The sequence below is a fragment of the Miscanthus floridulus genome, chromosome 6 (genome assembly GCF_019320115.1).
Source record: "Miscanthus floridulus cultivar M001 chromosome 6, ASM1932011v1, whole genome shotgun sequence".
Classification (NCBI taxonomy): domain Eukaryota; kingdom Viridiplantae; phylum Streptophyta; class Magnoliopsida; order Poales; family Poaceae; genus Miscanthus; species Miscanthus floridulus.
In genome coordinates this window covers 95,560,818-95,632,530 of record NC_089585.1, presented here as the reverse complement: position 1 = coordinate 95,632,530, position 71,713 = coordinate 95,560,818, and the positions used below count along the sequence as shown (strand labels likewise).

General features: G+C 45.7%; 4 protein-coding genes and 1 pseudogene across 4 annotated transcripts in view; 2 read left to right on the top strand and 3 right to left on the bottom strand.

Annotated features, from left to right (window-relative positions):
• The first annotated feature begins 31,296 nt into the window (after positions 1-31,296).
• On the top strand, positions 31,297-33,728 carry LOC136456370 (peroxiredoxin-2C-like). Its single transcript, XM_066456205.1, has 3 exons — positions 31,297-31,592; positions 32,759-32,838; positions 33,307-33,728. Exons 1-3 carry the CDS (start codon positions 31,438-31,440, stop codon positions 33,558-33,560), a joined length of 489 nt encoding a protein of 162 aa, XP_066312302.1. The 5' UTR covers positions 31,297-31,437; the 3' UTR covers positions 33,561-33,728.
• A 335-nt stretch (positions 33,729-34,063) lies between these two features.
• Positions 34,064-37,105, bottom strand: LOC136460848 (rop guanine nucleotide exchange factor 12-like; annotated as a pseudogene).
• A 12,912-nt stretch (positions 37,106-50,017) lies between these two features.
• On the top strand, positions 50,018-52,572 carry LOC136456369 (peroxiredoxin-2C-like). The gene is made up of 3 exons (XM_066456204.1): positions 50,018-50,341; positions 51,515-51,594; positions 52,079-52,572. The coding sequence occupies exons 1-3, from the start codon at positions 50,187-50,189 to the stop codon at positions 52,330-52,332; spliced, it is 489 nt and encodes a 162-aa protein (XP_066312301.1). The 5' UTR covers positions 50,018-50,186; the 3' UTR covers positions 52,333-52,572.
• A 179-nt stretch (positions 52,573-52,751) lies between these two features.
• Positions 52,752-55,539, bottom strand: LOC136456368 (rop guanine nucleotide exchange factor 12-like). The gene is made up of 6 exons (XM_066456203.1): positions 54,841-55,539; positions 54,438-54,709; positions 54,271-54,345; positions 53,873-54,139; positions 53,444-53,758; positions 52,752-53,328 (listed from the first exon to the last, which is right to left on the bottom strand). Exons 1-6 carry the CDS (start codon positions 55,157-55,159, stop codon positions 52,969-52,971), a joined length of 1,608 nt encoding a protein of 535 aa, XP_066312300.1. The 5' UTR covers positions 55,160-55,539; the 3' UTR covers positions 52,752-52,968.
• Positions 55,540-68,274: 12,735 nt separating this feature from the next.
• LOC136458699 (protein MALE DISCOVERER 1-like) overlaps positions 68,275-71,713 on the bottom strand; it is an 8,454-nt gene continuing 5,015 nt past the window's right edge. Inside the window, exons 9-13 of the mRNA XM_066458626.1 lie at positions 69,959-70,149; positions 69,704-69,836; positions 69,459-69,613; positions 68,935-69,126; positions 68,275-68,839 (exon numbers count right to left, since the gene is read on the bottom strand). Coding sequence (XP_066314723.1) covers positions 68,579-68,839; positions 68,935-69,126; positions 69,459-69,613; positions 69,704-69,836; positions 69,959-70,149 — 932 coding nt within the window. The 3' untranslated portion in view covers positions 68,275-68,578. The remainder of the gene's footprint in view (positions 68,840-68,934; positions 69,127-69,458; positions 69,614-69,703; positions 69,837-69,958; positions 70,150-71,713) is intronic.

Genomic DNA, 71,713 nt, shown 5'->3' with positions numbered 1-71,713 from the left:
CTAAGAAAGTAATATGGATCTTGGATGATCACAAAATCTCAGTTTTACCACATTTCATCAAGTGAGAACTATAGCCATCCAAATCATTGAAGTCTCACCTATGATGATCATATCGATGAAAATTTATGTGGTGATCTATCTACCTTGGTGGTGGTATGTTTCCTTGGCATAATTTCAATTGTTGTAAATTTATCATGCCTTGACCAAGATATAGGATGAACTTCCCTCGACTCTTAAACTGATTCTAGTGCATTTCACAAGTAATTCAAGCACTTGATGCACATATTAAGGGGGAGCCCATCCTATGCCTTGTGTCTTTTAAGACTAACCTTTTCTTCTAGTGAATTTGTGTAGTCTCTTGCTGAGAATGAGTCTCTCATGAGTATGCTACATTACTCAATCCAAATTGGTTATCTCTCATATTCATTTGGATTGTATTTTTATCTCTTAAGTAGCTACTCTCCATAATATAGCTTAAATTCCCTTGTTTGGACTTAATTGACCAAAAGTGCCTATGTTCTTGGCTTCCACATGTATATGTATGCACTATCAAAAAAGGGGAATTTAGTCTATGTTATAAGGTTTTGCAATTAGTGATCTACATGCCTTCCACATCCAAAATGATCACTAGTTGTGAAATTCTCTTGTGCAATTTGATGCTATCTCTTGTCTTTATGAGCATTTCCTAGGTGACATTATGAGATACGGGCATTCATTCCAATTGGCATCAACTGGTGAAGATCCTTTCAATAGAACAACACTTGCACTTGTTGATCTTGAGATTTCTCTTGGTTGGGCTAGATAGCTCTCGAAACAAGCTTTCCAGAAAGTCCAAGATCACTAAAAATGGAGTTCGAAGTAAAGAGATATGACGTTTTCCGTGAGGTGACCTGTACTGTTTCTGAGAGCTGCGGTAGTGCCGCACATAAGGGCGGTAGTGCCGCACCTGTACAGGTTTTCATGGTTAATTTTTGAACTCCAATGGCTAGTTTTGGTTTTGGGTGTATATATACTCATCCCATGGCCCCTGGGCTAGCTGCTAACGACCAAAACATTACAAAGCCTTGTGAAGACTCTCTCAATTGGTGTCAAAATTATGAAGACCATATTTCAATTGGTATTAATTGATAATCTTTAACTTGGTATATCAAGAAATATGTCTTCAGCTGATATCTCAATATGACAACAAGAGCTAGCAATGGACTTTCAATTGATATCAAGCACAAGTTTATGATATCTCCTTGAAAATGATGATGATGAGAGATGGGCACAAATGAAATTATCTTGCATAAAGAAGTACTAGTCCCATCAAAGCACTAAATCCAAGTATTGAAATCATCTTCATGGTGAAGATTATGAGGCTTAGAACAAAGGTATATCGCTCCATGAACTCATGTGTTACCATTGTGCATCTAGGCCTTTACATGCTAGTGTGTGCATGTGTATGCAATTTTTGAGTCACACCATAAGTTTGTTCTTGTGGTGGCGATTAGAGAATTCTTTAGATATTTGGTTGATACCTCTTGTGGTGATGGCATGAGTTTGTCTCATGTTATACTGTCATCTAAGTGAGGTATGAGCCAAATATGCTAACCTCTCAAGAATCTTGACCTAAAAGTTGCATACTTTGTTTGGTAGAAAATAGGCGAGAAATGCCATATGCTAAACTTTTACCTACTCTTACCCTTACTTGTCGACCATCATTTCTTCCTTTTGGTAGAGAGATCCTTTTTGGAGATTAATGCCAAAGGGGGAGAAATATTGGGGGAGAATGTAAGGGGAGAGAGATTGATATGAGGATGGAAAGGGGTAAAGGAGAGGCATACATATAAGGTTTAAAAAATATATATATTGTGGTGTGTGCAAGGATAGTTTAAATTGGTGCTCTTGATAAGGACCATTTATGCTAGTGTGTGGCATTCATGCCTTGAGTGATGCTTGTTTTCTCCTGTGCTGGTCAGGCAGGTGCGGCAGTGCCGCCCTCTGCTGGTCAGCAATCTTTGAGTGCATGAACTATCATGAGCATCACGGTTATCATATTCACCTTGCACCCCATGGATGCTAAGATATAGGGGAGTTCCCACACTTCATCTTAAATATGTGCATTTGGCATTTGAGGCCAAAATTTGAATTCCTTCAATGCACACATTTAGGGGGAGCTCACTATATAATAGGATTCAAAATCTTAATGTTTATCAATCTCTTGTAAGCTTTAGTTGTGTTGTCATCAATCACCAAAAAGGGGGAGATTGTAAGTGCATCTAGCCCTTTAGTGGGTTTTGGTAAATTAAATGACAACACAATTAAAGGTCTAATAAGTTTGCTAAGTGTTGAACAGGAAATTGAGCCTATTGCATATACTTGTGGGTTGTGTATTAACAAGTGTATACAAGGTTCAACTAGTAGGCAAACTTGATGATATGCCACATTGTGTTAAAGTGAATGCCAAACTGTGTATTGTTGTATTGGAAGTTTTTGGAAGCAATCTAGTTCAAGCAAAAGACAACAATGCAAATAGAATCAATGAAATGGCTTCTATGTTGTGGGATATCATAGCATCATGTGAAAGCAAACATACTTGGTAAATGACAATGTATAGTGGATATAAGTCAGTCTCTACATTGGTTTGCTTACATGGATGAATATATGAAAGATGAATTGGAATGTCAAGCCAAAATGAGAAGGGAATAAGGAATCATGAATTAGCTTGACCATATTGATGTTGATCCATGTATGTCTCTATGTGAGACAAACTGAAGCTTGATTGATCTCAACATTCATATCTAGAAAATATTCAAGCAAGGATCAAAATATTGAAGAAATGTTTTTTAATGGATGCTTAATATAATGTGACTTAAGTATGGCTTGATAGGGTGAAGATAGCAAGGAAAGGGCTTCGAGGTACTAAGCGAAGGTGAAGGGCAAGCGATGGCTTGGCGACCGAGGTACCATGGCTAAGGTGAAGAAGAGAGTATTTGCATTGAGTCGAGGTACTAATCAAGCTATGAGGAGTCATATTGTGTTGAGGATCAAATCATTAGTGGAAGTGACTTGAAGCCATGAAGGTGAACTCATATGTATGGAAATGGTTCAAGTCACATAATCAAGGTATAATGAGAATGAGGAAAACATATTCGATAATAGAAGTTTTCAGTTGCCAAATGAAGTGGCAACCAGCTCAAAGGCATTTACATTCTTTTATGCTTTGAATTTGAGTTTAGGAAAAGCCGTACTATAAAGATGGATTCTAGTACAGTTGGTCAACTGTGCAACCATATGCTCAAAACTACAGATCTATATCCTCTTACCCAGCCAAAGCAGCCAGCCAAAAATCTCTAGATTCTACTTGTTTTGGCTAGGGCGGTAGTGCCGCCCTATGAGGGTGGCAGTGTCACCCATAAACGACCATTGGGACCCAAGAGGTATAAATACCATTTGGGCCAGCCCACAACATAGAGCCTTCTTCTCCAACGGTTTAGTTCGAAACTGAACAGACCAAAGCTCACCTCTCTCCTCCATTGTTGCTCCTTCAAGCTCCCAAGAAATCCTTGATTTCCACCATCAAAACTTGAGAGAAAGGACAGAAAAACTCAATTGGAGAGCAGATCCACTGATTCCCAAAGTCTAAGAGCATTTGGTTCATGTTTGGCCGACGGTTCTAGGGTTTGTTACTCTTGGAGCTTGCTCCTAGCCGGCTAGGCGTCGCCCTTGTGCTTGCCAACTCATGTGGTAGCCTTGGGAGGTTTGTAACCTCATCCTACAGCTAAGAAATTACCCCTCACTTCAAGAGTTCATTCTCTTGATTTGAGAACGAGGGCAAGGCAAGCCTTGGTGGCGAGCTAAACCACAGGATAAATTTTGTGTCTCGCATGCTTCACTTTGTGTTCTTACTGGTTCAGCTCTTTGCTAGCTGTTGTTAGGGTTTGGTAGCTTGATCCTCTCTTGTGTGAGATTTCTGTGGTATCCAGTCTTTGAACTGGATTTTGGCTTTCTATTGCAGGATTGAGCAGTTGAGAGGGTCAGGTTACTATCTGTAAAATCTCAACACTATCTGCTTTATTTTTGAAGAGCAGTAGTGCCACCCTATAAGGATGGCAATGCCACCCTCTGTTCTAATAGAGTTTCGAGTTGAATTTGCAGGATTGGGCAGCTGAGAGGGTCAGGTTACTATCTGTGAAATCTCAATGTTGTCTGCTTTATTTTTGAAGAGCGACAGTGCTGCCCTATAAGGCCGGCAGTGCCGCCCTCTGTTCTAAGAGAGTTTCGAGTTGAATTTTTATAGGCCTATTCACCCCCCCCCCTCTAGGTCTCCTAGGCAACATCAAGGTCCTTTCAATTACACCGAAATTAGGAAACTCGAAGGGAAGTTCTACGGTATCGAGTACCACCAGGTGGTATGAGATCAAAATCAGCTCACCGACCACCTATCTAAGATAGGATCTTCTCGCACCACGATTCCACCTGGGGTCTTCATTCAAGATCTCTTTGCGCCATCCATTAAGGAACAGAAGGAAGTTCAAGAAATCCCCCCTACCGAGCAGCTGGTACTTACAGTACCTTCGCCGGCCACTAACTGGGGGAATAGTTCATCAAGAACCTCGCCAGCACCGACATACCCGCCGACAAGACTAAAACTAAATGTCTTATCCATTGAAGCAAACATTACGTGCTGGTAGACGAGAACTTGATGTGGAAAAGTACCAAGGAAGGGATACTATAGAAATGCATCACCCAAGAAGAGGGAGTGAAACTACTTCTTGAAATTCACTCTAGTTCCTACGGCAATCACTCGGCCTCAAGAAACCTAGTCGGCAAAGCTTTCCAAGCTAGTTTTTACTGGCCCATGGCTATCACCGACGCAGAAGACCTCGTCCGACGTTGTGAAGGAAGCCAAATTTTCACCAAGCAAATACACGTGCTGGCACAAGAACTGCAGACCATCCTAGCTTCCTAGCCTTTCACATGCTGGGGACTGGACATGATCGGGCCTTTTAAACTAGCGCTAGTTGGTTTTAGGTATGTGTATGTCACCATCGACAAGTTCTCCAAGTGGATCGAATACAAACCGTTTGTTTTAGCTACTGCAAAGAAGGTAGTCGAGCTCTTCGAAGATATCATCCACAGATTTGGTCTCCCGAACAACATTATCACCGACCTCAGAACTACATTCACTAGTCATCATTTTTGGGACTTCTACGAAGACCGATGCATCTCCGTCAAATACGTCTCCGTTGCCCATCCTAGAGCCAACGGCCAGGTCGAATGGGCGAACGGCATAATCCTTGATGCCATCAAAAAGAGGCTATATCAGAAAGAGAAAAAGCATCTAGGCAGATGGCTCAAAGAGCTCCTAGTTGTGGTCTGGGGACTGCACACTCAAGCTAGTCGCAGCACCGGTGTGTCTCCATATTTCTTGGTCTATGGCTCAGAAGCCATACTACCAGCGGACATTGCCTTCTGAGCACCTAGGGTGGAACATTATAATGAAGAGCAAGCCACAGCTATTCGGATAGAGGATGTCGACAGGGCCAAAGAAGAATGCCTGATCACCTGCATCCGCACAGCCAAATACCTAGAAGGCTTGTGAAGATATTATAACCGCTACATCAAAGGTCATTCATTTGCTGTCGGCGACCTCGTTCTCCATAGAAAATAGAAAACCGAAGGGATGCACAAGCTCTCCTCCCCCTAGGAAGGGCCCTATGTGGTCAAAGAGGTTACCCAACTAGGGTCTTACCGGCTATGTGACTTGGACAGAATTGATATTCCCAATTCATGGCACATCAAGCACCATATACGTTTCTATCCCTGAAATGCTCCAGATATGTACTCTCCACTCCATATTGAATGAAGTTTTTGTCACCATAATTTGTCTCTATTTGTGGTCGCCAGCTCTAAGCTACTACTTAACAAACTCTAATACATGATCTGCATAAACGCTCCGCCATATTTCTCCATATCTCTAAGATATTTCACCAACTACCGAGCAACACACGTTCTGCTATGTGCTCTATGGAGAAGACCTAGTCTCTGATATCTCCCTACACATACTATGGGCTCCGCGCTCTACGTTATGGGTGGTCAGCTGTGGTTCCTTGGTCACGCCTGTTCCTCCTACATATGCACGGGCTCCACGCTCGATGTTATGGAATACGAGTTAGCCAAGGCCAAGAGCCTAGAAAAGAACTAACTGCTCAGACGCTACTTATACTATGTATGATCGTGTTAGGGTTAACACTACAATGATTTTTCACCAAAATACTAGCAAACTGCATAAACATGCACATGTCATTTTACAACATTTATACACATACATAAATGTTTATTTGCGCCCTCGCGCATTTTAACTGTCTTCTCTAGCCATTACATATTATTCCTCGAGCAGGTCATTGGGCTTGGCCATCGCCGTCCATCTCGCCGAATAGGTCGACGTCGCCGGCCAGTTTCTTCGCCGTGTCCTCCACCTCATATTCCAACTGCTGATGCTCTGTCATGCACGTCCCTCAGGTGAATCCAGCCCCTATCGCTTGAAGGGCAATGATAGGATAGTGGGATAGGACCACCGCTAGGGCATGTGTAATGGCGGTGATGGTGGCATCGTAGTTGAAGCTTTTGAAGTTCTCCCATGCTGCCTTGCATCTATCAATGATGGTGTCCAGGTGCGGTGGCCTGCCATCGAGCTGAGGAGCCACCTCCATGTCGATGTAGTCGAGCACCAGCTTGACTCTGGCAACAATGGCATTGAGCTTGCTCCTCTGGGTTCTGGCCTACTGCTCTAGCACATCGAACTATGCTTTGGCCCTCCAATGATAGTCTACAGGCATCACAAAGATCCGTCAAACAAAAGAAATCACTCTAGCAACAACTCCGACCATGAACTACTCACCTTTCAGCTCCTCGGCCAGCTTCTCCACTCGCCCTGATGCCTTCTCCTTCTCTTGGAGTTGCTCGATGGTTTGGCGTAGCTGGCCGAGCTTTGCATCTTGCTCTACAAGCATAATGGTCGTCAGCAACAATGCAAAGCACATTCACCGATCCGCCGTACCTTTTCTCTACTCAGAGACATTTCTTAGCTGCTCAGTTTTGCGCTCTAGCTATTTGGAAACACTCGTCAGCTGCTCAGAGATGGTGGCCAGCTACTTGGACCTGCCACGCAACTGCTCGGACATGGTCGCCAGCTGCTCAAATAGGGCCCCCTTTTGGTATTCTAGATCCCGCGCGTTGGACTCGGCAAGATTGCGCTCGCATTGGGCCCTCTGGATGTTTTTCTCCATAAGCTTCATCGCATCCTTTAGCTTTGTGTTCTCCTCAGTGAGGGGCTCCATCCTCTTGATTAACTGTCACTATTGTTTGGTAGTTCGAGCTATGCCCTGCAAAAGCACCAAGATTATGAAGACCTCCTGTCTTCGATGACACAGACAGACATTGCCGATGCGATACTAATCCTGATATGTTTCATCCCCGTGGAAAGGGTGGACTCTAGCCTTCTGACTTCCCTAGTGGTGTCCTCCTCTTCCACCACCACAACTTCATGTGGAGGATCCGGACAGCTTGAGGGCGAGCTTCCTCACGCTCAATCTCATCAGCTTCGTCCTCCTCTACAGCAGGGGGCACCACCAGGGGGCTCGATGGCTGCATAGCAAGTGCAACCATGCCCTTCGATGCCTTAGGGAGCACTGTCTGCTCCTCGGGCACTATCTACTCCTTGGGCACCACCGGCTTTTCCGCTCCAAACTTTAGCGCGATGTTGACAACTCTAGCTTCTGCCTCCGACGACCTGGTGGTTCCCGCCGTTGCCTCGGGCATCGCCGCTGGCTCGCCCGCCATCGACGCCAACCATTCTCCACTGCCAAGTTCATTAGTAGCGGCGGTTGACTCCTCCACAGGCCGCTGAGCACCTAGAGACTCTAGGATAGGATCTGCCAGCATTGCTTTCACGTTGGGACTAGCCCTTGGTTGCTCGCTGGTCTAGACAGATGGATTTAAATCCTCCATACGCCTTGCTCTGCATCAGATTAGCTCGTCAATCACCGCAAAGATAAGGATATGACATGAAAATAAGTCCAAGGCAAGGATACATACACATCGGCCTCCTAGTACACTTTTTTGAACCGACGATGCCTACCTGAGCCCCCAGGCACGGCCCTGGGGTTGACCCGCGTGCCCTGAGGTGGAGGTCTCATGGCCTCCACTATTGGCATCTCTTCTGCCCGCTGCTCGAGGACTCCCTTTACCTAATGCTCAGGGACTTTGTCCCCTTCCTTCGATTGTACCTCCACATGTGTTTTGCGTGGAGGCGCTTTAGTGGTCGGAGGATGAGCCACTGGAGCCCCATCATCATCTGACCACTCGAACATTGCCGCACTCTGTGTTCAAGTGGTCTGGTCATCGCCAATCAAGATGTCACCCGGCTTGTGGGGAGCAGCACTCACCATCTTCCTCTTCTTCTAGGCCGGCTCATTTGTCGCTGCCCTCTTCCCCCGGACTTTCTTCGATACTAGGGGAGGACTCTCCGTCTGACCAGCGTCCATGCCTCCAGACTCCAACGAGGCACTGACGGCACCCTCCTTAGGCTGAGTAATTGGCCGGGCATCCATTGCTTTTGGCCAATCACTCCTCGGCACGCCTGAAAAGTACGCCACTCATTCCTACGAATGGATCTTTCCACAAGTGGATTAGTTCACTACTCGGCAATGGTACATGATAAAAAAGGATTAGGAACAAACAATTGAGATGTTTACCTAAGGTGGTGGATTCATGCAGGTGAAGGCTCTCGTCAGCCCCTACATGCTGAACAATGCGTTAGGGGCAAATAGTTCAGCTACTTGACCTATCACATCGTCCTTCGATAGCCTCTCCATCCTCTCCTGGGTGCTGTCAGTGTCCCCCTTGAAATCAAAGCCCATGTGGGCCCTCTCCTTGCTGGGCTAGATGCGGCGCACTATGAAGCTCATCGCCACCAGTCCATCGTTCATCTTCATGCCCTTTATTAGGCCAAGGAGCTCCCTCACTTGTTCCATATCAGCACTGCTCGGTTTCTCCAACTAGCTCCTCTGGTTCTCCAGAACATGGTCGATGTCACAGCATATGGCGGGATGGCTCTGCTTCATGTAGAACCACCTAGCGTTCCACCCCTTCAGCAAGGTGTTCAGTGGTAAAGTGATGTACTCACCCACCATTCTATCACAGAGTTGAAGATAAACGCCTCCGACCACCTTGGATCCACCGCCACCCTTCTTCTTTAGCTAGAACAGATGACGGAAGAGGTTGAAGTGGGGAAGAACTCCGAGATATGCCTCATAGAAGTGGATAAAAATTAAGATGTGTAAGATGGTGTTTGGGTGGAGGTTGCATAGACTAACTCTCTAGAACTCCAGTAGATCCCTCAAGAAAGGATGGATGGGAAATCCTAATCGGCGCCAGAAGTAATCCTCAAAAACTACAGCTTCATCGGTATGAGGCAATGGAAAAGCTCACCACTGGCCGGCCGCCATCTGGCAGTGACACGGTCCGGAAGAACGCCCACCTCTACCATCGTGTTGATCTCTACCTCCCCCATGAGCAATGGCACCCACTCATTGTCACGGCTAGCTCCAGCGGCCGCCTTCTTCGGGTTTCCAACTCCCTACTTTGGCACCATCTCTCAGATCTGATTTGGGATTGGTGGCAGAAGCATGTATGAATCTGGAAGTGTGAGGGCTAAGGAGGAAGATGAAATGGCAAAGTGGCAAATGTGGGAGCACAGGGTGCGGCGGTGTGGTTATATAGCACCCCCCACTTTTCGCATTTAAGGGTTTTAGGAAACCTCTCCATGATTTGTGCCTCTCCGAATTCTCTGAAACAGCGTGGTGGGCCGTTACCTAGGCTTTCGCGGAACTGCAGCCCATATCGCCCATTTTCGCCACAATTTGTTACTGCTCACCGAATATTCACCGACTTCTCCACAATTTATTAAGGCTCAGTAACTCCTGCTGTACAACTGTTACTCCAGTTTTTTCTCCACGATTTGTTTTCTCTAAGATTTCTAATTGCGGCTCGGGGACTGCGTCATCAATACGACTTGGTTCCTCACCACACTGGGGACTTTCTTCTGTTGACTATTGTTTCGGACCCTAGCACTACATGACAACATCACCTACTATCAGGCTCAGGGACTAAGTGGGCACACTTCACCTTGCGGTGAATGTGCTTGTCTCATCTCAGGGCTACGCCTAGGGACTGGCTGCCTGCTTAGCTAGTTTTCTATTTTTCTTCTACTTTGGACCCTGGCACCATGTGACTATGTCACCTACTGTCAGGCTTGGGGACTAAGTGGGCACACTTCACCTTGCAGTGAGTGTGTATGCTTTAATCTAGAAGACTTCGTGCCTCCTGAAGTTGAAGAAGGCTATCTCCCTTTCTCGTGGTTGAACTCTAAGTGGGCACACTTGGTCCACTGTGAGGAAATTTTTTTATTTTGGACTTGAGCTCCTTACATCCTTATGGCAAGTCTAACTTGGGATACACTACTCGGCGACGGTTCACACTGCTCAATGATGGTTCACAACTGCTCGGCGACTCATCACGGTGGTCGGACCATGAGTTTGACTGCTTGAATTTGTTCGCACCTGCTTGGACAAGCTCAAGATGGCGTTGCACAACAGATACAAGGCGCTCGGGGACTAGCTATGGGGGTACGACTCTAGATACCCACGGCAGACCACATGGGCTACGCCTCCAGGGGTGGCCCAACCCACAAGATGAAGCCTTGTGGGGCACGGCGCTGCTCGGCGCATCCCGCAAGATACTAGGAAGATATCCTAAAGATACTACGAGATCTGTTAGGTTACATATGATCCTATGATTCCTATAATATGTTATTACTTTTCGGTTATCTCCTAGATTTAACCGACTTGTAACCCTACCCCTGAGACTATATAAGGTGGGCAGGGACCCCCTCCAACATACTCAATATCATATGATAGCCAATACAATCTAACAGACCACAGGAGTAGGGTATTACATCGTGTTTATGGCCCGAACCTGTTTAACTCATGTGTCTTCTTGCCAGACCTTTCCCTATGGTAAAAATATAAATAACGATACCTAGAATACTCTCGAGTGAAGTGCCATAATGGTATATTATCTGTGCGCTTGCAGATCCCTTTCATATATATATTCTTCCTAGTCACATAAACTAATAAAGAGCTACTTAGTATTATTCTAGTAGTAATACTAAGTAGTACCAACAAGTATCTCTAGCATCATCACTAGGGATGACAACCTGGTTAAGTAATGTTAAGAGATGTAGACATACATTAGGTGGCTACCAAAACAAGTGACAAGTAAATAAATACCAATAGGTTGTCATCATGGTCTTGTGCTCACATCGCAACATGGTGTGATGTTGTGCCACAGTGCCTGTCATGGCGGCACTCTAGGCATGACGGTGTTTTGCCAGCCATCCTGTGTGATGTGGTCATGTTGTGGTCTTTGTCATCGCCTCCTGATCATCTAGGGGCATCATACGAGAGTAGGTAGCCACCCCTGGGTCACCGGCCATTCTGCTTCTTATGGAATTGGTGGCCATGATCTCAAGCTCTGGAGTCATGGTTCACATCGGTTTTAATGGCCTCTAAGTCAAGGCCATCATTGTGGATCCCATCCCATAGTTGGTGGGATTGTACACATGTCTTGTCGGGTCATGTTTGAATGGTGGCCCTCGGTACCTACCGTCACCGCTTGGCACTGTTGTCTTATCTCTGCTGCGTGGCGCAGGGGTGGTGTTTGACCAGACCGAGGTGACCGTTGTCCCCTCTGTCCTTGCAGGGTCAGTGCAGCATGCCTGCTTCTATCAGAGCAGGCGTGTTTGGCAGGACTTGATCTCTCCCCGTTCCTCTCGGGGGTCGAGATGGTGAGAGGTCATGAGCCATTGCATACTATGTGGCTAAGGTAGAATGGAGGGGTCATGACTGACCCTGACCTCAGTGATTGGCCCGGTCCGCTTAGCTTAGCTGGGCCTCGGTCGTTTGGGCTCAAACTTAGCTTTTGGTATCATGGGCTGCCCGAGCGGCTGACTTATCAGTGCCTTGAGATACCTAGGGTATCATAACCCCGATAGTAGCCCTCAAGCATTTTTGTGATCATGAAGTAATCGCGAAAGAGCTGATATGCATGTGCCGAGCGTGGGTTCGCAATCGTGGCTTGTCCGAGCTTCATCGCTCGACCCCTTGTAGGCTAGTGCATTCAATGCGGTAGGTGGTTATTTTGTCCTACTTTGTTAGGGCGCCCTAACGATGCGGTATCTAACTGCTAAGCCCTGCCGTGCTAGTGTGCTACGTATCGGGGTTCATAACTCAGGCAGGGCCAAGTGGTCTTATCAACGCTGTATCGGCCCTGCCTTTGGGAAGGTCTCGATTTTCCTGACCTTACGTAGGTATCTGACTTTGGTTGTGGCCTCCTGAGGTGCACCACATGGCACGGTGACTTTAGGCTGCTCAATCCAACCTTGGGCCTATAAATTTGGGCCTTCCTTCCATTTGAACCACTCATAGTCACTTTTACGAACTTGCTCCTAGCCATTTCAAAAGGCTATGCTAGAGACAGAAGAAGAGTGAGGAGTTTCAAGAGAACCACGAGGTTCCAAGCATGCGTCCCTCTAGGGGGTCACTTGCGATAGCCGGAGGCCGGTGCTACCTCTCCTAACGACTAGTGCTAGAAGGCGATTTGCGAGCAGGGGAGGATGTGCCCGTGGTACGCGTGCTCTATGGCAATCAGGTAACCCCATCTTGGACGAGATGGGTTTTCCTTGACCCCAAGGTCCCTTGCCCATGCTCTGATGGTGCTTGTGAACGCCCATGGGTGCCCGTTCGGGCATCCTTGAGCTGGCGTGACCTGCGTGCTTCTCCTTCTGCTCTTGTGCCTCGGGAGTCATGTTGCTTCGGGAAGGCTGTTGTGGTGTTCTTTTCCACCTTATCCTTTCGTGGCAATAGCGAAGATCTCTAGGGCGTACTAGGGATGCCACCATGTGGTGGTTGTAGATTTGATGTTTGTATATGTGGCTTAGCCGCACTTGTTTCTGAGATTGAAAAAGAGAAGCCTCTTTTCCGTGAGTGCTCACTCTGAGGTTATTTTGAGCCCCCGAGCTTGGACGTTGGGGTCGGGCTCGCTAGTTTAGGGCTATGATCTAGAGCGAGTCGCCAACTCATCTCTTTGAGTTGTGGGTAGTTGGCTTTGAGCACTTTTTCCATGACCTTCCCTCTAGCTTATTTCGAGGATAAGTAGTAGTTACCATGTCGCGACCGCTTTTCTGGGTGGTAGCACGGCCCAGGACGCCCTTGTTAGCCAAGGATTGCTGCCTAGGCTTGTAGCATCTCATGTCATGTACAACCGGGCGTGGTCTGTGTGAGTCATAACATCTTCCTTGTGGGGGTGTCTCTTATGAGTCTTTTAGCCGTAGATTGTGGCAGAACCACCTGAAATAACACGCTTTCGGAGGCGCTCGTCTTCCACTAGACACTAAGCACCTCGAAACTGAGCTACATCAAACAGTTACATCAAGCACACCCCAAGGGAGAACTCGAAACAATCCATGTTTTACCGTTAGGATCCAATAATGAGTACGAGCTTACAATACTTAGTCTATTTCATACAACAAGAGTTCTTAGAAATCATTTATTATAATACCAAAGTTTAGAGAGCGATAATTAAACAGTGGAATAGAAATAAACATCTAACGAAAGTGATACAAGGATCTATCTATGCCCACCAGAAGAATCCTCCAAACAAGAGCTACTCCTCAAGCTGCACCTACAACAGGGGTAAAATAAACCCTGAGTACATAATGTACTCGCAAGACTTACCCAACTAGTGGGAATAGTATCTCGACTACAAGGAGTATGATAGGCAATATGGTTTTGCTATTTTCTTTTTGCTTGCAAAAAGCATTACTAATAGTTCGTCCTTACAGTCAAGTTTTATTAGCAGTAATGATTACTTCATTAGCTAACCATTCTAGGTAAGCACAAGTTCTACTTTCAAGCAAGGGTTAAGCAATCAGAACCATGTCACCATCTTTTATCTTCCAGTTCTTACTATGGTGCTAGACCATAGCTAAGTCGTACTGTCTCACAGAAATGGCGATTCACGAACCAATGTATCCCAACTGGGTACCATGAAACACATGCCCCATTTGTACCCCAAGCAAAAACAAGACCAACCCATTCCACTCCCGTCACGGGGTCTAGGTCCCCGTCCAAACTTAGACTCCAAGCTACCACACTTGAGACCCGGTCTCAGTATGGTGCTTAGACCTTCACCTGTCCTCGTCTCCAATCAATTAGTCCAGAAAGAGCTGGAACCCACAACAAGAGCGTAACGAGCCTTCCCGCCCTCATAAGCAAGTATGTGCTCAGGATAATAAGTCTTTGACCAGACGACGATCCACAGCAATGGACGGTCCTTAATCGACACGGACTGGGAAAACAGTGTAACTAAGCTAAGCCCCATTGGCCGCGGGACACAACCTGTTACACCCACCAATACCCATACCATATCCCTGCCCTATCTCCATTTTTTCTTTCATTATTTTATTATGAGAGTAATAATAATCCCCTATTGTGAGCAATGACAGGTTACTCACGCTACCGATGACCTAAGCATAGCATCTACTCGAACCTGCACTAGTAAGACTCTTAAGACAGGTGTATCTATGCATGTGGTTTCCAAAAAAATCATGTAACGTAAATGCACATCATATATATATATATATATATATATATATATATATATATATATATATATATATATATATATATATATATATATATATATATATATATATATATTCAGTGATTATTAAAAATAAGGGTTATGCACCGGGGCTTGCCTTGGGCAGGCGCGGTGTCAGCTGAGTCAGTCAGTGGCGGCTCCAGGACCTCCTCCTGCACGAGAATCTCCTCCTCATACTCCTCGATGATCTCCTCGAACTCATAATCGCCGGTGGTCACGATCTCTGCCAACTCGTTCTCTACATGCATGCGATAATAATGCAACACTTAGCATTTATGCAACAACAACTCTTAAAATAAGAACACGTATACTAAGCTACTAAGCTAGCTCTAATGACTAAGGTACTAAGCTAACTATCATTTTTACCAAGCAAAGTGTTGGGTTCAACTAACAAACACCTAGCTTTACAAATGAAGAATATATATTTATTTCTACTAATAATTTAATGTATATTGAAACAAAGAGCATTTAACTACCCTAATGCTTAGTCTATTCTAAAGCTACAAAAATTACAGTGAGCATATAATAATACAATAAAGCTACAATAAAAAATTTAGGACTAAAGCTATCACTAATTTACCACAAAAAAATTCTACAATATTTATCCTAATAATATGAAGCACTCTCAAATGATTTAATAGCTCCTAGTATCAACATGTATATATATGAACTAAATATACTAACAGATAGAGCACAATTTTAGGAATCTAACAAAATTTATTTCACAATTTTTAACCTACATTATTTTATATGATTTACCAAAGATTAGCTCAAAAATTAAACTAGAAAACTATTTCTAATTCCTTATGAAAAAGAAAAATGAATTCTCCCGGGTGGCCCACGTGACACCGGCCCACGCGGAGATGACCCGCTGTGGGGAAATCTCGCGCGCACTGACATTTTTGTAAAATAGACCTCGCACTTCTCCCGAATTAGAATTGAGTACTGACACTATTTCCCCCTCTCTCAAACCTTCTCACTTAACCCCTTGACTTTTCCCTAATTCACCCACGCACACCCTCGGCAACTCAGTGCATGGCGGCGCGACGAGCGGTGACACTGAGCGCCTACCCTTGCCACCTAAGACCTATGCGGGCCCACCTAATGGGTCGATCACCATCTCTGACCCAAGCGACTATGCTAAGCGGTGGCGAGGGGTGGCGGGACGCGATGCAGCGAGCTACAGCGACGCACGACCATCCGTGACGATGGCGCAGCTTCCCCAGTGATCTAGAGCACCTTAGACTACCGTGGACCTAGCCGAGGTGATAGTTGGGGTGGAGGATGAAGAAGGGGGGCTGCCACGTGCGGCCGATCTATGCGGCGGCGCACCATGGTGGCACGGTCGCGTCAGTGACGATGGGGAGGTGGTAGCGGTTCGGCTAAGGCACGCAGGGTGGAGAGGGAGGCAAGGTGAAGCTAGTTGTGCAGGTGAATTCGCTCGAGAGGGATGGTAGGAGGGCTGCCCACATCCACAGTCGGACGTGGCCTTATCGGCACGACAACGAGGAAACTCCAAAATTGGACCTTGGTCGTGCACGGTTCAAGGCTAGGTAGGGTTGGGCAGCGAGAGGACATGATGGTGAAGCCGTGGATACGATGAATTGATTGGAGGTGATCATTCGCTGGGTAAATTGGATGGCGTGGCTCGTGGCGACGACAGAGAGAGAAAGAGAAAGAGAGAGACGGGGCACGGCAGGTGGCTCGGCTCATCCTCGCCTTGGCAGGATGCGGTCAGCGAGATCGTGGAGGCCCACGTGTAGACGCTAGCAGACAGGCGCGCACATTTTTGACCGGCGTGGCCCGCTCGTAGTGTCTTAAATGACAAGGCGACGGTGAGCTCGGCCACATGCTCGCGATAGTGGCGACATTGAACTGGGTCGGTAGATGCGCAGAGGGTACAGCGGACAGGCGCGAACGCGACAATGATGCGACAGCAGCGGCAGTGTCACGGCATGAGGCGGGTCGGCAGTGCGGCGAGGCAGCACTTCACGGATGCAACGACAAGGTGATACCGCCGGCAGTGACTTCGTCGTGGCGCAGGGCAGGTGGCAGCAGCTCTACGCAGCGGGGCCAGAGGCAATCGGGCCACAACCAGGCCAGAGGTAGCCACGGTCGGCCGCGCACGGCAGCGCCCCCATGCGCGACCAATGCGGCGACGCCGAGCGCCCGAGCGTGGTGACCGCGCCCACGCGGCCAACCAGCCCAAGACTGAGTCGTGCATGAATTTTAAAGCGCCCAAAACAACTAAATGGTTGCTTTAGGAGCCAACCATCTTCACCATGCTCAAGATGGCATATGAGACAGCAATGTCTAGCTATTGATAAACTTGGAAATTTTCTAAGTTTTTGAGCTGAACTTGATTTCAATTTGTAATTTCTAGGCTAATAGAAATACTAGCTAGTAATATCATTTTTAAACAGAAACTAGTTCACTGTCATCTATAAAGTTTGTACTTCAAACTTTATTTACGCGTCACATATATGTGCGATAGCATTTTTGTTCAATAAAAATTAGTTTATTTTTTGCTCACATCATGGTCATATGCTCACGTCGTGACATGGCATGACGTGGTGCCATAATGCCTGTCATGGCGGCACTGTGGGCACTGTGGTGTTTCGCTAGCCGTCCTACGCGATGTGGTCTTGTTGTGGTCTTCGTCATCGCCTCTTGATCGTCTCGAGGCGTCATACGAGAGTAGGTAGCCGCCTTGGGTCGTCGGCCATTCTGCTGCTTGCGGAATTGGTGGCCACGATCCCGAGCTTCGGGGTTGTGGCCCGCGTCGGTTTGAATGGCCTCTAAGTCAAGGCCATTGTCGTGGATCCCATTTCGTAGTGGGTGGAATCATACACACGTCTTGTCGAGTCATGTTTGGATGGTGGCCCTCCGTACCAGCCATCACCGCTTGGCAGTGTTGTCTTGTCTCTGTTGCGTGGCGCAGGGGTGGCGTCTAACCGGACCGAGGTGACGCTGTCCCCTCGGTCCTTGCAGGGTCAATGCGGCGTGCCTGCTTCTGTCAGGGCAGACGTGTTCGGCGGGACCTGAACTCTCCCCGTTCCTCCCGGGGGTCGGGATGACGAGAGGTTGTGAGCCGCTGCATAGCGCGCGACTAAGGTAGAATGGAGGGGTCATGACCGACCCCGGCCTCAGTGATTGGCTCTGTCCGCTTAGCTTAGCTGGGCCTCGGTCATTTGGGCTTAAACTTAGCTTTTGGTATCGTGGGCTGCCCGAGTGGCTGACTTATCGGTGCCTTGAGATACCCGGGGTATCATAACCCCGACAGGATGAAAGACAAAATTTATATCAAAATTGTAGAGCTCAACGATATCTAAAACTTTATAATAAATGAACTTTTTATTTGAGATCATTTAGGGGCCCATATATTGTAGCTTATAGAAAATAAATGGGGTTAGCTGTTGTCTAGACAATAGAATCCTTCTATGTCCATTTAAGTTGATGTCCTCTATTTGTGGCACCAATTTTATATATATATATATATATATATATATATATATATATATATATATATATATATATATATATATATATATATATATATATATATATATATATATATATTCCATGATTGGATTGGTTTACCACTTTTGAGCTATCTGTTACTTTTATTTCAGCAAAAAAGTTACCACAATGCAATATTCTTAGTTCTGTCAGCATAATCAACCATTTGTTTCTTTTGTGTCCACTTTATTTATTTTGTAATTTCCCCCCTTTGATTCTGTCGTCTTGTAGCTACTATGATCTTTGAGGGTGAAGTTAGCATGGTTAGTCGATTGGATTTTAGTGATGTACACTCTGACGTGGAGTCAGTTGCGCCATTATTCTAGCTCATGAATGCACCACACCACAAAAGTCCATTAGCATCCCGTTATGTGTAGTATACAACTATTACTTATTAGGTATCTTTTCATAATAGATGTGTTATTTTACATCTATTGTGTATTTTGTGGGGTCCATCTTATACTCCATATTGTGTTTGTGATGACACCTTGAAACCGAACATTGGGATGATGTCGACTTTTGCAGATGTTGAGTAAGTGAAGGAGTTCTATAAATGATATGCTCATCATGTGTTTTTTTTAGTCTGTGTTGGGCAGCACAAAGATGTTGATGGTGCGGTCTTGTGCAAGCGCTTCTTTTGTGCAAAAGAAGGTTTCGTGGTAAGAGAAAATGCAATCCAGTAGCAAGCAGAAGAGGTATGAGAAAAGAATCACTAAGGTCCTTATTTGGATGTCATTGGATTCATCTCAATCCACATGTGTCGAGGTGGATTAGGGTGTAATTTAGTTCAAGTTCTACTCCAATCCACCCAATACATGTAGATTGATGTGAATCCGACTACATCCAAAGTTCCAAACAAGGCCTAAGTGTAGGTGTGAAGCTATGCTTGTTCTCAAGTGGACTGAGGACCATAAGTACATTGTGACAAGATTCATAAGGGCCCATAAAAATATTACGTGGAGTGCAAAAAACAAATTGTTCACATGCCATGAAGCAAGCATTAACACATCACAAAGCACATACGAAGCATTTTTCCTGCATAACAGACGTGATAGCTTGGATTATAATTCATAGTATGTTGCATAAACTCAGTCTAAAATATACTCAGGTTAAACCATTCCTTGTCTATGGGTCCATGACAAGCTATCCCCTCACCCCTAAACCTCCCCACCGTCCTCTCGCGCTACGCTCACCTACCATGGGCAACCACCTCACCATGTCGTCCGGCGCGCTTGCCGCGGGCTCGACTGGCAGTTGGGTTTTTGGAGCCATCAGTGGCCACCTCACTACTAGGTTTGCCTTCATCGCCACCCACAAAGGTCGCTTCCTGAAGCTGCTCACGAGCGGGTACGGGTCCAAGCCGGAGGACATCGAAGCCTCCTCAGGGCGCCTGGCTCGTGCGCGCTGAAGAAGACGCCCAAATGAGCTAAGGCGGACAGGGCCACATACGAGAAGTCAAAGCAGGCAACCTTATGCTATCAGGCGGCGGCGGGTCAAAGCAGGCAACCTTATGCTATATATCCGTGTCCGTGAGGATGGCCAAGTCGTCATCGTCATCGTCGGCGGCGGCGTCAGGTGCGATGGTTCCGTACGCGGGGATGACCGTCCTTGACGTCGCACCCATCAGTAGCGCCCCGCCCCTGCAGCTACGGCCGCCGCCGCCCGCTGCGGGTGCTGGCAGAGAAGAGCCGCCGTACCTGCGCAGGCATTTCCTCGTGGCGCTGGGGCTCCGCGCCGACCTGCCCGTGCACTTCATCGGCGACAACTGCGTGACGAGCACCGACCTGGACGCGCACCAGAACCGGTTCCGCATCCCGCGCGAAGGTGTGGACCGCCGCCTTCGCCCGATCCTGAGCCCCCAGGAGCTCGACGCCGCCAACCTCCTCGAGGACCCATCCCCGGTGCCGAAGAAGAAGCAGCCGAGGCAGGAGCAGGAGCAGGAGCAGCAGCAGCAGCAGCCTGGACCGTCAGAGCCGCAGCAGAATGGCGCCGCTGAGGGGAAGAAGATGAAGAAACCCGAGAAGAAGGGGAAGGTGCACGGCGGGCTGCGCGTGAAGCTGGTGGGCCTCGACACCGGCGCCAAGGAGGTGCAGATGTCGCGGTGGGAGAGCAGCCTCGGCACGATCGTCAAGGGGGAAGGGTACCTCCACTTCATCCGGCAGTGCGGGTTCAAGGAGAGGGACAACGTCGAGATCTGGGCCTTCGTACAGCGCCGGTTCCACCTCTTCGGCGCGGACGTGTGCTACGGTAGCCTCCTGCACCTACTCGTCGTCGAGAAGCAAGAGGAACCCCGGTGCATGCTGTTACTGCCGTGCCCCTGCGCATGTGCCACCTCCCAGTCCCAGTCCCAGGCTCCTGGCTCCCACGCCCGGCAGTTGAATCCATCCATCCATCCATCGGAATTCGTGAATCGTGATGTGGAGAGTAGGCAGGACCCGACCAGATATACTATACTGTAGTTAGTTTTCTTTCCTTAATTTTTTTTTGTTCTTTGAACACGATTTATTTCGCGGGCTAGCGTATGAAGTACTGCTAGTAGAATGTCAATACGCAATAATACTAATAATGTTCAAGAATTGTAGCTTACTTACTATACCAATCTATCTTTTGACATTTGTCATGTTGGTTGACTATGAATTCCGATTAACGCGAAACACAATATGCACTTAGGCAAATGAAAGTGAAAGCAAGTACGTCATAAAATTTCACTTCACTGAGGGTCCGTCAGGTTAGAGTCAGGCCTCGCAGCATCGTTGCCAACTTCAATGTTTCTTCAAAGATCGGCATCTTAGTTGCAAAAAAATACAGAACGACCAATGCATGATAAACATCCATTGGACGGAGATGAAAAGTTCATCAAAGCCAGGAGTTTGATTCATTGACTCAAAACTTAACGGTAATGCTCTGGTCAGATGTCCGATCGTCCGGACGTTGCGTTCACAGGCCGCGGCATCAGCCCAACCGGCGTATTCCCTTGTCCACTCGCCTCAAACTTTATCCTCCTGCTCCATTCTTCAGAAGGCGCCGGCTCTCCACCATAGCGTCGCAAAATCGTGCTCCACCGCGACCGCGCTCCGCAATGCCGCAACCATGGGTTCCTCTGCTGGCCGCCGGCCTCGCCAGGGCCCCCGGAGTCCGTAATCCACGGTGCCCCGTGGCCGGCCACCGCCCCATCGTGCTCAACTGGCTTGTCCGCAGCTACCCCCTGCCCAGTCCGTGCCAAGACTGCAATGTCCCCTGGCTGGTCCGCCGACGATGCGAAGCTCCATCGTCGGGCTCAAAGAAACGGAGGGCAGCTTCGCTCCGGCTGCCGCCCCATCGTGCCACTTGGGCAGTCCACAGCTACACCATGCCCAGTCCGCTCCAAGGCTGCGGTGTCCCTTAGCCGGTCCGCCGACAATGCAAAGCTCCATCGCCAGGCTCGAAGAAACGGAGGGCAGCTCTGCTCCCGCTACCGCGCTCGATAGCTATCGCGCACCCCTGGCCGGTCGCTCCGCGCTAGCGGCGAGCTCTAGACCGATGAACTTCACACACCGACGAATCTCCATTTCTCTCAAATAGCAAAGAGATGTCACGCTGAAAGCGCATGTTGCAAGCGTACATTTCAAATGTTTCAGATGTTTTAGAGATATGTTGCAAGTGTTTCATACGTATGTTGCAAAAGTAGATCGGGATGTTGCATTTGTTGCAATGGTTTGCACACGTATGTTGCAAGCGTATGTTCCAAATGTTTCATTTGTTTTCAAACATATGTTGCAAATGTGTTTATCTAGATGTTGCATATGTTTCACACATATGTTGCAATTATTTTATTTGGATGTTGCGTATGTTTTGCTATGGTTTCAAGTGTTTTTCAGGTATTTTTTTTGCAAGTGTTTCATCTGTCTTCTTTTATATATTGCAAGTGTTGCATCTGCATATTTCAAAAGTAGATCTGGTGTTGTACATGTTGCTATGGCTATATAAGCATGTTTTACGCGTATTTTTTAAGTGTTTCATTTGTTTGAGACATGTTGCAAGTGTTTGATTTAGATGTTTAAAAGTAGATATTGGGGAAGCATAGGCTACTGCTAGTGCGCCGCGTAGGTCACTTTGCCGCCGTGGGTCTTTTAAAAAGTTAGCTCATAATTCTTCTATGAACTATAATAGAGTAAACAAGAACAATATGCTTCATGCATAAATGACCACTTATTAGTTATGCAAAATAAATAAAATTTATCCTTCAAAATAATAAATTATTTCAGAGGATTATGGGGTTAAATAAGTTACAATATTTTATATCTTCTAGAAAGTGTATCAAACTTATACTAAAGTTTGAGTATTTATAATTCTTTCTTAGTGGATTTTCAAATTATATGTTCTACAAATCTTCAGGACTTTGATTGTACCACTAAATAATAAATTCAGTCTTGCATTTGGCATTTAGGGGATAATTCAATTATCAAAGTCACCATTGTTCTTATACCATATATGGTATTTTGCGGATATCAACACTTTGTTGGTAGCTTTACAAAATATACACTTTCTAAGTGTTTGTATGACACCTTAATGGTGTTTAGTGTTCCTCATTTTCTTTCTCTCGGGTCTATATTCACTTCAAGGATTAATGGTATTTATTCAAAAATCAACTGGTAAATCCTTCATGGATTAACTATTTTCAAGGATGTTCTCATTTTCTGTGAATAACAATTCACTTCTATGAGATATATATTCTCTACTACATCAGATATTATTATGTGATATACATAATGAAATAGTGTTATTCACTACAAAGTCGTTCAATGACTCTTTTCCTTCTAGGACATGTTCTTCTTGAGACTTCAATATTCATTCAGGAATATATTCTACCTCAGACTTCTTAATATTTAGTATGAGATTTAATTTCCATATTTGCGATTTCTATTCTTCAGAAACTATATGGATTTTCATAATCCACTTACTAACTGCATATTTCATATTCATTCATTTCATTTGCCAAAGATATAACAGAACATTTATTTCTTCCTAGTTAGAGATTCAACCTCAATTGCTTTCTTCATTGACCCGATATATCGCTACAAGCGACTTTACCATGGACTTTGTTTCTGGATCCGGGTTCTCATAAGAGAAACATTTGTAATTATAGAGGTAGCGTTGTCGACAACTATTATTTTCTCCCAATATTCTCACAATGTGAGATTATTCTATCGCTTTATCATTTCCCAAACAAGAGATGATTTGTTGTTCTGCATACCCAACACTAATAATGTGCGTGCCTAGTGTGTTGGATTTCATCTTCACGATGATCCTCTTCATGAGGTGCTTAACCTTCTTCATGGGGTGTTCTCTTCGTGAGAATGGAGGAGTTTGTTCTTATTTTATTTGACAAGTATACATTAAACTAGAATCCACAGGTGTCCCATAGATTTTAGCTTGATAGTATATAATATTTAGTTTACTACTAGTAAATATAACTTTTGGTTTATAACTTCAAGCTACTCCTCTTATTTTTCAAAAATATCTGGCATATGCTCCGCTTCAGGCTTCACAAGAGCATTAGTCAAACTATTGTTTGATTTAGTGTGTGATATTATTCATGCTTCTAGTTTCGAGAAATATTTTCTTTAGATCATTTTTCTTCTGTGAAAGTAATATTTGGTATTCAAAATAGGCTTTCTCTCCCCCCTAATGCCAATATTAGATCTTTAATAGCATACTTCAAAAGATATCCCTTATCATGGGCTTAAAATAATCAAATTCATGCATCTCTAACTACAAGCGGAGGCCCATTCATATATGCTATGATGAAATTTTATGGGAAATATTCACGCACATATTTTAACACGGGGGTTAGTATTAATTAAATGCAGCGAGCTAGAATACATAAAGTGCATTTAAAAATGTTTAGCGTTCCTACAAACTTAGGGATGTTCTCCCACTGATTTGCACATATCGCTACTATTTCATTGTCTAGCTTCTTCATTGTTTGGTCAAAAAAATTAATCCAATTACTCATACATAATTAAAAAAATGGATCATATACTTCAAATGTATAAATACGCAACATTCAAAATTATATGAAATTTCTTCTATAATTTTCTAACCAAATGTCTTTTCTTCATAAATCTCAAATCATCCTTAAGTGTTTTATCTATTAACTCAATTTCCACTATAATCCATCCCATTCAATTGAGTCACTTCTCCGTTTAGCCAATTTTAATTTAAGCAACTCTCCCTGATCTTAGGCTACTTAGCCCTAGACCAATTTATTGCTTATCATGCGATCCATTGAAAGCAAGATATTTCTTAGTTCAATAGGAACGATAGATATAGCGTACTAGCTAGCCAATCTAATTATGGGGGAAGTGCAAGGTAACTACTAGCTATAAATATAGCTTCTATGCTAATATTCATGTAGCAGTAGAGATAGTTGTAGCTCGACGAGAGCACAACATAGTGATACACATTCAAGTGTTATGTGGAATGTTGGTATTCAATCTAATGTAATAGATAACAACAAAATGCAAAACTACAAGCTTGCTTGCAATTAGTGTAATGCAGAGAAAGTTAACTCGGCCGGAAGGGACGCGACTAGGACTTCAAGTCCTGTACATGCACTTAAAGATAGATTTAGAAAGGCTATGTCTATTAAATATGTATTACTCATATTTTCTTATACCTTTACCCAAAATTTTCTCTCTCTCATGCCATAGTTACTTCAAGTATTAATATGCTTCTTGCATCAACTATGAATAATCATTTGTAATGTTCTATAGAATCCAATCATACTTCTAGTATTCATTGGTACTGGCATGAAAATCACATATCAAGTGTACTATTCAGTGTACAACAACATATTCAAGGTAGGACATAAACTTCTAGTTTTCGGGCTAAAGTATTAAATACTTAGTTTTAAGATTATACAATTTCTCGACTAAATTAATCCTTCTAAGATTAGTTAATATGCCAGTATAGTCCAATTATTCATGTGCTTCTAGAAAATTAAGTTTCTTTTCTACCTACATGGTAGTAGTGCACAAAGAACTATAACCTTCATAGTTAATTGAGGCTTCTTTGTGGATAAGTCATTGCAAAAAAATGATAGATAGGCAAAATAGACAATTATTTATATGTGAAATATATAAATCTATAATTCATTTCATGCAAGATTAACACACATTACTGCATGTAAGAATTGCAACTAAGAATATTTAATGCTTCATATTAGGCTTCAAGCTAATAAAGTAAACATTAACTCTTCTATAAGTTTACATAATCCACTTAATTCAACGGGAATTAAAACTTAAAGCACCACCACCACCAGTACCAATGCTTCAGGATTGTAATTTCAAAGACAAAACAAGTCTGTAAGCACATACTTAAAGTTCTTCTTCAAGAAAATATTTAAATTTTCTAAATAATATCCATTCTCGCATGTCTTAACTTCTATACATGACAGACGTTAGCTTCATACTTTATTCTCAATAGTTGTGAATATATAGTCACAAGCCTTCAAGGAGTGTAACATATGCAGGCCACATATTCAAAGTTATTGAAATTGACAATATCCTGGTTTATAAAGTTGTCTAAAACTTTCAACTCAATTTTGACTTGAGTAAATTTTTATGGTAAATTCAAATACTTCATGTATTACATTTCTCTTTGATATTCAATACACAAGAGACATTTCTTCGAGCATATACATTGATAAAATCTTATTTACCATCTTGTCTTCGATCTAGACATTCAATACAAAGCTTCAAGCTATTGTTTATAGAGCAACATTATACCTCAATCTATAGGCATAGAAGCTTGAAAATTCGGCTTTCCATGCAATATGATATTCTATAATCATAATTTGGGATTTTTTTTTCATGCAGTGAGTCCCACAATGCATTTGTTATTTCTCTCGGCCATATACTCATTCTAGAGAGTAATCAAGAAATATATATATCCTGAATTCACTACACTTCATTGGTAGCAAAATATTCTACATGGATTTAATAATGACCATAACAAATAATTATACTATTCAGAGTAATTCCAGGATATTTCTACTTCCTTTAAGGCATGCTTATTAACATAAATTGGACCATGTGCATATAAATTTACTACATGTAAACAAGTAGGAAGGTGCAAAAAAGTAGTGGACGGTTATTCAAAACATTCTTAGAAGCATCCTAGCATTTTTAGGATCCAATTATGATACATGCTAATTTTCAGAATTAATACCAAGCATTCATTCATCCCAAAAATTTATTATGCTAGGGAAAACAAATATGAGCTTCTCAATGGTAATAAGTCGCAGGTCTACAAGATTCAGAGAGCTCATATACCTTATAACATGTTTCTAGTGTAATCATTCAAAATTTTACTCTTGCAATTATATGGTATATAATTCATAATGTGTGATAAATAAATGCATTCAAAAGTGCATAAAAATATCAACACATGATATAGATACATGAACATAAATCAAATACTGCAAAATAAATAGAAGGCTTTTACTATTAAATTGCCTACACATAATTTTCTGCTAGGAAAAAATAGGAGTTTTCCACGGCACCATATGCAAACAATATCCAAAATTCCGTATTATTTCAGCCTAATCCCCTTCATGTACAGGATTGCAGCACATAGATCGGTAGCCTTCGGGATGGTCAACCTTCAATGTCGGCGCCATGGCTGCAAGCCTAGCATGGCGATGGTGCGAAAACCCATGCATATGGGTCGTGCCGCTCAATGATGAAAACCGTAGCGCCGAGAACCAAAATCTGACGACAGCCGCATGCGGGCGGAGCGACGTCCAATGAGCTCATGCTGGAACTCCTATATCAGCGAAATACTACGGCGGGAAAACGGACTAGGCACCACTGTGCACTATTAGCGTGTTGGCCATCATGCAGGGGCAGCGTCCACGGTGGCAACTGGCAAGCTACATGCAGGAACTTCCTTGCGAGGATGATAGCATCTGGCCATCTACCGTGCTTCAAGACGGCACACACAGAACTCATTAAAATTGCTTGCTTGCTTATCAATGTACATGTATGTAATGACCAGATTGATCTTCATTGTTAACCCATCGATGTGTAATGTGTAATTCATTTTTTTTTTCGTTCACATGCTTGTTCCATATTTCGTGTCTTCCAGACTACAAGAGGCCAATAATTCAGATTGGCGTTGCCTGCTACTAGGCGGTGGCTGGTGGCTGACAGTCGTAATGTACTACCTGTATTGCATCCTTCTGCCAGCGTAACCAATAAATATATATGGATAAATAAAAAATATGTACCATATACATCAACGAGTATTTTGATCTATTAGCTTCTAGCTAGTAGATCGGTTTTAATTATGTATTGTTTGCCCAGATATGGTTCTCTGCCGTAGGAGGTCAACTGCGAGTTGACGAGGCCGGGGCACTTCTAGGCAGGTGGCGACATGCTGGTCGTTGATGAAGAAAACTGATTGTTTGCGTGTACGGTATTAGCTGCCGTGCACTACAATGCAAGTTCGTGTGCTTGCACTACTTGTAAAAAAACATGTACTGCATGTACAGATTCTAGGTGAAAACTAGATCGGCTCAATGGTTGACACGTTGGCTCAATTCATACCGCGTAGGACAGTGGTTAGTAGATACATACCACGTAGGGTGTTTTAGCATTGTCGTAGATCTGCCTGCTTGATAACGACGGTGCCTGGGCATGTCGATGCAGTATAGATTAGTAGTAGATAGAGGTAGCAGATCCGTTTCGCTAACAACGTCGGGACGTCGACGTCGTCGAAGTAGTCACGGCGGGATATTGACGATACAAGCACCGGCATCAAAGATCAGCGACGGCTTCAACGGCGATGTCGACGAAGAGCTTGTAGCACTGATAACGTGTTATAAAACATGTTGCCAGCGGTTAGGACCTTCTCCTCTCCGTCTCTCATAATCAAAATAGTAGATAAAAGTAGAACACATAGACACAAGTGATAGGGATACTATTCTTTATTCTTTGAATATTGGTGATTAAAAAAAAAGCTCCCACATATATATATAGTCCTGCTAAGGTCTAAGAGTTAGGTAAGAACCCATATACAAACGGACTAGAATTATGATTTCTCCGCCTTGTTTTCTTCTAGGATAGAGTTTTACAACAATATGGTCCGTGTATGTAATCGAGACAAAAATATATATGCCTCATGTATATTAGTATAGAAGTGATCATCCTTCGTCTCCGCACAACTAGTCGATATGTCCGAGTGGTTAAGGAGACAGACTCGAAATCTGTTGGGCTTAGCCTGCCACGATTTTATTTTTCTGGTCCTTTTTCGCATTATCATTTTGTTTCCCCCGATGTACTAGCAGTAGGAGAGACGCTTTCTGTTCACTAGGTAATATATAGCAACTCTAGTAGATCTTTTTTTTCTCTAAAAAAATCTATCGTTGTTGTGAGTATTGAAGCAAAAGATTTTACCATAAACAACCATAACTCCCCCAACATATTATCATTTTGTTTTCTCTGATGTATCTGTTAATGAACATTCGAAGTAGGAGAGGATTTTTTTATCTCCTAATTGTATTGGGAGAAAACATAAGTTTCCCCATTAAGTAAGGTCCATATGTTATTGGTGATCGGGAAAAAACATCTCAGTAATTCAAAAAGGTGTATTGATGGCACCGTTGCCACTTCATCGAGAGAGTTCTAATGAACATCTGAAATGCTCTTAGAATAGCTGCCATGAATCCTTGCTTCGTCCAACACCCATGATAGCCGGGGTCTAGATATGACACGAGGATTCAAGGAATAGCATGCAGGGGAGTGTATCAATCTCAAACTCCACCATTCAAGAAAATGGAGTACAAGCACAGTACACACGATGTCGGGTTCATAAATCAGGGGTCCCTCATGTACCGGCTTCCCATTGAAGGTTCGGCCCAGCAGACAACATTGCGAACGACGCGTAACTCCTAAGCCGGACCAAATACCTAAACGACAGGCCAGAAGGGCAATCCAATCTCTGATCGGAAGGCCTCACTAAGCCAGAACAAATGCTCGCTTCCGACTCCGGCCCGCCTCTCTGACCGGAAGGCCTGGCCTAAGAGGAACAGCGCTCGCATCTGACTCTAGCCAGCCTCTCCGACCGAAAGGTCTGGCCAAATACCGCTTCCGACTCCGACCCGCGTCTCCGACCGGGGATGCGCCGAACCCCTGCTCACAGCTCTTCTCCAACTGGCACAATCAGAGCCGACTGGGACCAAACGACCGGGACGCCCGCTCGGTAAGGACCAGGAAACGGACAGAGAAAGTAAGGCAGAGCACTCAAGTCAACCGCAATACTAAGGCCCGTACCATGTACATCTATAGGACAGTACCCTGCGATCTTTCTGGCATGACAGAACCCAAGCAGTGTTGTAGGCGTCGATATTTTCCCTACAGTGTTGTGGGCGCCATCAACTCCCATACCAGACAAACACGGTAAGGCTCCCCCCACATGCCTCTGGGCATCAACAGTGTTGTGGACGCCGGCATTTACCGTACCAGACGAACATGGTAAAACCCCCTACATGCCTCTAGACATCAACAGTATGGTAGGCACCGACGTCTGCCATACCAGAAGAAGACGACGCAACCTCCCACGTGCATCTGATATTAAACAGTATTGTGGGCGCCTACCATTATTTGGTACCCGCCGGTGTGGGCAACAAGACTTAGTAGCATACATACTCTCTCTCTCTCTCTCCCTTGTGAGGTCGTCCCCTTCATCTATAAAAGGGGATGCACCCCTTCCCAATAATGGGATTTATCAGTTCACTAACACACAACAGCAGAACCATTAGGTTCAAACCTCGAGCACACGCTCAAACACTTAGCACATAGCAGAGCTCCTGTCACTCTCGGCCCTTCAGACCAGAGTCCGACCGGACCTCTTGTACCCCATCTTTCTCCCTTCCGTTTGTAACCCCACAGCAAACTTCGAGCACCTGGGCTCAGGAATAAAGTCACCGACTGACTCAAACTGGACGTAGGGCACGTTGCCTGAACCAGTATAAACCATGTGTCATTGAGTACTAGGCCACCTTCGATCACAACGTACAACAAAATTATAAATATTTACGTGTTGGTCACTTTCTGCACCGACACATGGGGTATTTCAACTTGAGCAAGAAGAGTAGGTCGGCCCGCCGTGATCGGCGACCGTGACGACCGTTCCCAGTAGGCCGCTCCGCATAGTACCTGCATGCCTTGAATGCGTTGACCGCGGAGGCATGGCGTGTGCGTGCACTCATGGTCTCATTGAGAGGTCTCGTCTAGCCGTTTCTACACCAACGTAGTGAGACATTTTCTTAGAATCTGTCTAGCAAGAACTCTTGTGTTTTGAGGCCTAAAAACACTCAAATTTTTTACCATTGATCTGATCATCTAACAGCTTCGAGCTCTCATCCTTAACCCCACCTCTTCTTCTTCCTGGAGCCCAACATGCCGCCATCGCCCACCAACCCGCCGTGGCGTGGTAGGTCTCGTCGTAGCTCCACGGGCGTGGAGCCCCGGCGAGACCCTACCGCCCGCGGCGACCTCCTCCTTTCCCTCCCCCCTCCGGCCACCACCATGGCCATGAACGCCCTTGCCCCATTCTGGCCTTGGCGCCTCCTACGTCGGTGGAACCCTAACCGCCGCCTCCCGCTATCCCCACTGTATGGCCAGCCTGTCTCCCCCGAATCCCTTCTAAGTCTGTCGGAGATGGAGAAGGAGAGGTAGTGGGACCGGTGCTATCGGAGGTCAGCAGAGAAGTAGTCGTGGATTCTGCGTGTTTTGTGTATGTGAGCCAACTGCGATGCAAACTAAAAACATGGAGTATCTCTATTCGGAAATTCAGCCGGCGGCTATCATGAACCACCGTCTAGTGCTCCTAGTAGCATAGAAAAATGAGCCCAATTTCCCCGGGCGGCCGGCCCCCGACCTGCTCGCTTCGCGGCATACCGGCATATCCGCCAAAATCATTGCGTTCACACGGGGGTCTGCTACGCAGCGCCCCCACCCACCAGGCGCCTCCAACAAATACTCCATCCAACCTCCAGGCGAGGCCATCGGCCACCCACCACTACCCGCAATCAAGTCCCCATTCACTCGCCTGCGCTTCCTCTCCTCGCCGCGCTGCCCCTCACCCTATCCCTTCTGCACGGCCATGGCTCCGATCGCTGTCGGCGACTCCCTCCCCGACGGCCAGCTCGGGTGGTTCGACGAGAACGACCAGCTGCAGCAGGTCTCCGTCCACGCGCTCGCCGCCGGCAAGAAGGTCATCGTCTTCGGCGTCCCCGGCGCCTTCACGCCGACCTGCAGGTCCCTACGCCCTTTTCCCGTGCCCGTCTCTTCCTCCCACTTTCTCGGAGATCTCCGAGCTTTTTGGCCCTGTGTTTGTGTTTTTGGGGAGAGAGGTCTTTCTAGGTCTCGTCGGGGCGGAGGGGGATTATCTGGGTTCTTTTGGAACTAGTTCCAATTCGGATTCAAAACTAGCGATTTAGTTTTGAGCAACAGATCGACAGCAGTTTTTTTTTTACAAGAAGTTTTAGAGACAAACCCCCGGTCTTAGCCATGCCAGATCGACAGCACATCTGCTGCAGGCGGTATCCTGCAGAGAAGAGCAACCATGCTTGCGCGCTGAGAGGATCGTGAAATAGTCTGGCCTTGAAGTGTAGCAGAACCGGTTCCACCTCCTAGTCAGCGTCAGGTGCATTGATGGCAGTAAGGAGCGGAGCCTGTCAACGTTGGGTCAGCAAGGTCACCACGGTCTTCACCAGGTATATTGAGTTCACCCAACGGTGCATGCAGCTTGAATAAGGACTACCTTCTTGAGATATGGGCCTTCAAGCAGCACCCATCCCACAACTTTTTGGGAAGATAATGTGTCGTGAGAACCTCCTGCATGTATACTGGTCCTTAAGAAGGATCAGCAACTGCGGTGCAACTATGGCCCCCTCCCACAGTGAATGGATTGTGATGGTGTAGGGCTGTAGGCAGGTCCTCCTTGATTAATTGTCCCTTTACAGAAGGAAATTGAATAACATCACTACATGCCAGTATATTTTTCATGCATGGTAGCATTCCTCTTATAACTACTGAATTTTATCTAGTCTAACTACAACCCATGAATTTTTCATGCATGGTAGCTTCCCTCTTGTAACTACTGAATTTTATCTAGTCTAACTATAACTCATGATTTCAGTTTAGTGCGAACAAAAGGTATTATCTTTTGTTTGATTATTTACGAATCACGGCTAGTCTGTGTTAGTGCTTATTAATTGTAAAATTGGTTAGCTGCTTTAATTTGAGAAGTTCAATGGAAAATTGCAAATTGCTTAAATTATAAAAAGATTTGCATTGAAGGTAATTCCACTAACTGAAGCCAAGAGTTCTATTGCTCTTGTATCTCTGAAATCCTTATATTATTTTGTGAAAAGCTGAAGTACTCAGGCTCTCTGTTCTGTGCATTTCTTCTATGTTCATAGCAACCAGCATGTGCCAGGCTTCATTACACAGGCTGAGCAGCTCAAAGCCAAGGGTGTAGACGAGATCCTGCTTATCAGCGGTATGCTTCCAACATATATTTGCCTATCTGTATTTGCAAAGACAGTTGTTTTGATAAGTTTTTCATTGCAAACATCCTGAGCTGAATATGAAGCAGTGCGCTCAAACTTATATTGTTCTTTCAGATACTGTGATTTTCTTAATGTTCTTTGCCTAGCTGTATGGTACCTCTGCTGTAATGTTATCAGTGTTGTCATGCAATTTTTTTTCCGTCACTGAATGTTTGAAACTTAAATAAAAAGCAAAATGCTAAGTGATGATCTGCTATGTTTCATATTATGGTGTATCTGTGAATAATTGCTGCCACGAGGCTAGCATGTAGCATTGATCATATTTAGTAACTGTAAATCTGTTGTACCCCTTTCCTATTACACTGACTGAATTCCATCAATTTGCCATGTTGTGCTTATGACTTTGATCAAAAGTAGCTAGGCCAGACTGACATGATTTGCTGCTTTGTGATATGCAGTTAACGACCCATTTGTCATGAAGGCATGGGCAAAGACTTACCCTGAGAACAAACATGTGAAGTTCCTTGCTGACGGTTCTGGAGCATACACCAAGGCACTTGATCTTGAGCTTGATCTTACAGAGAAAGGACTGGGCGTACGCTCAAAAAGGTTTGCTCTTCTGGCTGACGACCTCAAGGTCGCCGTCGCAAACATCGAGGAAGGTGGACAGTTCACAATCTCTGGTGCTGAGGAGATCCTGAAAGCCCTCTAGGAGTTTGATCTGTTCTAAAAGCTCGGCAATGTTGTGGACGTCATAGTTTGAACTCATCTTGAATAACTTGTCGTCGGGCAAGATCAGTTCCACGTAGTATATGAAACCGTCGTCGTTGAGTCCTGCACAATTTGGAATTTGTACGGTTATATTTGCCGGTTCGAGTAACTTTTGATTCGTCGTGACACAAAGTTGATCCTGAGAGAACGACAAGTATTTTAGTGCCATTTGCTGTCATTATGCAGTGCAGCCTTGCGCACTCTCAAATGTCAAACACGAGCGGCCATGCTAATGGCGTGAGGATGCGTGGCAACGACCATTATGCAATGCAGCTTTGCGCACCCCTCTCTAAAGTCAAACACGAGCGGCCATGGCCAGTGGCGGCGTGAGGTTGCGTGGCAATGGCAACGACGGAACTGACGGGTTATATGCTCGCCGTGCAACAATTTCTGGTAGCAGACGTGTTCAGAGTAAATTTGGACAGGAACGCATGCTATCATCCCTCGGCCAAGCCCCACATCCCGTGGTCCTATTTTTGTATATAAAAAACTTGAACTATTTACGTGTTCGTTTCCGAATAGTACGGGCACCGTCCATGCACGCAAAACTGGTCGGCCATCTCAAACCTCACTCACGTACAGCACCGCTGCTATCTGTGTGTGAAGCTCTTCAACCCACTCGCAACAATGTCGATCTGTTGTGTGTGAAGGAACTTCGTCACCACCCTGTGAATCTTCTTCAGCTTCCTACCGTTACCATTCGGCGGATGCTTCTCGCCGTCCTCAACGTCTTGATCTGGCCAATGCACGCAGCTGCCGTGATGCGCTTCAGCGGTGGCGTCGTCAGGAACAGGAGACTCTAGACTAGGCCGTCTCCTAGACTTGGTCCGCTTGTTGGGATCGCAAGCCACGGCGTCGCCGTGGAGAACGTCTTCGATCCGAGACAGAACTGCAAAAGCTAGGCTCTCGAGTGTCCTGGAGTAGCTCTCCAAGAGGGCATACCCAACATCCTGAAACGAAACAAAAAAAAAAAAAAAGCAGCACATCGATTCAGTTCATGACTCCATGGACAGAAATCTGGAAAGGATCGGAGCTGGGAAACTGAGGCTCTTTATTTCGGTACCGTATTGTACTGGATCTTGCTAATGTCGAGCGACGATTGAGGGATGCCGGGGAACCTGTGCTTGAGGATGAGCAGGGCAGTCTGCGCCCGCTCTTCGAACTCCTCCCGCTTCTCCAAGCTGACGCCAGCATGGGCCCACGAGAGCTTGTGACAGATCTTCCTGTGCCAGATGACGACGGAGGCCTCGATCCGGTCCTTGAGATCACGATCTTGTGCTCTGTCGACAGGTCTACGGACTGCAGGAGCTCGTTGGGGTCGAAAATGTCGTCGGTTATGATTTTGTATATCGAGTCTCCAAGAATGGACCTTCCATTCTGCAACACGCATGAGTAGTAGCATAATTTTCAAGAAAGAGACTACTAGTTTTTTTTATTATTATCTAGTGAATTTTTAGCAGCCTCGTTCTTGTTGAAAGGAAAAGGACCTTTGGCAGGGACTCGATGAACTCCTCGGGGATCTCCATCTCTCCGAGGACATCGGCGTTGATGGCCATGGCCGCCTTGAGCACTTGCCCTACGAGGTCCTTCTGGTGCTGAAGCCACTTCCTGGACGCCTCCGACAGGCCCTCGGCGGGGACCCTCATTCAACTTTTGCCCTACGTGCACGTGCCGTCGTCGTCCTCGCCCCCGTCTGCGTCTTTCGCCACGTACCAGAACTCCTGGGCCTCACCGAAACTGTCAAGATACTCCTGTTCCACGGAAGGGAAAGAAACAAAGTTGAATTCAGAGAAAAAAAAAATAACGCCGTTGCATCTGTATATTTGATTGGATGAACTCGAAAGAAAGATCATGCTAACGAGGAGCATGGCGTCGAGTTTTCGCAAGGCGGGGATGTTGACAAGTAGATCCCCGCGCTGCTGAGTGCCCATCACCTGATTGCAGATCCAATAAGGAAGAGATGCAGCGTACATGTCACAAGTGCAATCGCAGGGTGAAACTGGCCGAAATTAGCGGCGTCACAATTTCGTTGCTGACCTCGATGTTTGTTCCATCCTCGGATACTTGTTGCGAGGGGGCGAATTCGACGATGTGGTCGGCGACAGAGAGGAGCCAGTCGATCTCCCTGTTCCATCGCGCTCTCCGCTCCGCAGACATGGGTTCCAGGCGGCGCTGTTCGCCGAATATGGAGGCTGCAAGATTTGTGATGGCATTGGAGAGAGCGAGAGCGGAGGACACCCCTTTGCCCGTGCCGGACATATCCTCCCCAAGCAGCAGCTTGGCGAATTTCTCCTTCATCAAATCCAACTCTGCAGCGCAGCGCAGCCAATCCCAACACAACACAGATGTTATCGCAAGAGAATTGAAGATGGTTAGCATGCAGTAACGGTGATCACATCACGTCACGTCACCTGAAGGCGGTCCACTGTCGCGGACGGTTTTCGATGGCACCGGCGGCAGCTCCTGGGACCGGGCGGGAGTGGCGGCCCGCGAGCCGTGGCTCCTGGACAACACCCGTTTCTGTAGCGGCGGTGGCGGCAGCAGCGCCGTGGTGGTGGCCGCATCGTCGTCGTCCTCCGACATCCCGCTACTGACGCTGCTGCCACGCGGAGACGACGGCGAGGAGGACGACGACGAGAACGAGGGGCAGGGCGAGACGGCCCGCCGCCTCCAAGATAATCTACTTTCATTAAAAGATTTATTAGATAATCGAAAACAGAGGATCTTAAGTACTATTCGAAATTCGGAAGAATTGCGTAGAGGGACCCTTGAACAACTCGAAAAAGCTCTATCGATACAAGACAGACCGTCGAGGCTGTCCACGCGCAGGAACCCACCGACGCATCACGGGTCATGGACGAGAAGTCCGTGCACGCGATGGGAGCAGCAGGAAGTCGAGGCGATCGAGTGGCGAGTGGGCGCTGCAGGCTGCCCAGATCGATACGACGACTGATGGGTCGTGATGACGCGCGCGGGCAGCAGGGCAGGCAGGCCTGCTTCGCCGGCCGGTGCTCGACGGACGAGGGTGGGTCGTGAGGGTGAGACGCGCGCGCAAGGCGGGGCAGGGCAGGAGACGAGGGGCATGGTCATGCTGGGGAGCAAGCCAAAAGTTGGAAAACCAAAGCCAAGCAGGGGACGCGCCATTGTTGCGGCCAAATTTAAGCAGTCTGCTCTATTTTTCTTCCATCCTTCGCTTTCAGCAAAACCAGCAAGATCGCTGTCCCGCTCCCGGTTCACGTTTGCATGTACATCAGTACATGTCTGCTGTTTCGTCGGTATATACATATGCAACTATAAGCAGGAGACAAAATGTTTCCAAGGCCTTGAGCCGCGTATGAGTTTTTTTTTAAGAAAGAGAATGGTTGGCGCTCAGACTTCCTGATGGGATAGGATTCCGTCGGACGGTATCGAACATCTCATCAGAAACGCACCGCACTTTATCATATCGTTGTAGTCCTTCCCCGTCTGCATCATCCCACCCCGCATGCGTACCCCGCCCCCGTTGAAAGGTTCTAATAGCTAGAGGGGGTGAATAGTCTATAAAAATTTCTACAACAGCACTAAGCAAAGCGGCTAGATAATTATGAGGCGAAGCGAATGTTGCGCTAGCTTACTAAAAATACAAGTCATCCTACCACAATTCTAGTTTCTATAGTCTCTAGGCACACAAAGACTATGTCACTACACTAAGTTAGCGAGCCCTCAAAGACTAACTAAAGAACCTCACTAACCACTAAACAAGAAACAAGCTAGCTAAACTAATTACACTAAAGAGCTTAGCTACACTAAGAAATGTAAATACACGAGAGGGATAGTGAGTTATACTGCCGTGTCGAAGAATGAGCCAATCACAAGATGAAGTCAATCAATCACAATGAACACCAAGAAATCCTCGGGACAAGATGACACGATGATTTTTTCACCGAGGTTTACTTGCTTGCCGGCAAGCTAGTTCCCGTTGTGGCGATCCACTCACTTAGAGGTTCACGTGTTTATAGGCATCACACGACTAACCCACAATTGGGTGCAGCACAACCAACTACAAGATGAGGATCACACAAGCCACGAGCAATCCACTAGAGTACCTTTTGGTTTTCCACCAGGAAAAGATCAAGAACCCCTCACAATCACCACTATCAGAGCCGGAGACAAGCACCTTCCTCCGCTCGACGGTCCTCGCTGCACCAAGCCTTCTAGGTGGTGGCAACCACCAAGAGAAACAAGTGAATCCCGCAGCGAAACACAATCACCAAGTGCCTCTAGATGCAATCACTCAAGCAATGCACTTGGATGCTCTCCAATCCCACCAAATGATGAATCAATCAAGTAGGAGTGGATGGAGAGGAGTGGCTTAGCTCTAAGGGATGAGAAATATGTCAAAGTACAAAGACCCAAGAACGACCCTTTCACTTAAATAGACACCCCAAGAGCTAGTGACCGTTAGGCCACTTAAGTGACCGCCGGACCCGTAGACACAGGGCATCGGACCATCCAACGCCTGGGTCTGACGCCTACCACGGCCAACCACGTGCTGCCACATCACCTCATTCAAATCAAAACGATCGTTGCCGCCAATGGTCCACTGCCACGCGTTGAAAGAGCCGTCAGACCCACTGCCTCGGACGCACCGTTGGACTCCACACTGGGAGGGTTCCGATGCTATCCAGAGAGGTCCAGAGATGATAAAAACCGTCAGACTCAAGTCCGATGCCCTATGTCGGACACAGCCATCAGACCGACGTAGCCACGCATCACGCCAACTAGGGCCTCGCCAAACCCCGCGCTGAGGAATAATGCGCTCGACCTGTCCAACATCTCATCGAACCCTGATGAAGGGACCATGACGCCTAAGAGGGGGGGGTGAATTAGGCGACTTAAAATTCTAACTCTAAACTATGGCCTCTTTTTCTAACCTTAGCAAAACATATGCAAAAGATAAACTATCTAAATGTGCAACTACATTTTTGCTAGTGTGTTGCTATCTCTACCACAAAAGGAGTAATACAATCAATGTAAATGCGGAAGCTAAAGAGCAAGGTAGAGATATGCAAACTCTCGTCGACGACTCCTGATATTTTTACTGAGGTATCGAGAAGCACGCAAGCTTCCCCCTAGTCTTCGTTGGAGCCCCTCGCAAGGAATCCCTCGTAAGGGTCAAGCTTCAGATCGAGTAACTCCGTGGATAGCCTCGGACCTTCCCCACACGCAAGTGGGTCTCCGACGTGCCATCCGGCAAGCCTCTCCCGGATGCTCCCCACCGTCTTCACTATCAAGCTTCCGGCCAAAACGTCGCGGGTCTTGTTCCCTTTGGTACACGGTGGCGGCCACACCACAACCACAGGTTGGTGTGATCTTGCAAGACTACAAGCCCCGCCAATGTATAACAATGGTGCGCGCAAGCACCGAGTGGTAAGAGATATGCAAACCTTACTAAACACTAGGCCTAAACCTAGAACAAGCGCATAAGCGGTGGTCTAATCAACCTAAGCACTTCGCAAAGCACCTACGCTAATCACCTAATAAAACACTAAGCACTATGCAAGTGGAGATCACTAAAATGGTGTATCAACACCCTAGATATGTTTCCTCAACTCCACACACTTCAAATTACCGGTTGGGGGTTGTATTTATAAGCCCCACTGAGAAAGTAGCCGTTGGGGACGAAATCCCGCTTTTCTGCTACTGACCGGACGTGTCCGGTCGTCCAGGACCGTTGGAGCCACGATCCATTGATCGGACGCTGCCAGCGTCCGGTCGCAAGTTCACCACTCTGGAACCTCTCTGTACTCGATCGGACACTACTGTCCTATGTCCGGTCGGTTTGCCGCTAGCGTCTGGTCTAGTGTCCGGTCGCTGCTGCTGTTGCTGAGCCTCTGATCGGAGCGTCCGGTCGCTTTTCGTCCAGCGTCCGGTCCAGCGTTCGGTCGCTTCTATGAGCACGTTTCTTCGCGATCTTGCGTGCGGCTTGGTTCTTATCTTCATGCTTGGACTTTGCTTGATATTTTGGGTCTTCTCTTGTGCTTCTAAGGTCTTGCTTGAGGTGTTGATCATCGGATCATCACATCGCCTTTATCCAAGTCACGTCTTGCATCCTATTGAACTACAAAGCAATCACTTGTAAATTTATTAGTCCAATTTGGTTATGTTGGTCATCAAACACCAAAATCCAAAGTAAATGGGCCAAGGGTCCATTTTCCTTATAATCTCTCCCTTTTTTGTGATTGATGACAACACGACCAAATCAAGCAAATAATAGAATTTGGAATTTAAAAACTGTCTACTTGCTAGGATGCAATGCAAGGGGCAAGGTTATATGATGCTAAAAGATACTACTTGTAAGAATAGAAGATACCACTTGAACACTTATCTTGCCCTTGCAAAATGTCTCCATGTGGCATTATGGATTTAAGCCTTGCTTCCTACAAATTCTCCTCATTACATAGACTAATCCATAATCAACTATCCTCTCTTTCTCGGACCATTACTACAAATTAATGCTTGCTTTTGGTCCTATAAATTCTCTCCCTTTGGAATCAAACACAAAAAGGAAGACATTAGTAGCACAAGGGAGGGTCAAACTTTGTGATCCTTTGTGTGTAGAGTGAAATAGATCATAAAATTTGACTCTCTCATTATAAAGACTAAGCTCCCCCTAAATATATGCATACATATGATAGAAGGCAAAGCATATGCATAATTGACAAAGTATTGCACAAGTAAATTTAATCTATATAATACACGGAGAAAGCATATAAATATCAAAATGAAATCAATATGATGATATTGATTTAGAAATACCACATATAGAAATCAATATGATTTCTACCACTTGCAATCGGTGATGGATATTTGGAGTATGATGCTTAACTCCGGGGACTCTATTTTCCTTGCAATGAGACTACTACACACATGATAAGCTTGAAAAAGGTGTTAGTCTCAAAGCATCCAACTTGTAGAGTAACCTCTCTCTAAATTTGTGCACACAAGTATGGATTACTTGTAGGAAAAATGCACATTGATTTTAGAATAAAAAATACCACTTGAAAGATGACATCACATGAATGTGAGAGTCATTTTCAAAGGCGATATTCGGAAGAAATTATCTACAATTTGGACTTTGGCACATATTAGATGAATAATTGAAGGAAAAGCTATGTGCCGTGCTCCAAAACAATTTTAAACCATATAGGATTGCTCCAAGTAATAAGAATGAAACCGAGCAAGCCTACCATATGAAATACCTAGTGTATGCATGACAAAATATATAAGAATGCAAATGCAAGCCTAGACATGAAGAGTAACTAGATGCTAAAAGATACCAATTATAGGAAAATTTAGATCTAATACCAATTAAAGTAAATTGAATCTAGTTACCTAACATGGGAAGGGGAATTTGGGTCCATAGTATTCACTAACCCACTTGACAATGATTTTGACCATCATGATGCACCCCATGAAATACACCCATGCTTTGCCAAGTCTCTAAATTCCTCGATGTCCATTGGACTTCTCACTTCCCTTTCGGGATCTAAACCTTCTTGGTGCTTTTCATGTTGGAAATGATCTCCTTTGTCACCCAAAAGCGTTTGACCCCATTATTGGCTTGCTTGTTCACCTTGATGGCCACCACCTTGTCATTTTTCTTCTTCTTCAAGAGATAAGGTGTGGAGGCCTTCTTGTCCACCTTGTTGGTATAGGTGTTGGAGAGCTTGCTTGCTTGTTTTTTCTCTTTCTTCTTTGCTCCTCCCCCATTCTTCACCTTGCACTCATAGGACTTGTGACCTTCCTTGTGGCACACGTAGCAAACCACAGTTTGTCCTTCATCAAGCTTCTTCACTCCCTTAACGGTGTTATCTTGATGAAGTTGGGCTAGCTTTATCTTGCCTTTCACTTGAGTCAAGTCTTTAGTGAGGCGAGCTACTTCTTGCTTGAGTTACTCATTCTCCTTTGCAACCTCTTGTGTGCATGTATCTACAACAACTTTCTCAATACAAACTTGGTTGCACAAAGGTGAGTCTAAACATAAATCATTACAAGAAGTAGAGGCATCCTTTTTAGACATGTTAAAGATAGAACTTTTCTTTTTAGTTGCCTTGGTGAGAGTTGTATTAACGGCTTCAAGATTAACAACTTTATTAGTTAGCTCATCATAATATTTGCACATGGTTTACATTTTTGCAAGCAAACTTTTATAACTATCTTGTGAGCTAGCTAACTTTTCTTTTAATTTTTTATTTTTCTTTATAAGTTGGTCATCATTGATTGTGCATGCATTTGTTGTTGCACTAGCCTTAAGTTGCTCAATTTTAGTAGATGGTTCAACATTGAGATTAGCAAAATTCTTATACTGTTCAAGCAAAGTTTTATAAGCTTCTTGTGAACTATCTAGGTTTTCTTTTAAATTTTTTAGCTTTTTTGTTGACTAGTGTAAATTTTAGCATAATTAAGATTTTGTTACACAATTTCATCATAAGAAGGTATATCATCATCACTATCACTCTCACTAGAGGATGAGCTTTCGTTACCTCGTGCCATAAGGTACACACGAGAAGAGCTTGATGATGAGTGCTTGCGACCTCGCCTCTTGTGATGGTGTTCTTCTTCACTTGAAGAATTATCCCATGATCTTATTGATGTGAGGGCTTGGTTCTTGCACGCCTTCTTCTTTGTCTTGGGTGTGGGCTTGTTTGGACAAACTTTCATAAAGTGCCCTAATTCGCCGCATCCATAGCATCATCTCTTTCTTTGCTTATTTCTTTGATTGGTAAAAATGAGATCTTAAATTTGGATGGGCACACCCTTGACATTGAGACTTTGGATCATCTTCTCCACCTTGTTGATTAATTTGATTGATTCTTCATCAAGGTCGGAGGTGGAGGAGAAAGATTGATCATCATCACTTGAATCTTCATCATCATCATTATCGTCCTCATCATCTTCTTCATCTTCACTTGAGGAGCTTGAGCTTGAGCTTGTCTCAACTTGCTTGCCCTTCATCTTCTTTTTCTCGCTACATGCGAGAGCTTTGTCTTTGCTTGATGAAGAAGCTTCTTCTTGACCCATCTTACGTGACATTTCAAATGCCACTATCTTGTCAATGACTACGCCCGAGATCATGGTGCTCAAGTCCTCCATATTGTGAAGGATGGTGATGATGCTTGCATATTTATTTTGTGGTAGCATGGAGATAATCTTCCTCACGATGTCCGCATCATCTAGCTTTATTAATCCTATTGAATGGAGCTCATTGATAATTAGATTCAAACGAGAATACATATCATGAACAAGCTCATCATTATTCATTGTAAAGGAATCATAATTTTGTTTAGCTAGACAATGTTTTTGCTCACGGATATTACTTGTGCCGTCATGGAGCTCTTAGAGTTTTAACCAAATTTCATGTGCCATATTTAAAGTGAACACTTGGTTAAACATATCTATGCTAAAAGATTCAAACAAGTAATTTTTAGCTCTAACATTGAAATGCATTTCTTTTTCATCACTCTTTATGGGGTTTTCGGGATTCTTGATGGGTTTCATCCCGTCACGAGTGACTCTCCATACATCCAAATCAACCGTCTCAAGGTGGCAAGCCATTCTAAGCCTTATAGTAAGGGAAGTTAGTGCTGTCAAAGTGCGGAGGCCTAGAGGTATCCATCCCAACCACTCTAAATAGCGTCGGCTCAACGGCGGTTAAGCCAAAGGTCCAAATTGAGCCAACCTGGCTTTGATACCAATTGAAGGGACCGTGAAGACTAAGAGGGGGGGTGAATTAGGTGACTTAAAATTCTAACTCTAAACTATGGCCTCTTTTTCTAACCTTAGCAAAACCTATGCAAAAGATAAACTATCTAAATGTGCAACTACGGTTTTGCTAATGTGTTGCTATCTCTACCACAAAAGGAGTAATACAATCAATGTAAATGTGGAAGCTAAAGAGCAAGGTAGAGATATGCAAACTCCCGTCGACGACTCCGGTATTTTTTCCGAGGTATCGAGAAGCACGCAAGCTTCTCCCTAGTCCTCGTTGAAGCCCCTCGCAAGGAATCCCTCGCAAGGGCCAAGCTCCAGGTCAGGTAACTCCGTGGATAGCCTCGGGCCTTCCTCACATGCAAGTGGGTCTCTAACGTGTCTTCCGGCAAGCCTCTCCCGGATGCTCCCCGCCGTCTTCACTATCAAGCTTCCAGCTGAAATACCATGGGCCTTGTTCCCTCCGGTACACGGTGGCGGCCACACCACAAATATGGTTGGTGTGATCTCGCAAGACTACAAGCCCCACCAATGTACAATAATGGTGCGCGCAAGCACCGAGTGGTAAGAGGTATGCAAACCTCACTAAACACTAGGCCTAAACCTAGAACAAGCGCATAAGCGGTGGTCTAATCAACCTAAGCACTTCACAAAGCACCTACGCTAATCACCTAATAAAACACTAAGTACTATACAAGTGGAGATCACTAAAATGATATATCAACGCCCTAGATATGTTTCCTCAACTCCACACACTTCAAATGGCCGGTTGGGGGTTATATTTATAAGCCCCACTGAGAAAGTAGCCGTTGGGGACGAAATCCCGCTTTTCTGCTACTGACCGGACGTGTCCGGTCGTCCCTACCGTTGGAGCCATGATCCACTGATCGGACGCTGCTAGCGTCCGGTCACTTGCCACCAGACGTGTCCGGTCGCAAGTTCGCCTGCTCTAGAACCTCTCTGTACTCGATCGGACGCTGTTGTCCTATGTCCGGTCGGTTTGCCGCCAGCGTCTGGTCCAGCATCCAATCGCTGCTGCTGTTGCCGAGCCTCTGATTGGAGCGTTCGATCGCTTTTCGTCCAGCGTCTGGTCGCTTCTGTGAGCTCATTTTTTCACGATCTTGCGTGCGGCTTGGTTCCTATCTTTATGCTTGGACTTTGCTTGATATCTTAGGTCTTCTCTTATGCTTCTAAGGTCTTGCTTGAGGTGTTGATCATCGGATCATCACGTTGCCTTTGTCCAAGTCACGTCTTGCATCCTATTGAACTACAAAGCAATCACTTGCAAATTCATTAGTCCAATTTGGTTGTGTTGGTCATTAAACACCAAAATCCAAAGTAAATAGCCAAGGGTCCATTTTCCTTACACCCGGTCCAACGCTGAGGGTCCGACACCAGTCAAATCTACACCGAGAGGTTCTAGAGTCGTCGGACCGAGTCCGAGGTCTGGCCATCGGACCTAAGGCGATCCGACGCTCCCCTAGGAGCTCTCTCAAGCTGCCACATCAGCACCCCCAGCAGGGTTAGCCATCAGACCCAGGCCAGAGGCCGGTCCGATGCTTCTGTGAAGCAGGGTCTGACGCCCCCGTTTCACCTCTTCTTCAAGCGCGAACACTTTAGCTTTGCTTAAATGTGCTAACCACTAAGTGTATCACCTTGTGCACGTATGTTAGCATATTTTCACAAATATTTTCAAGGATGTTAGCACTCACTAGAATCTAAATGATTATGCAATGAGTTAGAACATCTAGTGGCACTTTGATAACCGTATTTCGATACGAGTTTCACCCCTCTTAATAGTATGGCTATCTATCCTAAATGTGATCACACCCACTAGATGTCTTGATCACCAAAACAAAATGGCCCTATGGATATCACCTTTGCCTGGAGCCCATTTTGTTTTTCTCTTTCTTCTTTTCTAAGCCCGAGCACTTGATCATCACCGTTGCTATCACCACCATCATCATGAACTTCATCGTTTGCTCCACCACTTGGAATGTGCTTCCCTATTCTCATGATCACTAGAGCAGTAGGTTAGCACTTAGGGTTTCATCAATTCACCAAAACCAAACTAGAGCTTTCACCCGTCCGCCTCGCCCCGCCCCTGTGTCCGCCGCTCCTTCCCCCTGACCCCCTCCCTCTCTCTGGGAGAGCGGGACCCAGGAGCCAGGATGAGGACGAGCTACGCCCTGCTTTTAGGACCCCACGTGCACCGCGTGCCCTATCCGTCGGCCCCTGACTCACCGCGCCCTTCCCACTTCGCCCGAGCCATGCCCCAATGACTCTCTGAATATACCTCTGAAACACGAAACACTTGCAACAAGAAACACTTGAATGCAACATACGTCTAAAGTAGATGAAACATTTGGAACATACACTTGCAACATATGTGTGAAACATATGCAACATCCAGATAAAACACTTGCAACTTGCAACATGAAAACACTTCTTGCAACATAACACTAAAACAGATAAAACATTTTGAACATACTCTTACAACATATGCATGAAACATATGCAACATCCAGATGAAAAACGTTTGTAACATACATACGTTTGAAACAGATGAAACATTTTGAACAAACACTTGCAACGTGCCTCTGAAAAACTTGCAACATGCCTCTGGAACACTTTGCAACATATGCAACATCTCAATCTACTTTTGCAACATCCATACGAAACACTTGCAACATAGCTCTTGAACATCTAAAAATACTTCAAACATACACTTGCAACATGTCAGGCGCGACACTCTAGTGGGAGGCGGCCACCATATCAGGCGTATTGAGAAACTCGATAACCGCTTCAATGGGCTGATCGGGGCTGGGGGCACTGGGGCGTGTGGAGCCTCGATGCGAGCGTGAAGTACGACGCGACCTCGATGCCCTCACGGTCTCCAGGCGTAGGAGGAGGTGACGAGGAGGACGCTGGTGCCCGCTCCGGCTATGAGGGCAAGGGCGTGCGGCCGGCGTGACTCCAGCGGCACAGTCTAGCGTCGTAGAGGCCTCGCCCCGGGGCGGGGGAAGCGGAGGTGGTCGGCTGGTCGCCGCTGGAGAAGGCGAGCGACGGGCGAGTTGTAGAGAACGCCGCGACGACAGTGCTTGTCGCCATATTTTTATTTTGGGAAATGGTGAAAGAATGAAGGTAAAGGGAAACACGTCTATTGGGCTGGTAGTGCACAGGCCTAGGAAGCGTGGCGCCCGTACGTGTAGCATTTCCCAGAAAAGAGACAAAATGTTTCCACAATCACGTTAAAATTTAAGGTTTTATGGAGCAGATTGCAATTCTTTTCCCTTATTTTTTTAATTTCGAACACACTGTATATTTTTTTGCGCCTCTCATCTAGGTACAACTGTAGTATATGTTCATGATCAGACACACACCAACACCACACCACACACACTTACACATACGTACACAAACAGATCCTACAACTACACCTAGATTCTAAGTTCGCGTCCTTGAAGAGATCACTGAAACCGTCCAAGGCTCTGTAGACGACGGGCGCGCCGCAATCGCAAGAGAGGCACTGTTGAAAATAGAGAAAAACCCTCGGTGGGAAATCGTGGGTCGAGCAGAGCTCAAACCCACGACCGGCAGCGTGCCACTCGAGCTACGGCTCGTTCCCCACTGTATATTCTTTATGTACACGCGCATGCTGCACGCACAATCACTCCTTTGCACATGCACACTCGTATCTAGTGGCGGGGCCAGAAAAGCTACAATGAAAACGCGCTGGACTAAATAAGGTGTGGTGAATTAATGGAAAATGGATTGATTTTTTTTACGACTAACGCTCTCTTTTGGGTCATATATGAGGTTCTAGAGCTAAGGCTGGTGTTGCAGCTGGGGAATTTGGATGGTAAGAAATGATGTCATATTCAGAAGCAAGAACCCCACTGTGGATGGTTGCAAAAGATATGTGACATCGGAAGCTCTTTTACTGCTGCATAGAGCAAAGGCCAGAATAGCTCCTCTTTTAGAATCATGGATAAACTCCTTCCTGTAATCCTTTGGATTTTCTTTCTTTCCTTTTCGGTTCCCTGAACCCCTTAGGTCCTTTTAGCTTCCTTTGCTTTCTGTCACTCTCTCTTGTTTTTGTAACTCGTACTCTTTTTATTTATTCTATTTGCATTAGGAGCCTCTGGCTCCTCCTGATTCATCAAAAAAAAAAGGCTGGTTGTTGCAGCTCTAGAAGCACTGGCACTGGTTCCGCTCCTGCTCACACCAACTTCCTCCTTATGCATGCGTACACATCACCCCTACAGCATCATTATGTCTCTCGTGCTAAATCATCCATAAAAAGTAACATAGCATACACAGAAAGTAGCATGGTGGAAAACCCTTGACCATGACGATCATACAATAAATATAAAGATGAATAATACAAGATGTGGGAGCCGACAGTATTGAGGAGAGGCTCCAAAGCTTCCAAAATTAACGCCTCTCTGGCAAAACCAGTTAACTGATGAGAGCCCTATGTATTTTGTGAAGCCTAAGTGTGAGGACTGAATGTAATGAGAGGCCTAAGGTTGAAATGTGAGGCCTGAACTTGTGACTCATGAAAGGCGTTTAGAATTGGTATTTTGTATGATATTGTATGGAATACATGAACTACAATGCTTGGTATTGTATGGAATTTGTGAACCTTGGTATTGTATGGATTTTGTGATCCTGAAAACATTACATTTCATAGGTTTTAGAGCACACATATGGTTTCTTCAAATACATGGTTAACATTTCATCAACTACATCTTACTTGAAAAAAAATACATGGTTCTAACAACATCAATAAGCAATAAACTCAATATCCAAACAGCTGCAATCAAGACATCCATCTTGGACTCTATCTTGCTTTTCTGCCCAAGTACCCTTCTCCTCCCCAGCATGGAATTAGCTTCTTCGTCTTGTGTACACCCAACATGGTTAAATCTGGGCACTAGATTAATGACAATGATTCCTGAATCACTAATTTTTTTCGAATAAAATCTTTGCCACTCATAAAAAAACGCATCTAGCGAGTATCTAAACAAGTGAAACGAATCAACATTGCCACCAAATCAAACTCAAACCAGAAAAGTTTACTCAGCCAAAATACTTATCCTAGGTTCATTTCTTGGGCATTTGAAGAAAACATGACCATAGTTTTCATTTGTCTTCGCCATGAGATCTAATCACCCTCTCCCTCCCGCACTTATCGCACTGGATGAGGGGGAGCCTAGTCTCTACCCCTACTGCGTTCCTTTCTTCAAACGTCCGGCTACCAAGATGCTTTGTTCAGTGAGGACAAGGGTTCCATCCTACGCGGACAAGCGGTTGGAGAGAATGGAAGAGAAGGAAGACAACTGTTTTGTTGGGAAGGGCGAGGGCAAAAGGGTCTTTTTGCGTCGCTCTGTGCCAGGGACAGGCAACCCTCCACTTTGGATGACTGAGGATAATAATGTGCATCTCCTCTCTACGATGGCAAAGATGTAGGTTCCCGTGTAGTAATGACGATCAGAGACTTGACATTCATAAGAGTGACGGACTAGTTAAATATCCTAGTGGTTCTTCCTCTATGGCAATGCAAGTTCTGTGGTTTGAGGTGAATCCCCTCTAGTTGTTCTTGGCACATGGCATGCCTTCGCGGTGAAGTTATCTTGTTGTAGCGGTTGTTGATGAGTTGTTATCTTGATTGTGTTTGTAGCTGTGAAGGGGGAGTGCTAGGCCACCTCCGATCACAACGTACAACAAAACTACAAATATTTACGTGTTGATCACTTTCTGCACCGACACATGGGGTATTTCAACTTGAGCAAGAAGAGTAGGTCGGCCCGCCGTGATCGACGACCGTGACGGCCGTTCCCAGCAGGCCGCTCCGCATAGTACCTGCATGCCTTGAATGCGTTGACCACGGAGGCATGGGCGTGTGTGTGCACTCATGGTCTCATTGAGAGGTCTCGTCTAGCCGTTTCGACACCAACATAGTGAGACATTTTCTTAGAATCTGTCTAGCAAGAACTATTGTGTTTTGTTGCCTAAAAACACTCAAATTTTTTACATTGATATGATCATCTAATGGCTTCGAGCTCTCATCCTAAACCCCACCTCTTCTTCTTCCTGGAGCCCAACACGCCGCCATCGCCCACCAACCCGTCGCGGCGTGGTAGGTCTCGTCGTAGCTCCACGGGCGCGGAGCCCCGACGAGACCCTACCGCCCGCGGTGACCTCCTCCTTCCCCTCTCCCCTCCGGCCACCACCATGGCCATGAACGCCCTTGCCCCATTCTGGCCTTGGCGCCTCCTACGTCGGTGGAACCCTAACCGCCGCCTCCCGCTATCCCCACTGTATGGCCAGCCTGTCTCCCCCGAATCCCTTCTAAGTCTGTCGGAGATGGAGAAGGAGAGGTAGTGGGACCGGTGCTATCGGAGGTCAGCAGAGAAGTAGTCGTGGATTCTGCGTGTTTTGTGTATGTGAGCCAACTGCGATGCAAACTAAAAACATGGAGTATCTCTATTCGGAAATTCAGCCGGCGGCTATCATGAACCACCGTCTAGTGCTCCTAGTAGCATAGAAAAATGAGCCCAATTTCCCCGGGCGGCCGGCCCCCGACCTGCTCGCTTCGCGGCATACCGGCATATCCGCCAAAATCATTGCGTTCACACGGGGGTCTGCTACGCAGCGCCCCCACCCACCAGGCGCCTCCAACAAATACTCCATCCAACCTCCAGGCGAGGCCATCGGCCACCCACCACTACCCGCAATCAAGTCCCCATTCACTCGCCTGCGCTTCCTCTCCTCGCCGCGCTGCCCCTCACCCTATCCCTTCTGCACGGCCATGGCTCCGATCGCTGTCGGCGACTCCCTCCCCGACGGCCAGCTCGGGTGGTTCGACGAGAACGACCAGCTGCAGCAGGTCTCCGTCCACGCGCTCGCCGCCGGCAAGAAGGTCATCGTCTTCGGCGTCCCCGGCGCCTTCACGCCGACCTGCAGGTCCCTACGCCCTTTTCCCGTGCCCGTCTCTTCCTCCCACTTTCTCGGAGATCTCCGAGCTTTTTGGCCCTGTGTTTGTGTTTTTGGGGAGAGAGGTCTTTCTAGGTCTCGTCGGGGCGGAGGGGGATTATCTGGGTTCTTTTGGAACTAGTTCCAATTCGGATTCAAAACTAGCGATTTAGTTTTGAGCAACAGATCGACAGCAGTTTTTTTTACTAGAAGTTTTAGGGACAAACCCCCGGTCTTAGCCATGCCAGATCGACAGCACATCTGCTGCAGGCGGTATCCCTGACAGAGAAGAGCAACCATGCTTGCGCGCTGAGAGGATCGTGAAATAGTCCGGCCTTGAAGTGTAGCAGAACCGGTTCCACCTCCTAGTCAGCGTCAGGTGCATTGCTGGCAGTGAGGAGCGGAACCTGTCAACGTTGGGTCAGCTAGTAAACCACGGTCTTCAAGGGGAGGGAGGGGTCTATTGAGTTCACGCAACGGTGCAGCTTGAATAAGGACTACCTTGTTGAGATCTGGGCCTTCAAGCAGCACCCGTCCCACAACTTTGGGAAGATAATGTGTCGTGAGAACCTTCTGCATGTATACTGGTCCTTAAGAAGGATCAGCAACTGCGGATGCAACTATGGCCCCCTCCCACAGTGAATGGATTGTGATGGTGTAGGGCTGTAGGCAGGTCCTCCTTGATTAATTGTCCCTTTACAGAAGGAAATTGAATAACATCACTACATGCCAGTATATTTTTCATGCATGGTAGCATTCCTCTTGTAACTACTGAATTTTATCTAGTCTAACTACAACCCATGAATTTTTCATGCATGGTAGCTTCCCTCTTGTAACTACTGAATTTTATCTAGTCTAACTATAACCTATGATTTCAGTTTAGTGCGAACAAAAGGTATTATCTTTTGTTTGATTATTTACGAATCACTGGCTAGTCTGTGTTAGTGCTTATTAGTATTGTAAAATTGGTTAGCTGCTTTAATTTGAGAAGTTCAATGGAAAATTGCAAATTGCTTAAATTATAAAAAGATTTGCATTGAAGGTAATTCCACTAACTGAAGCCAAGAGTTCTATTGCTCTTGTATCTCTGAAATCCTTATATTATTTTGTGAAAAGCTGAAGTACTCAGGCTCTCTGTTCTGTGCATTTCTTCTATGTTCATAGCAACCAGCATGTGCCAGGCTTCATTACACAGGCTGAGCAGCTCAAAGCCAAGGGTGTAGATGAGATCCTGCTTATCAGCGGTATGCTTCCAACATATATTTGCCTATCTGTATTTGCAAAGACAGTTGTTTTGATAATTTTTTCATTGCAAACATCCTGAGCTGAATATGAAGCAGTGCGCTCAAACTTATATTGTTCTTTCAGATACTGTGATTTTCTTAATGTTCTTTGCCTAGTTGTATGGTACCTCTGCTGTAATGTTACACAATGTTGTCATGCATTTTTTTCCCCGTACTTCTCTATCACTGAATGTTTGAAATTTAAATAAAAAGCAAAATGCTAAGTGATGATCTGCTATGTTTCATAAGCATTATGGTGCATCTGTAAATAATTGCTGCCAGGAGGCTAGCATGTAGCATTGATCATATTTAGTAACTGTAAATCTGTTCTACCCCTTCCTATTACACCGACTGAATTCCATCAATTTGCCCTGTTGTGCTTATGAGCTTGATCAAAAGTAGCTAGGCCAGACTATGACATAATTTGCTGCATTGTGATACGCAGTTAACGACCCATTTGTCATGAAGGCATGGGCAAAGACTTACCCTGAGAACAAACATGTGAAGTTCCTTGCTGACGGATCTGGAGCATACACCAAGGCACTCGATCTTGAGCTTGATCTTACAGAGAAAGGACTGGGCGTCCGCTCAAAAAGGTTTGCTCTTCTGGCTGACGACCTCAAGGTCACTGTCGCAAACATCGAGGAAGGTGGACAGTTCACAATCTCCGGTGCTGAGGAGATCCTGAAAGCCCTTTAGGAGTTTGATCTCTTCAAAAAGCTCGGCCATGTTGTGGATGTCAGTCTAGTTTGAACTCATCTTTGAATAACTTGTCGTCGGACAAGATCAGTTCCACGTAGTATATGAAACTGTCGTCGTTGAGTCATGCACAATTTGGTATTCGTATGCTATATTCGCCGGTTCGAGCAACTTTCGATTCGTCGCGACACAAAGTTGATGCTGAGAGAACCACAAGTATTTTACTGCCATTTGATGTCATTATGCAGTGCAGCTTTGCGCACTCTCAAATGTCATTATGCAATGGCGTGAGGATGCGTGGCAACGACCATTACGCAGTGCAGCTTTGCGCACCCCTCTCTAACGTCAAACACGAGCGGGCATGGCAATGGCGGCGTGAGGTTGCGTCGCAATGGCAACGATGGAGCTGACGGGTCATGTGCTCGCCGAGTCGCCGTGCAACAATTTCTGGTAGCAGACGTGTTCATAGTAAATTTGGACAGGAACGCATGCTATCATCCCTCGGCCAAGCCCCACATCCCGTGGTCCTATTTTTGTATATAAACTTGAACTATTTACATGTTCGTTTCCGAATAGTATGGACACCGTCCATGCACGCAGAACTGGTCATCTCAAACCTCACTCACAGCACCGCTGCTATCTGTGTGTGAAGCTCTTCAACCCACTCGCCACATTGTCGATTTGTTGTGTGTGAAGGAACTTCTTCGTCACCACCCTGTGAATCTTCTTCAGCTTTCTACCGTTATTACCATCCGGATGCTTCTCGCCGTCCTCAGCGTCTTGGTCCTGCCAATGCACGCAACTGCCGTGATGCGCTTCAGCGGTGGCATCAGGAACAGGAGACTCTAGACTAGGCCGTCTCCTAGACTTGGTCCGCTTGTTGGGATCGCAAGCCACGGCGTCGGCGTGGAGAACGTCTTCGATCCGAGACAGAACTGCAAAAGCTAGGCTCTCGAGTGTCCTGGAGTAGCTCTCCAAGAGGGCATACCCAACATCCTGAAACGAAACAAAAAACAAAAAAAAAAACAGCACATCGATTCAGTTCATGACTCCATGGACAGAAATCTGGAAAGGATCGGAGCTGGGAAACTGAGGCTCTTTATTTCGGTACCGTATTGTACTGGATCTTGCTAATGTCGAGCGACGATTGAGGGATGCCGGGGAACCTGTGCTTGAGGATGAGCAGGGCAGTCTGCGCCCGCTCTTCGAACTCCTCCCGCTTCTCCAAGCTGACGCCAGCATGGGCCCACGAGAGCTTGTGACAGATCTTCCTGTGCCAGATGACGACGGAGGCCTCGATCCGGTCCTTGAGATTCACGATCTTGTGCTCTGTCGACAGGTCTACGGACTGCAGGAGCTCGTTGGGGTCGAAAACATCGTCGGTTATGATTTTGTATATCGAGTCTCCAAGAATGGACCTTCCATTCTGCACATTTTCAAGGAAGAGGCTAGTCTGAGTTTTTTTTTTTTTGGGTTATCTAGTGAATTTTTAGCAGCCTCTCTTGTTGAATGGAAAAGGATCTTATGCATGATGAATCACCTTTGGGAGGGACTCGATGTACTCCTCGGGGATCTCCATCTCTCCGAGGACATCGGCGTTGATGGCCATGGCCGCCTTGAGCACTTGCCCTACAAGCTCCTTCTGGTGCTGAAGCCACTTCCTGGACGCCTCCGACAGGCCCTCGGCGGGGACCCTCACCGTCGGGATCCACCATTTGTTGCACGTGTCGTCAGCGTCCTCACCGCCGTCCGCTTCTTTCGCCACGTACCAGAACTCCTGGGCCTCGCCGAAACTGTCAAGATACTCCTGTTCCATTCCACGGCAGAAAAAAAGAAAAAAAACAGCGCCGAGATGAAGAAAAAAAAAAACTCGGCGCCGTTGCATCTGTATATTTGATTGGATGAGCTCCAAAGAAAGAAAGATACGGTCATGCTTACGAGGAGCATGGCGTCGAGTTTTCGCAAGGCGGGGATGTTGACAAGGAGATCACCGCGCTGCTGAGTGCCCATCACCTGATTGGAGATCCAATAAGGACGAAATGCAGTGTACAAGTCACAAGTGCAGTAGCAGGGTGAAATTTATTGCTTAGTATTTCATTGCTGACCTCGATGTTTGTTCCATCCTCGGATACTTGTTGCGAGGGAGCGAACTCGACGATGTGGTCGGCGACCGAGAGGAGGCAGTCGATTTCCTTGTTCCATCGCGATCTCCGCTCCGCAGACATGGGCTCGAGGCGGCGCTGTTCGCCGAATATGGAGGCTGCGAGGTTTGTGATGGCATTGGAGAGAGCGAGAGCGGAGGACACCCCTTTGCCCGTGCCGGACATGTCCTCCCCAAGCAGCAGCTTGGCGAATTTCTCCTTCATCAAATCCAACTCTGCACAGAGCGGAGATCACCCTGAGAAACTCTTGTATAAAATTAAAAGACCAGATCGATGTTATCGCAAGAGAATTGAAGAACACAGATGGTTAGCATGCAGTAACGGTGATCACATCCCATCACATCACCTGAAGGCGGTCCACTGTCGCGGACGGTTCTCGATGGCACCGGCGGCAGGTCCTGGGACTGGGACCGGCCAGGAGTGGCCCGCGAGCCATGGCTCCTGGACAGGACTCGTTTCTGCAGCGGCAGCGGCGGTGGCGCCGTGGTGGGCGCGTCGTCGTCGTCCTCCGCCATCCCGCTCCTGACGCTGCTGCCACGCGGAGACGACGGCGAAGAGGAGGAGGACGACGACGACGAGAACGAGGGGCTGGGCGAGACGGCCCGCCGCCTCCTCGACAGGAACCTGTCAAGGCTGTGGCCGCGCCGCAGGAACCCACCGACCATCACAGGGGCATGCGAAGAGAAACCGTGCACGCGCGAGCCCGCTCACGGGCGCGCGCCGACGATGTGGACGCGGGCCGGGAGCAGGCGATCGAGGCGAGCAGCAGGTCAAGATCGAGACGACGCTGATGTGTGATGAGCTAGCTGGGCGCGTGCATGGCCTGCCCGCGCCGGTGCTCGACGGACGACGGGATGGGTCGTGAGGGGTTGAGGACGCGCGCGCAAGGCAGGCAGGGCAGGACACCGGCCTGCCTTCCGCTCCGCCTCGCGACTGCTACAGGAAGGGGAGGCCTTGGAACTTTTGTGTTGCTGCGTGCCTTGTGCGCGCGTGCATGGCCAGCCCAGCCCCTCCCCCGGCCGGCACAGGCGCGCGCACGATTGGCTGCCAGCGTCGAGGAGAGAGGGGCATGGTCATGCTGGGGAGCAAGCCAAAAGTTGGAAAACCAAAGCCAAGCAGGGGACGCGCCATTGTTGCGGCCAAATTTAAGCAGTCTGCTCTATTTTTCTTCCATCCTTCGCTTTCAGCAAAACCAGCAAGATCGCTGTCCCGCTCCCGGTTCACGTTTGCATGTACATCAGTACATGTCTGCTGTTTCGTCGGTATATACATATGCAACTATAAGCAGGAGACAAAATGTTTCCAAGGCCTTGAGCCGCGTATGAGTTTTTTTTTAAGAAAGAGAATGGTTGGCGCTCAGACTTCTGATGGGATAGGATTCCGTCGGACGATATCGAACATCTCATATCGTTGTACCCCGCCCCCGTTGTAGTCCTTCCCCGTCTGCATCGTCCCACCCCGCATGTGTACCCCGCCCCCGTTGAAAGGTTCTAATAGCCAGAGGGGGTGAATAGTCTATAAAAATTTCTACAACAGCACTAAGCAAAGCGGCTAGATAATTATGAGGCGAAGCGAATGTTGCGCTAGCTTACTAAAAATACAAGTCATCTACCACAATTCTAGTTTCTATAGTCTCTAGGCACACAAAGACTATGTCACTACACTAAGTTAGCGAGCCCTCAAAGACTAACTAAAGAACCTCACTAACCACTAAACAAGAAACAAGCTAGCTAAACTAATTACACTAAAGAGCTTAGCTACACTAAGAAATGTAAATACACGAGAGGGATAGTGAGTTATACTGCCGTGTCGAAGAATGAGCCAATCACAAGATGAAGTCAATCAATCACAATGAACACCAAGAAATCCTCGGGACAAGATGACACGATGATTTTTTCACCGAGGTTTACTTGCTTGCCGGCAAGCTAGTTCCCGTTGTGGCGATCCACTCACTTAGAGGTTCACGTGTTTATAGGCATCACACGACTAACCCACAATTGGGTGCAGCACAACCAACACAAGATGAGGATCACACAAGCCACGAGCAATCCACTAGAGTACCTTTTGGTTTTCCACCAGGAAAAGATCAAGAACCCCTCACAATCACCACTATCAGAGCCGGAGACAAGCACCTTCCTCCGCTCGACGGTCCTCGCTGCACCAAGCCTTCTAGGTGGTGGCAACCACCAAGAGAAACAAGTGAATCCCGCAGCGAAACACAATCACCAAGTGCCTCTAGATGCAATCACTCAAGCAATGCACTTGGATGCTCTCCAATCCCACCAAATGATGAATCAATCAAGTAGGAGTGGATGGAGAGGAGTGGCTTAGCTCTAAGGGATGAGAAATATGTCAAAGTACAAAGACCCAAGAACGACCCTTTCACTTAAATAGACACCCCAAGAGCTAGTGACCGTTAGGCCACTTAAGTGACCGCCGGACCCGTAGACACAGGGCATCGGACCATCCAACGCCTGGGTCTGACGCCTACCACGGCCAACCACGTGCTGCCACATCACCTCATTCAAATCAAAACGATCGTTGCCGCCAATGGTCCACTGCCACGCGTTGAAAGAGCCGTCAGACCCACGCCTCGGACGCACCGTTGGACTCCACACTGGGAGGGTTCGATGCTATCCAGAGAGGTCCAGAGATGATAAAAACCGTCAGACTCAAGTCCGATGCCCTATGTCGGACACAGCCATCAGACCGACGTAGCCACGCATCACGCCAACTAGGGCCTCGCCAAACCCCACGCTGAGGAACAATGCGCTCGACCTGTCCAACACCTCATCGAACCCTGATGAAGGGACCATGACGCCTAAGAGGGGGGGGGGGTGAATTAGGCGACTTAAAATTCTAACTCTAAACTATGGTCTCTTTTTCTAACCTTAGCAAAACATATGCAAAAGATAAACTATCTAAATGTGCAACTACATTTTTGCTAGTGTGTTGCTATCTCTACCACAAAAGGAGTAAAACAATCAATGTAAATGCGGAAGCTAAAGAGCAAGGTAGAGATATGCAAACTCTCGTCGACGACTCTGATATTTTTACCGAGGTATCGAGAAGCACGCAAGCTTCCCCTAGTCTTCGTTGGAGCCCCTCGCAAGGAATCCCTCGTAAGGGTCAAGCTTCAGATCGAGTAACTCCGTGGATAGCCTCGGGCCTTCCCCACACGCAAGTGGGTCTCCGACGTGCCATCCGGCAAGCCTCTCCCGGATGCTCCCCACCGTCTTCACTATCAAGCTTCCGGCCAAAACGTCGCGGGTCTTGTTCCCTTTGGTACACGGTGGCGGCCACACCACAACCACGGTTGGTGTGATCTTGCAAGACTACAAGCCCCGCCAATGTATAACAATGGTGCGCGCAAGCACCGAGTGGTAAGAGATATGCAAACCTTACTAAACACTAGGCCTAAACCTAGAACAAGCGCATAAGCGGTGGTCTAATCAACCTAAGCACTTCGCAAAGCACCTACGCTAATCACCTAATAAAACACTAAGCACTATGCAAGTGGAGATCACTAAAATGGTGTATCAACACCCTAGATATGTTTCCTCAACTCCACACACTTCAAATTACCGGTTGGGGGTTGTATTTATAAGCCCCACTGAGAAAGTAGCCGTTGGGGACGAAATCCCGCTTTTCTGCTACTGACCGGACGTGTCCGGTCGTCCGGACCGTTGGAGCCACGATCCATTGATCGGACGCTGCCAGCGTCCGGTCGCAAGTTCACCACTCTGGAACCTCTCTGTACTCGATCGGACACTACTGTCCTATGTCCGGTCGGTTTGCCGCTAGCGTCTGGTCTAGTGTCCGGTCGCTGCTGCTGTTGCTGAGCCTCTGATCGGAGCGTCCGGTCGCTTTTCGTCCAGCGTCCGGTCCAGCGTTCGGTCGCTTCTATGAGCACGTTTCTTCGCGATCTTGCGTGCGGCTTGGTTCTTATCTTCATGCTTGGACTTTGCTTGATATTTTGGGTCTTCTCTTGTGCTTCTAAGGTCTTGCTTGAGGTGTTGATCATCGGATCATCACATCGCCTTTATCCAAGTCACGTCTTGCATCCTATTGAACTACAAAGCAATCACTTGTAAATTTATTAGTCCAATTTGGTTATGTTGGTCATCAAACACCAAAATCCAAAGTAAATGGGCCAAGGGTCCATTTTCCTTATAATCTCTCCCTTTTTTGTGATTGATGACAACACGACCAAATCAAGCAAATAATAGAATTTGGAATTTAAAAACTGTCTACTTGCTAGGATGCAATGCAAGGGGCAAGGTTATATGATGCTAAAAGATACTACTTGTAAGAATAGAAGATACCACTTGAACACTTATCTTGCCCTTGCAAAATGTCTCCATGTGGCATTATGGATTTAAGCCTTGCTTCCTACAAATTCTCCTCATTACATAGACTAATCCATAATCAACTATCCTCTCTTTCTCGGACCATTACTACAAATTAATGCTTGCTTTTGGTCCTATAAATTCTCTCCCTTTGGAATCAAACACAAAAAGGAAGACATTAGTAGCACAAGGGAGGGTCAAACTTTGTGATCCTTTGTGTGTAGAGTGAAATAGATCATAAAATTTGACTCTCTCATTATAAAGACTAAGCTCCCCCTAAATATATGCATACATATGATAGAAGGCAAAGCATATGCATAATTGACAAAGTATTGCACAAGTAAATTTAATCTATATAATACACGGAGAAAGCATATAAATATCAAAATGAAATCAATATGATGATATTGATTTAGAAATACCACATATAGAAATCAATATGATTTCTACCACTTGCAATCGGTGATGGATATTTGGAGTATGATGCTTAACTCCGGGGACTCTATTTTCCTTGCAATGAGACTACTACACACATGATAAGCTTGAAAAAGGTGTTAGTCTCAAAGCATCCAACTTGTAGAGTAACCTCTCTCTAAATTTGTGCACACAAGTATGGATTACTTGTAGGAAAAATGCACATTGATTTTAGAATAAAAAATACCACTTGAAAGATGACATCACATGAATGTGAGAGTCATTTTCAAAGGCGATATTCGGAAGAAATTATCTACAATTTGGACTTTGGCACATATTAGATGAATAATTGAAGGAAAAGCTATGTGCCGTGCTCCAAAACAATTTTAAACCATATAGGATTGCTCCAAGTAATAAGAATGAAACCGAGCAAGCCTACCATATGAAATACCTAGTGTATGCATGACAAAATATATAAGAATGCAAATGCAAGCCTAGACATGAAGAGTAACTAGATGCTAAAAGATACCAATTATAGGAAAATTTAGATCTAATACCAATTAAAGTAAATTGAATCTAGTTACCTAACATGGGAAGGGGAATTTGGGTCCATAGTATTCACTAACCCACTTGACAATGATTTTGACCATCATGATGCACCCCATGAAATACACCCATGCTTTGCCAAGTCTCTAAATTCCTCGATGTCCATTGGACTTCTCACTTCCCTTTCGGGATCTAAACCTTTTTGGTGCTTTTCATGTTGGAAATGATCTCCTTTGTCACCCAAAAGCGTTTGACCCCATTATTGGCTTGCTTGTTCACCTTGATGGCCACCACCTTGTCATTTTTCTTCTTCTTCAAGAGATAAGGTGTGGAGGCCTTCTTGTCCACCTTGTTGGTATAGGTGTTGGAGAGCTTGCTTGCTTGTTTTTTCTCTTTCTTCTTTGCTCCTCCCCCATTCTTCACCTTGCACTCATAGGACTTGTGACCTTCCTTGTGGCACACGTAGCAAACCACAGTTTGTCCTTCATCAAGCTTCTTCACTCCCTTAACGGTGTTATCTTGATGAAGTTGGGCTAGCTTTATCTTGCCTTTCACTTGAGTCAAGTTTTTAGTGAGGCGAGCTACTTCTTGCTTGAGTTACTCATTCTCCTTTGCAACCTCTTGTGTGCATGTATCTACAACAACTTTCTCAATACAAACTTGGTTGCACAAAGGTGAGTCTAAACATAAATCATTACAAGAAGTAGAGGCATCCTTTTTAGACATGTTAAAGATAGAACTTTTCTTTTTAGTTGCCTTGGTGAGAGTTGTATTAACGGCTTCAAGATTAACAACTTTATTAGTTAGCTCATCATAATATTTGCACATGGTTTACATTTTTGCAAGCAAACTTTTATAACTATCTTGTGAGCTAGCTAACTTTTCTTTTAATTTTTATTTTTCTTTATAAGTTGGTCATCATTGATTGTGCATGCATTTGTTGTTGCACTAGCCTTAAGTTGCTCAATTTTAGTAGATGGTTCAACATTGAGATTAGCAAAATTCTTATACTGTTCAAGCAAAGTTTTATAAGCTTCTTGTGAACTATCTAGGTTTTCTTTTAAATTTTTTAGCTTTTTTTGTTGACTAGTGTAAATTTTAGCATAATTAAGATTTTGTTACACAATTTCATCATAAGAAGGTATATCATCATCACTATCACTCTCACTAGAGGATGAGCTTTCGTTACCTCGTGCCATAAGGTACACACGAGAAGAGCTTGATGATGAGTGCTTGCGACCTCGCCTCTTGTGATGGTGTTCTTCTTCACTTGAAGAATTATCCCATGATCTTATTGATGTGAGGGCTTGGTTCTTGCACGCCTTCTTCTTTGTCTTGGGTGTGGGCTTGTTTGGACAAACTTTCATAAAGTGCCCTAATTCGCCGCATCCATAGCATCATCTCTTTCTTTGCTTATTTCTTTGATTGGTAAAAATGAGATCTTAAATTTGGATGGGCACACCCTTGACATTGAGACTTTGGATCATCTTCTCCACCTTGTTGATTAATTTGATTGATTCTTCATCAAGGTCGGAGGTGGAGGAGAAAGATTGATCATCATCACTTGAATCTTCATCATCATCATTATCGTCCTCATCATCTTCTTCATCTTCACTTGAGGAGCTTGAGCTTGAGCTTGTCTCAACTTGCTTGCCCTTCATCTTCTTTTTCTCGCTACATGCGAGAGCTTTGTCTTTGCTTGATGAAGAAGCTTCTTCTTGACCCATCTTACGTGACATTTCAAATGCCACTATCTTGTCAATGACTACGCCCGAGATCATGGTGCTCAAGTCCTCCATATTGTGAAGGATGGTGATGATGCTTGCATATTTATTTTGTGGTAGCATGGAGATAATCTTCCTCACGATGTCCGCATCATCTAGCTTTATTAATCCTATTGAATGGAGCTCATTGATAATTAGATTCAAACGAGAATACATATCATGAACAAGCTCATCATTATTCATTGTAAAGGAATCATAATTTTGTTTAGCTAGACAATGTTTTTGCTCACGGATATTACTTGTGCCGTCATGGAGCTCTTAGAGTTTTAACCAAATTTCATGTGCCATATTTAAAGTGAACACTTGGTTAAACATATCTATGCTAAAAGATTCAAACAAGTAATTTTTAGCTCTAACATTGAAATGCATTTCTTTTTCATCACTCTTTATGGGGTTTTCGGGATTCTTGATGGGTTTCATCCCGTCACGAGTGACTCTCCATACATCCAAATCAACCGTCTCAAGGTGGCAAGCCATTCTAGCCTTATAGTAAGGGAAGTTAGTGCTGTCAAAGTGCGGAGGCCTAGAGGTATCCATCCCAACCACTCTAAATAGCGTCGGCTCAACGGCGGTTAAGCCAAAGGTCCAAATTGAGCCAACCTGGCTTTGATACCAATTGAAGGGACCGTGAAGACTAAGAGGGGGGGTGAATTAGGTGACTTAAAATTCTAACTCTAAACTATGGCCTCTTTTTCTAACCTTAGCAAAACCTATGCAAAAGATAAACTATCTAAATGTGCAACTACGGTTTTGCTAATGTGTTGCTATCTCTACCACAAAAGGAGTAATACAATCAATGTAAATGTGGAAGCTAAAGAGCAAGGTAGAGATATGCAAACTCCCGTCGACGACTCCGGTATTTTTTCCGAGGTATCGAGAAGCACGCAAGCTTCTCCCTAGTCCTCGTTGAAGCCCCTCGCAAGGAATCCCTCGCAAGGGCCAAGCTCCAGGTCAGGTAACTCCGTGGATAGCCTTGGGCCTTCCCCACATGCAAGTGGGTCTCTAACGTGTCTTCCGGCAAGCCTCTCCCGGATGCTCCCCGCCGTCTTCACTATCAAGCTTCCAGCTGAAATACCATGGGCCTTGTTCCCTCCGGTACACGGTGGCGGCCACACCACAAATATGGTTGGTGTGATCTCGCAAGACTACAAGCCCCACCAATGTACAATAATGGTGCGCGCAAGCACCGAGTGGTAAGAGGTATGCAAACCTCACTAAACACTAGGCCTAAACCTAGAACAAGCGCATAAGCGGTGGTCTAATCAACCTAAGCACTTCACAAAGCACCTACGCTAATCACCTAATAAAACACTAAGTACTATACAAGTGGAGATCACTAAAATGATATATCAACGCCCTAGATATGTTTCCTCAACTCCACACACTTCAAATGGCCGGTTGGGGGTTATATTTATAAGCCCCACTGAGAAAGTAGCCGTTGGGGACGAAATCCCGCTTTTCTGCTACTGACCGGACGTGTCCGGTCGTCCCTACCGTTGGAGCCATGATCCACTGATCGGACGCTGCTAGCGTCCGGTCACTTGCCACCAGACGTGTCCGGTCGCAAGTTCGCTGCTCTAGAACCTCTCTGTACTCGATCGGACGCTGTTGTCCTATGTCCGGTCGGTTTGCCGCCAGCGTCTGGTCCAGCATCCAATCGCTGCTGCTGTTGCCGAGCCTCTGATTGGAGCGTTCGATCGCTTTTCGTCCAGCGTCTGGTCGCTTCTGTGAGCTCATTTTTTCACGATCTTGCGTGCGGCTTGGTTCCTATCTTTATGCTTGGACTTTGCTTGATATCTTAGGTCTTCTCTTATGCTTCTAAGGTCTTGCTTGAGGTGTTGATCATCGGATCATCACGTTGCCTTTGTCCAAGTCACGTCTTGCATCCTATTGAACTACAAAGCAATCACTTGCAAATTCATTAGTCCAATTTGGTTGTGTTGGTCATTAAACACCAAAATCCAAAGTAAATAGCCAAGGGTCCATTTTCCTTACACCCGGTCCAACGCTGAGGGTCCGACACCAGTCAAATCTACACCGAGAGGTTCTAGAGTCGTCGGACCGAGTCCGAGGTCTGGCCATCGGACCTAAGGCGATCCGACGCTCCCCTAGGAGCTCTCTCAAGCTGCCACATCAGCACCCCCAGCAGGGTTAGCCATCAGACCCAGGCCAGAGGCCGGTCCGATGCTTCTGTGAAGCAGGGTCTGACGCCCCCGTTTCACCTCTTCTTCAAGCGCGAACACTTTAGCTTTGCTCAAATGTGCTAACCACTAAGTGTATCACCTTGTGCACGTATGTTAGCATATTTTCACAAATATTTTCAAGGATGTTAGCACTCACTAGAATCTAAATGCTTATGCAATGAGTTAGAACATCTAGTGGCACTTTGATAACCGTATTTCGATACGAGTTTCACCCCTCTTAATAGTATGGCTATCTATCCTAAATGTGATCACACCCACTAGATGTCTTGATCACCAAAACAAAATGGCCCTATGGATATCACCTTTGCCTGGAGCCCATTTTGTTTTTCTCTTTCTTCTTTTCTAAGCCCGAGCACTTGATCATCACCGTTGCTATCACCACCATCATCATGAACTTCATCGTTTGCTCCACCACTTGGAATGTGCTTCCCTATTCTCATGATCACTAGAGCAGTAGGTTAGCACTTAGGGTTTCATCAATTCACCAAAACCAAACTAGAGCTTTCACCCGTCCGCCTCGCCCCGCCCATGTGTCCGCCGCTCCTTCCCCCTGACCCCCTCCCTCTCTCTGGGAGAGCGGGACCCAGGAGCCAGGATGAGGACGAGCACGCCCTGCTTTTAGGACCCCACGTGCACCGCGTGCCCTATCCGTCGGCCCCTGACTCACCGCGCCCTTCCCACTTCGCCCGAGCCATGCCCCAATGACTCTCTGAATATACCTCTGAAACACGAAACACTTGCAACAAGAAACACTTGAATGCAACATACGTCTAAAGTAGATGAAACATTTGGAACATACACTTGCAACATATGTGTGAAACATATGCAACATCCAGATAAAACACTTGCAACTTGCAACATGAAAACACTTCTTGCAACATAACACTAAAACAGATAAAACATTTTGAACATACTCTTACAACATATGCATGAAACATATGCAACATCCAGATGAAAAACGTTTGTAACATACATACGTTTGAAACAGATGAAACATTTTGAACAAACACTTGCAACGTGCCTCTGAAAAACTTGCAACATGCCTCTGGAACACTTTGCAACATATGCAACATCTCAATCTACTTTTGCAACATCCATACGAAACACTTGCAACATAGCTCTTGAACATCTAAAAATACTTCAAACATACACTTGCAACATGTCAGGCGCGACACTCTAGTGGGAGGCGGCCACCATATCAGGCGTATTGAGAAACTCGATAACCGCTTCAATGGGCTGATCGGGGCTGGGGGCACTGGGGCGTGTGGAGCCTCGATGCGAGCGTGAAGTACGACGCGACCTCGATGCCCTCACGGTCTCCAGGCGTAGGAGGAGGTGACGAGGAGGACGCTGGTGCCCGCTCCGGCTATGAGGGCAAGGGCGTGCGGCCGGCGTGACTCCAGCGGCACAGTCTAGCGTCGTAGAGGCCTCGCCCCGGGGCGGGGGAAGCGGAGGTGGTCGGCTGGTCGCCGCTGGAGAAGGCGAGCGACGGGCGAGTTGTAGAGAACGCCGCGACGACAGTGCTTGTCGCCATATTTTTATTTTGGGAAATGGTGAAAGAATGAAGGTAAAGGGAAACACGTCTATTGGGCTGGTAGTGCACAGGCCTAGGAAGCGTGGCGCCCGTACGTGTAGCATTTCCCAGAAAAGAGACAAAATGTTTCCACAATCACGTTAAAATTTAAGGTTTTATGGAGCAGATTGCAATTCTTTTCCCTTATTTTTTTAATTTCGAACACACTGTATATTTTTTTGCGCCTCTCATCTAGGTACAACTGTAGTATATGTTCATGATCAGACACACACCAACACCACACCACACACACTTACACATACGTACACAAACAGATCCTACAACTACACCTAGATTCTAAGTTCGCGTCCTTGAAGAGATCACTGAAACCGTCCAAGGCTCTGTAGACGACGGGCGCGCCGCAATCGCAAGAGAGGCACTGTTGAAAATAGAGAAAAACCTCGGTGGGAAATCGTGGGTCGAGCAGAGCTCAAACCCACGACCGGCAGCGTGCCACTCGAGCTACGGCTCGTTCCCCACTGTATATTTTTTATGTACACGCGCATGCTGCACGCACAATCACTCCTTTGCACATGCACACTCGTATCTAGTGGCGGGGCCAGAAAAGCTACAATGAAAACGCGCTGGACTAAATAAGGTGTGGTGAATTAATGGAAAATGGATTGATTTTTTTTACGACTAACGCTCTCTTTTGGGTCATATATGAGGTTCTAGAGCTAAGGCTGGTGTTGCAGCTGGGGAATTTGGATGGTAAGAAATGATGTCATATTCAGAAGCAAGAACCCCACTGTGGATGGTTGCAAAAGATATGTGACATCGGAAGCTCTTTTACTGCTGCATAGAGCAAAGGCCAGAATAGCTCCTCTTTTAGAATCATGGATAAACTCCTTCCTGTAATCCTTTGGATTTTCTTTCTTTCCTTTTCGGTTCCCTGAACCCCTTAGGTCCTTTTAGCTTCCTTTGCTTTCTGTCACTCTCTCTTGTTTTTGTAACTCGTACTCTTTTTATTTATTCTATTTGCATTAGGAGCCTCTGGCTCCTCCTGATTCATCAAAAAAAAAGGCTGGTTGTTGCAGCTCTAGAAGCACTGGCACTGGTTCCGCTCCTGCTCACACCAACTTCCTCCTTATGCATGCGTACACATCACCCCTACAGCATCATTATGTCTCTCGTGCTAAATCATCCATAAAAAGTAACATAGCATACACAGAAAGTAGCATGGTGGAAAACCCTTGACCATGACGATCATACAATAAATATAAAGATGAATAATACAAGATGTGGGAGCCGACAGTATTGAGGAGAGGCTCCAAAGCTTCCAAAATTAACGCCTCTCTGGCAAAACCAGTTAACTGATGAGAGCCCTATGTATTTTGTGAAGCCTAAGTGTGAGGACTGAATGTAATGAGAGGCCTAAGGTTGAAATGTGAGGCCTGAACTTGTGACTCATGAAAGGCGTTTAGAATTGGTATTTTGTATGATATTGTATGGAATACATGAACTACAATGCTTGGTATTGTATGGAATTTGTGAACCTTGGTATTGTATGGATTTTGTGATCCTGAAAACATTACATTTCATAGGTTTTAGAGCACACATATGGTTTCTTCAAATACATGGTTAACATTTCATCAACTACATCTTACTTGAAAAAAAATACATGGTTCTAACAACATCAATAAGCAATAAACTCAATATCCAAACAGCTGCAATCAAGACATCCATCTTGGACTCTATCTTGCTTTTCTGCCCAAGTACCCTTCTCCTCCCCAGCATGGAATTAGCTTCTTCGTCTTGTGTACACCCAACATGGTTAAATCTGGGCACTAGATTAATGACAATGATTCCTGAATCACTAATTTTTTCGAATAAAATCTTTGCCACTCATAAAAAAACGCATCTAGCGAGTATCTAAACAAGTGAAACGAATCAACATGCCCAAATCAAACTCAAACCAGAAAAGTTTACTCAGCCAAAATACTTATCCTAGGTTCATTTCTTGGGCATTTGAAGAAAACATGACCATAGTTTTCATTTGTCTTCGCCATGAGATCTAATCACCCTCTCCCTCCCGCACTTATCGCACTGGATGAGGGGGAGCCTAGTCTCTACCCCTACTGCGTTCCTTTCTTCAAACGCCGGCTACCAAGATGCTTTGTTCCGTGAGGACAAGGGTTCCATCCTACGCGGCAAGCGGTTGGAGAGAATGGAAGAGAAGGAAGACAACTGTTTTGTTGGGAAGGGCGAGGGCAAAAGGGTCTTTTTGCGTCGCTCTGTGCCAGGGACAGGCAACCCTCCACTTTGGATGACTGAGGATAATAATGTGCATCTCCTCTCTACGATGGCAAAGATGTAGGTTCCCGTGTAGTAATGACGATCAGAGACTTGACATTCATAAGAGTGACGGATAGTTAAATATCCTAGTGGTTCTTCCTCTATGGCAATGCAAGTTCTGTGGTTTGAGGTGAATCCCCTCTAGTTGTTCTTGGCACATGGCATGCCTTCGCGGTGAAGTTATCTTGTTGTAGCGGTTGTTGATGAGTTGTTATCTTGATTGTGTTTGTAGCTGTGAAGGGGGCGGGCTTCCTGTTTTGTCCTAGCTAAAAACCGTGGTGAGTTGTTTAGTCTAGTTGTTAGTTGGGAATTGTGTGTTATGTGCTTTTGGTCCGCTTTGCCACTTAAACAACTAGGCCAATTCTTGTTTTATACTTCTTGTTCTAATAAAAAAAAAAGTGGCAAAGCTTTTCCCATCCCTTTGAAATAAAAAAACATAATAAACCAAGCAAGTCTTTGATCCTTTGTTGGAATAATATAACTTGACCTCCAAAACACCATGAAAAATAAACAAGAAACGGAAGAACAAAATGGTGCTGGAGATTGCTCGTGTAGGCAAAAAAGAAAAAGAGTGAATACTAACTCTTAGTCCACACTAAGTGTCATTTGTTTCACATCAACAATCAAAGAATATGTATTTCTGCAAAACCATGGAACATTACACATTTCCTGATTACAATCAGTCCTAGGATGGCATGAAGCATTCTACTTTCACACCATGTATGTTTAGTATACAGAGGGAAAGCGAGGAAGAAATGAGAAAAATAAACCAGGCAATTGAATTCACTGGAGAGAAAAAAATGTAACACGCAGACACCAAAGTTACAACACAAGATGGAAACATACAACAGGGATGTACAGGGTTGCATTACAGTATGCACAAGTACCTCGGTGTTGCTGCAAACAAAGAACATTTTCGCTAGCTTGCTTCAACTGAAAGGATCTCAAGCTCCGCCCACCAGAGTGGAGATAACCGTGGCGTCGCAGCCTCAGGCGAAATTGACAGTGCTTCTCGCAATCTAGTGGTGACCTCCCTCATGGTTGGTCTCTTCTTCGGATCGCTTTGGATGCAGTCCTGGACCAAATCACATATGATTTCTAGGTCCTTCTCTTTGTGATCCTTCAAGTTAGGATCAAGCAAACAAGACATGCTCCGGTTATCCCTAATGCACTCCAAAGCCTGACAGAAATAACGACATTTGATGTTACTTTAAATGTGGTATTTTCGAAGTTTCAGTAACTAGTAACTATCCATAGTGTCTTTGTCGTCATTACCAAGTTCGAAAGGGAACCCTTTTCTTCGGAATACGGAGGCTTTCCTGAGATGATCTCCAGCATGAGTAGACCAAAACTGTAGACATTCCCAGCTGGATCCGCAGCTACTCGTTCATGGTGATCAACTAAGTCGTCATCCTTGGGCATGTTTCCTCTGGAATATACTTCATGCCAAACGCTCATGTCTACTATCTGTGGAAAGAATTAAGGAACTAGTGTAAGGAGAAAAGCATTATGCGAAGTGCTTATCTAAAGTCAAATTGTTCGTCTAATTTATGCAGTAGATAAGTGTGCATCAAATTCATCCTTTTAACCAAATATTGATAATATAACTCTAAATCAAAGGGTATAATTGCATGAAGAACTGATAATGATTTCAATGATGAAGTTTCAGTCTTGTACTATGTTTGTTTCCTACTTATTATCAAATCTGGGCAGGCAGTGACTTAGGAAATGCCCTGTAGAAGTCTCCAGTCTCCAGATATTCAAAGAAAGAAAAGCTGCACCCATAAGCACATATGTACCTTTGCAGCTCCATCCTCAGATAGCAATATAGCACTTGACTTTAACTCTGGGTGTGTTATAGGAGGGCTAAGCTCATGCATGTGTAGGGTGCAGTATGCTACTCCCATAATTACCCTCATTCTACCATTCCAATCAATAGGATCAAATCCCTCGACTGCAACAGACAAAGCAAAACATTTCAATTCGACCACAAAGATCAGAGGGTAGACATAAAAAAAATGTGGAATAGATCAACGGCTGATACCATGGAGGTGTTCATATAGCGTTCCATTGGGAGCATATTCCATCACCATCATCCTCATGAAAGGTTCTTCCTCCTCACAGTACCCAAGCAGGTTGATATAGTTCTTATGGTTGATTCGCGAGAGTGAGTCTATCTATGTTGTCAGGAAGAAAAATAAGGAGGTTAAAACAAGTTTGTTTAAAGGCCACCTATCAAAATTACAAACTTAGAGCCTTAGATGCACTGAGTTAATCAAATTAAAATATATTGCATCACCTTTTTCCTGAATCGACCTTCCGAATGTTTTGACCAATCTTTGCTAGAGGTAATCATGGTTGATACAACAGCAATCTCAACACCACTTGATAAGGTTCCCTTGTAGACAGTGTACTGTGGATAGGTTGCCACAATGTTACTGAAGTCCTCACACGCACCTTCCAGCTCAGAGCGTTGCAACTTTGGTACTCCTAAAATACACAAGGGGGAAAATTACCACAAATAAATAGAGGCAATTTAAGTAGATAATTCTGACACTCTTTCAACAGACATGAATTTGTTACTCAGATAAATCTAAATAACAAGGTCCCAAAAGAAGAAAGAAGGCGTTTCAACGGTTTGGTAATCTACACATGCTGGAACCTTTGGAGGAAAAAAAACCCGAAGAATCTTCAATAGCGCCCAAGAATCGGCAATGCAGGTGGCCTCAAGAATAAAAGAGGACATTGAGCAAGAAGAAAGAGGGTAATAATCATGAGGGGGGGGGGGGGGGGGGGGGGGGCTAGCAAGCTGGGGACATTAGTGTATCCGTGTATCGTGATTTTGATTTCTATTGGTTTCCCAACTAGTTGGGCTGCGACCTGTACATGAACTCTCTTTTTTCCTATCTTAATTGAGAGGCAGAGCTCCTGCCTTTCATTCAAAAAAAATCTAAATAACATATTGAATATTACTTAATGCAAGACATTAGTTCACTTTTATACAAACTGCTGGCACGTAGAGGTGGAACAATTGTGCATACTTTTATTTAAAATGATCTCCAAAGGCGAAAAGTAGATGCAACTATGAAATGTTTTTTTTCTCGCATAAATTAAGATTACTTCTTGAGATGGATCAGATAGCAAATAAAAACTTCACCTGTTACAAATGCCTTTTGGAGCTGACCACTTAGCCCTGTCTTCCATGGACCTATTGTTGTCCCTGACTTGGTGCGGCATAGCAAAAGCATACATGCGATGCCAATAAGAAGTGCGGCCAGTGGCACTACAATGAGATAAAGCCATTTGATGGACCTTCTTTCTGGAACTTCAGCGGTAGTACTGGGGACCGTCGGTGGACTACTTGGGGGATTTACAGCTGGTACAGGTGCATTGTTGGGACTGAATGCTGAAAATGAACCAGTTCCAGTGGAAGGAACAGGAACAGCAGCTGGAACAAGAGCATTTGCAGAAGAAGGTGCAGCAAGATTGCTATCTTGAAGTAACCTGCGCTGGCTAAGCTGTGCTGCTGGATTTCTTGCTGCGTATTGTGAAGGAAGTTGAGCTGGGAAAAAGAAGCAAAGATATCATTTACGGACTAGCTTATGCATCTAGGACTCGACTTGTTTTTTTTTTCTCGAACAAGCTGGGTATCATTAAGGAGAAGAAAATATAAGGACTTGAGCTTAGTATAGTCAGTTGGTTACCAGAAAGGTTGCTAGTGTCCTTTTTGTTCTCTTGTGAGGAAGAACCAGATTCCAACCTAGAACGGTCCAGATTAAAAAACTGCTACCATCAGGATCTGCAGATAATTTCTAATTTCCAAAAAAAAGGAAGAAAAAACGGGTGATAACTTCAGGGGAATTTTGTAGCACTATTTTTTTTTCTCTTACCCATTCTCAGCTCTTCGATTCGTATTGGACATTGAGCAAAGGAAGAGGGTAATCACAAGTGTGTGTGTGTGTGTGTGGTGGTGGTGGGGGGGGGGGGGGGGCGCTAGCAGCGACGAAGCCAGCGGTGGGGCTAGGGGGGCTTCAGCCCCCCTACCCATCCTGAG

Coding starts and splice junctions, on each gene's coding strand:
- LOC136456368 (XM_066456203.1), bottom strand. CDS start 55,159: ATGGTCGGTGGGTTCCTGCGGCGCGGCCACAGCCTTGACAGGTTCCTG. Junction 54,710..54,840: donor CGACAGTGGACCGCCTTCAG/GTGATGTGATGG, acceptor CGCTCTGTGCAG/AGTTGGATTTGATGAAGGAG. Junction 53,329..53,443: donor GCAAGATCCAGTACAATACG/GTACCGAAATAA, acceptor GTTTCGTTTCAG/GATGTTGGGTATGCCCTCTT.
- LOC136456369 (XM_066456204.1), top strand. CDS start 50,187: ATGGCTCCGATCGCTGTCGGCGACTCCCTCCCCGACGGCCAGCTCGGG. Junction 50,342..51,514: donor GCCTTCACGCCGACCTGCAG/GTCCCTACGCCC, acceptor CTATGTTCATAG/CAACCAGCATGTGCCAGGCT. Junction 51,595..52,078: donor TGAGATCCTGCTTATCAGCG/GTATGCTTCCAA, acceptor TGTGATACGCAG/TTAACGACCCATTTGTCATG.
- LOC136456370 (XM_066456205.1), top strand. CDS start 31,438: ATGGCTCCGATCGCTGTCGGCGACTCCCTCCCCGACGGCCAGCTCGGG. Junction 31,593..32,758: donor GCCTTCACGCCGACCTGCAG/GTCCCTACGCCC, acceptor CTATGTTCATAG/CAACCAGCATGTGCCAGGCT. Junction 32,839..33,306: donor CGAGATCCTGCTTATCAGCG/GTATGCTTCCAA, acceptor TGTGATATGCAG/TTAACGACCCATTTGTCATG.